Raw genomic sequence first — 72,089 nt, forward strand, 5'->3', positions numbered from 1 at the left:
GATGAGATTAACAATTGACTCTATAAAATAAGTAGAGCAGATTTCTCTTTTCCGTTTGGACAGGCCTCAGTGAACCCATTGATGCCTAAATAGACCAAAATGACAGTGAGATAAAAGACATCAGTCTTCTGCCTTCTCACACATCTCCAGATCTCCTGGGTCTCCGCATTGGTAAACGTAGATCTGGGTAATTTTAAACCTTCATAATCACATGAGATAATGTCTTGGATAGACAGACAGATAGATGTAAATATACAGATATATGTGCATGTTGGTTCTGTTTCTCTAGAGAACCAAGACAAATAGAGACTTTGGTACCAGGAGTAGTTCCAGAGGAACAGAATGTTAAGGATGAGTTTTCCGAATTGGTTCTGGGGTTTCTGAAATTGTCACTCCAATCTGATTAGATTTAAGGTTGTTCTTCACTTGATTTCTAGTAGTAGAAAAGCAATGATTGTCCATGGCATAACCCTGCAATAGAGACACAAAACAGATTTTTATTAGGTACTCCTAGTCAAGGACCAAGCAAGACCAAGGTGACAGATGTATGATACTTTCTAACGGTGTTTATAAAACTAAGACATATAATAAGTTTGGCTGGTTGTTCCTAAGGTCACCGGACAAAGTGATGAAAGGACAGTATAAGCTCAGGAATTTGAATTCCCAGATGAAGCATTACATAAATGGCCTAAAGGTATCTATGTGTGTCCAGAAGAAAACCCATCTGCTGTAGCCACAGGGCTGAAATTGCTGAAAATCAAACATAGAATGTCATCCTGAAACTAGATGACTTACAAGTTAAACTGCAGCTTGGCAAGGTGTCTACTATTAAAGTGAGAACAGTGACTGGGAAATAATCGGAGGTTAAGTGCCTCAGGGTGATAGCCAGATACCTGGTGGCAGATGTATTACATTGGACTGGTTCCATCATGAAGAGGCAGTGTTTTAACCTTACTAGAGTAGACGTGTACTCTGAGTATGGATTTGGCTTTCCTGCACTCGTGATTCTGCCAAACTGCTGTCCATGGACTTAAAGAATGCCTGCCTGACCTACTGTCAGGATATTCCAAAGATCATTGCTTCAGATCAAGGAACTCACTTTGCAGCAAAAGAATTGTGACAATGGTCCCATCCTCGTGGAATTCACTGGTTTTTCCATGTTCACCACAGTCCTGAAGCAGCCAGCTTGATGTGACAGTGAAATGGTCTTTGAAGATGCAATTACAATGCCAGCTAGTTGGCAATACTTTGCAGGACTGAGGAAAGGTTCTCCAGAAGGCTGTATCTGCTCTGAATTTTTTTCCTCTATATGGTACTATTTGTCTGATAGCTAGGACTCACTGGTCCAGGTATCAAGGGATAGAAATGGGTATGTCACCACTCATTATTATGTCTAATGACCTGTTAGCAAAATTTTTGCTCCCTGTATTTTTTTTTGCAAGCTTATGCTCCACTGTCCTAGAGTTATTGGTTCCAGAGAGAGAAATGCTTCTAACAGTAGACACAACAATAATTTCTTTGAACTGGAAGTTAAGACTGCTATCTGGTCATTAAGTTTTCTCATGCCTCTGGATCAACAAGTAAGGACAGGGCTTACTATGCTTGTTAGAATGATTGATTCTGACTACCAAGAGGAAACTGGCCTAGTCCCAGATGGAGGTAAGGAAAAGTGTGTCTGGAATACAGAAAATCCCTCAGGTACCTGTTAGTATCAACATGTTCTCTGATAAAGGTCAATAAAAACTGCAACAACCCAATCTATACAGGACTGTCAATGACCCAGATCCTTCAGTATTTATGGGTTAGGTCATCTCACCGGGTAAAGAAACATGACTGGCTGAGCTGCTTGCTGAAAACAAAGGGAATACAGAATGGGTAGTAGGAGAAAGTAGTTATAAATACCAACTATGACCACATGGCCAGTTACAGAATAGAAAATTTTAAATGAATAGCACTGGTAGAGACATAAATATGTAGAAATTTCACATAAATAACTTGCTACACACTTCAGTGGTCCAGCAAATCTAATTGTCTGTGAATAAATCCATTTTAAATGGTCTACACCGCATTTAACCATCTTCTAGTGCATATGTTTTAAATGAGTTTGAAGTTGAGTTTTTGAAAATTTCAGTTTATTTTTTCTATTTTAATAGTATATTGTTTAAGTCTAGCTAAAAGCTTCTCAGAAACATTACTTAAACACATGATTCCATTACCCTTTTAAAGATACAGGTATTTGATGTAGTTTTCACTTACATTTTTCTCATCTGTGTATGTGTTGTTTTATAATACCCATTATAAAAAAGTCAAACAAAATCCAAAATTTGGCAACATTTTCTGTAAAGAGGCAGATAGTAACTATTTTCAGCTTTATGGACCATATGGCTTCTGCTGCCCCTACTTAACTCTGCCAGTTTAGTGCGAATGTAGCCATAGACAATACAGAAACAAATTACTGTAACAGTCTTTCAATAAAACTTTATTTGCAAAAACAGCTGTTGCACTGAATTTGGCCTGCAGGCTGTGGGTTCTAACCACTCTCCTAAATCGTGTGAGTGCCCACGAGCCTCAAATTAGGAACTTCAGTGAGTCTTTCCAGACCACGGACTCCAATTTGACAAATGCATGTTAGATTTTCTACAATAGAGATATATGTTAACACTAATGCTACATTAATTCTTCCATGAGGAAGCATCCCTTTCAAATGTCTTGGTGTCTACCTCTTGTTTTGGAGGAAACCAGGTTAACAGCAGTGCAGAATCCTAGAGTGGGTGGGCCTGAGGGGTTCCATCACAGGAGTGATTTTTCACAGAATGCCCTAGGGTTATCCATGGGAAGGTGGTAATGACTGAACTTCCAAACAGCAGTGGGAGACAGCTCATCACAGGATAAGTAAATTGTTCTTGGCACCTGGACTGTTTACCTCCCTGACTGGGAGAATCATTGCACTAGTAATGTTTTTCCAGCCGGCAAGTTGAAACTTCATGGAGGGCTGCCGCTGTTGGTGATTGCATTCAGCTGCGAGAAACAGAGAACGTGTTTATCACCGTCTCAAACAATTATGGGCTTATTTTTCTTCAAACAATTAGAAGACTAAAATCATTTCCATAGCTCATGAGAGTCAGAGCTGAGATGTTGGCAATTTTCTTGGCCCTCCTCTCAGCGCCCTACTGCTTGGGTTGCTGGAGCATCAGCCACCAGGTTTACATTCTAAGAAGGAAGAAAATGCAAGCTAGAAGGATACTTATGTTAACAAAGCAAATTTTACCCTATTTATGCATTGCCAGGTTTGTGTCACATGTCCTTGCATAGGATATTGCAAAATGCATTTGTAAACACGAGAACTATCGTAAAGGATAGTAATCCAATCGACCACTGATGGGATGTAGCAAGGTCTGTTAAAAGCACAGCACGCAAATGCTGCCTCTCCACATAAGACTTAGCCACTGAGGCCACGTTTCCTCCTCTTTCTCTTCCTCCTTTTCCATCTCCTCCTTTCAGATCGTTGGTTGGGGGAATATTTTCAAGATTAAAGACGAAAGATGCAACATTAAAACAAAAATGTGTGGGAACTTGTTATATTGCCCAATCCTATACATGTGTTGCATAAACATTTAAAAAATTTTAAACAAAATTAAAAGTAAAGCAACAGTAATATTCAAAATTTAGCAGAAAGAAAAACGAATTCCCCTTCAGTGTACACTATATGTTACAATGTTCCTAAAGGAGGGAAAAGAACAACAAAGTAAAAGCAAGGTACATATGGAGAAGTTCCTCATGCAATTAGAGAATATAAAAGTAAATTTGGTTTCTCATGAAACTTGATGTAAACCTATGAACAGTTAAATACCAAATATTGAGCAATAGGTGGCAATTATAATGACTATCAAAAAGAGTAATATTATTAAGATAGAATTAATACATGTAGTGGATTTCTACATTACTCATTAATCAATCATTTGGCAAAAGTCATAGTCTATGTAGGAATCCATGAAAAACAATTGAAAGAATGGAAAATGACAATGATCTTTATGTGCAAGTGTTTTGCTAGCTGCAAAAAAATATATAAAAGAATAAAAATGGTAGAAGGGAATAATGGGAGGGCAGGGGGAAATGTTTTCAGGAACAACCACAAAGGACTCATGGGCAAAACCAAGGGGAGGTGAAAGCAGGGGAGGGAGGTGGGGATGGCTGGGGTGGGGGAGGAGGGGTGGGGGGGCAGATGTCTACACTTGAACAACAATAAAATATTTAAAAAATAAGCTGAAAAAAAGCATAAAAATGAATATCAAAAAATTTACCAAGAAACTAAGTAGTAATTTACTTTTTCTAGTATGTCACTGCTATCTTTTTTATAGTAACAAATTAAAAAACTTAAAATTGTAATTATCTTTATTCCAATTTCTATTGGTTAAAATTTCTGGAATAAGCTTATGTAGATTGACTTTTCTCAATTCCAATTTATCATTCAATCAGTCATATATATACATATACATATACATATACATATATATATATTCTGACATCTGCTTTTGATTAATTCTGGGGCCCCTCATATCAGAAGTTAATTATAAGCAATGGAAAACTGTGAGAACAACTTCATTTTGTTGATGGGAATGGAGCAAATCATCTCTTGGTTAGTTCTCCTGTGTATGCTTGTATCCTCTGCTAGTGTCCAGTTTCTTGCCTTTCATAACATTTCTCCTTTTCATGACATGCTCAAAAAGTCTTTCCTATACTCAGATGGTGTGATATGTGGGTATTTATGTCTGTATGTAAAAATGCAATATATACCACATATATGTTAATAACTAATATATATTATATACGAAATACAAAATATATGACATATATTATATCTTATACATAATAAAATATGTTCCTGTTAGCTTTTATCTCATTTCTTTCTGGACATTTTTTTTGTTATATAAATTCAAGTACATGTTTCCAAAATCCTAGTATTCTCCAAATGATTATCTTTAAATTTTTATTTCTGTTTCAGTACATTCAGATATGGATAATTTTTAAAGGATTCCAACCATAAAACAAAGTTTCTGTCCCAGCCTTTTTAAACTTCCAGTCATATTTTCAAAGTCGTTATTTTGAATTAAACTAGTGTTCCTTCTGATTTTTCATTGTTTCTAAATATAATCATACAATCAATTCCCTGTTCAAATTAATTAGTGTCTATTGCTTTCATTTTATTATAAATGAATATTTAGCATTCTTCAATGTTCTTAAGTATGCACTCCCAATTCCACTGTTCATTTTTTTTATATTTCAGGTATAGCACAATTTTTTGATATCACTACGTATGTATGTTACTATTAATGTTATTCATTGGTGATTTTATCTAGTATAATACAAATTTTATTTCAATTACCAATATCCACATTTTTGATTTGCTAATTTTTCTGTGCATTTATCAATAATTGCTCCCATACTCTACATATTAATATGAACACTATTTTGATATCATTTTATTGAAGGCTTTGTTCAATTTTTTCCTGGTGATTTCTGCTCGCCACTTTTTTCATTTAATAATCTCATAAAATTTCAGAAATTTGGTGTTTGCTATTTATCTTTACATTTATCAGTTCCTGGATCTCATGTGAATACTTTTTGTTGCATCATTTTTAGTAAATATATACTCATGTTGCTTTTTTACAAATGGTGCACATACAAATTAAGAATGTGCAAGGCTGTCTTTTCTTCTATCTGCAAAGTAGATGTGGGTTGTTTGTTTACTTTTTTTGTGTGTTTTTTGTAAATGTCCATTATCACACTAAGGACATTTCCTTATATTTCCATATTCCTGTCATTTTTTTAATGAATGGGTGGTGAATTTTATTCATTCTTTTTCTGCTTCTACTAGGATCATCATGTTTCTTTTTCTATTATTCTGTACATGTGACAAATTACATTTCTTTTTATTTTTTCTAATTTTGAATAGAAACAGATGCCAATATTTATTGTACAGCTCAGTGAGTTTTGAAAATGATAAGCCTGTGTAACTAATACAGCAACAAGAATTAAAACATTTCCATTATTTCATAAAACGTGGTTGTGCCTCATTGCATTTAGCATCCCCTTACACTTACCTGCTTTTTACGTTTTTATCCTTGTCCCCTCTACCTCCTTTCCTCTGGCAACCACCACATTGTTGTCTGTGTTCATGATGTTCAGTTTTATATCCCACTTATTAATAAAATCATATGTTCATAGATTCTTTTGAGAGACATTTTACTTAGCATAATATCTCAAGGCCCATCCATGTTGTCACAAGTGGCAATATTTTGTCTTTTCTTATGTCTGAGTAGTATTCCATTGTTTATATGTATCACATCATCTTTATCTTATCCTCTATTGAAGGACAGTATTATTTAGTAATTTGAATATCATTTCTTTCTCTTAAAATAATGTTGAAAGTTTTACTCAGGTTGTCGGGTGTATTTTTAGTTTATTTTTTCTATTGCTGAAAGATATATTATTTAATGAATATTTTACATATTGTTTATCCATTCACCTTTTGATGGACATATAATGTGTTCCTATTTGTTGGCTATTAAGAATAAACACTGTTATGTACATTCGAATACAAGTCTTTGGGGGGGTGTTTATTTCTCTTGAGTAAACACCGAAGATTGGAATGTTGAATCATAAAGGAGTTGTATATTTATCTTAATAAGAAACTGCCAAACTATTTGCCAAAATGGCTGTACCCACCACCAAAGCAGGTACATTTTCACCAACAGTATAAATATAAGTTCAAGTTTGCCCTTCTCATATCAACACATGGTGTTGCCATGTTTTAATTTAAGACATTTGAGTGTGTCTATAGTTGTATTGTGGTTTTAATTAGAGTTTTCTTTTTGAATAAGAATGCTAAATGTTTTCTTTGTAGTTATTGAACATTTGTATATTTTGGTTTTGGAAATGTCCAAATCTCTTGTTCATTTTATAGGAATTTTTGTTATTTACTATTTATTTATAATCCTATACTGCATACATTACAGAAACAAATCTCTTTTCTTTTTTAGCTATATATACTACATTGTGATTACTTTCTCCCAAGCTATACATTTGCTTTTACATTTTATTAGCAATTTCTCTGAAAAACAGTATGTTATTTTGATGATATCAAAATTATGAAAAATTCAATGTTTTATTTTTATGTCCTAAGAAATCATTTTAAACTCAAGTCACAAAGATTTAGTCATTTTCTCCCAGAACATTTAGTTTCTGTGTTTATATTTATTGATAATATAATTTATTTATTTATATAATGTTTCAACTTATTTACTGTGCATGATATGAGGAAGTTTATTTAATCTAAAGGAGCTGTTGGCCCAAAAATATTTTAAAAGCAAGTTAATTATAGGAGACCATTCTGTGTGGCCTGGGCCCAGCTCCCACTTGGAAAGGCCAGTGAAAAGCAAGGACTGGTACACAGCATCCACACCCATGGATAGGTTTTCCAGTGGGGAATCAGGCCTGCATCATACCTATGCTGCTATGACACTTGATTTTTGCTAAAACTCCCTCACCCTGAATTGAGGCAGCAAATGTTTACTGCGTATCTTTAAAGAGACTTCCTAAAATCTATGCTAAACCTTCCAAGGATGAGTGTAACCAGTTCAACCACTTTTCCCTTTGTATTTGCAAATATCCTTCTGTGATGTGATTAGTGGCAATCTCTGCTTTGTTTTCTGTAAAAGGTAACCACCTAACGAGAACCTGTGCATAGTAAATCGGGACCATCCTCAATGTAATGTGCTCAGAAAAGCAATAAAAGCTTGTCAAGGCAAGGGTCAGTATGCTCTCCTCTTGATAGAGTGGTGGAAGTGCTCTCTCCCCTTAAGGAAGTGGCCATGCCATTCCTTTCCCTCCACAGGACTTGGTAGTCCATATAAATTTGTCTCGTGTCTCATCCACAATGCTGTGGACACTGCTTGCCGGTGTCCTCATCAGTTAATTTCCTTGTTTAAGCAGATATACAATTAACTACTATGTTCTTAAATAATAATATAGTTGATATTTACATAATCTGTATGTTTTTATCAACTCTGCAAGTGCCTTTAAAAACTTTAGTCATTATGGCAATTTTAATTAAAATAGGACAAAATGACAACATAAATATAAATATGACTAGACAAAAGTCTGCAAGAAAGTCAGAATCTGGGCACAACACAGGGAGGACTCCTGTCTCAGACCAGTGTGTACCATACCACATTGTATTCAGAGGGGTCATTTAATGTTGCTTGGCGCAAAATGTATTTAAAATTGTTTTAAAAATATTTCAGTAAATTTTAAATAAACTAAATATTTAACAAAATGTTACAGAACAACAGTGGGGCCAAGAGGGGCTGAGACGATATACTATTAGTGAAAGGATCCCCCCAGGTTCGTTATGTCCACCGCCAGAGGAAAGACGTCTCTCAGTGCCTGAGGTTTGTGAAAAGGAAAGGAAATCTTTATTTAATGCTATAAAAACTTAAAGCAGTGACCCAATGTCTTCATCAAAATCCTAAAGTCCCTTAAAACACCCACAAACACACAGTCCTTCCTTCCCCCTCTGCCCAGTCTGGGGTACCGTATCTCAGGAAAAGAAATAGAAGTCCATGGCTCAGGCAGCCCCCAGTTCTTCCCAGTAATCCGTCTCAGTTGGTAGGCTTCCCTCGGTTCCCAGCACCATCAGCTGTGTTGCTGGGATCTCTGCTAAAGCCAGGTGGTGGTTCCCCCTTCTAAAGCTGCGGGGGTCCCCACTCTGGCAAAGCTGCATGTTTCTCTCTCTCTCACAGGGCCTCAGGAGTGCCCACTCTGCCCAAATCGCATGGTTCTTCCTTCAATGGCTGCCACGTCTGGGTTTAAATCCCCACGCCAATCTTCCCCTGCAGCCCCATTTCCAACTCCTCCTACAATCAGTTACACCTGCCAGCACTCCCATATCCTTCTAGCTTTACTGGACTGCCATCCTGAGTCTGGGCAGGTATGGCCCCATGTCATGGAGCCAATCTCTCCCAAGCTCCCACTCAGGCACTGTAACTTGGGGGACCTGCCCCCCAGTTACATCTTGGTGGAGATCTTACTTCCATTCTCCTGGCTCAGAGCATGGCCACAGCTTTTTAACATATCTATGCAACCAGGTAAAGGTTATAGATATGTTAAATGACCACACCAGAGGTTAGCTACAAAGCTGTTGCTATGCAAAACAGCTCTCTATGGCCCTGCTCCATGTGTCCCTTCCCCCAACCCACACCTGTGGAGGGGGGGTGAGGACATCCTAATATGACCTGAACACCTTGAGTTCTGACCCCATTCCAAATCCCAATTTGGGGTCCCCCGTCTTGGCTGCACCCTGTTACAAATACGAGAATTTGAGTGTTCTAAAACCTCATTTGCAATAATGAGTTTTTCGATAAATTTCTTCTATAATATACATTGATACATGATTAAAGAAAAAAATGATTGGAGATAGTGAAATTTTTATCATCATTTGTTATTGTTCTAGATATCTAGAAGAGTCTATTCTTCAATTTTTTAGAGATAAGTGGCTCTCATTTGGAAGAATTAAATGACTCAAACAGGATTTTTCTGCTCTAGATTAGGTGCAAATCCTTCATTTTTAATTATATTTTCTACAACTGGAAACTTTCTCCATCAAAAGGGAAAAAAAGCTACACCATTATTCGAGAAATATTTGAGCTGCCAATAAATTTTCCTTGTTTCTTTCAGAAATTCAAAGCAAAAAGTACAAACTGCACATTGCAATTAATGATGAGGTTCATGTATAGCTTTTTAATTAAAAAAATCTAAATTGCATTTTCTACTTAACAGTTTATTGTATTAAAAGAGAAGATTTAGTCATTAGTCTGTTTCTATTTTTCCTATACTTTAAATTGTGCAATGTATAGATAGGTCCTTTGAACCCTGTGGCCAATTGTTTGAAGCAAGAGTAATCTGTGGTCTTATGATGTAGGAGACCGTTCTGCATGGCATGGGCCCAGCTCCCACTCGGAGATGCACAGAGCCCACACCCACAGATAAGTTCTCCCATGGGGAATCAGGCCTGCAATGAACCTAGGTGGCTTTGAGTCTTGCTTTTTGCTAAAAATTCCCTCACCCTGAATTGAGGACATTTACTGCAATGTAACTTCCTAAAATCCATGCTAAACCTTCCAAGGATGAGTGTAACCGGTTCAACCACTTTTCCCTTTTCATTTGCAAATATCCCTCTTCTCTGATGTGATTAGCAGCACTGGCTCCTTTCTTTTCTGTAAAAGGTAACCACCTAAAGTGAGTCTGTGCATAGTAAATGAGGACCATTGTGTAATGGGCAGAGAAACCCAACAGAGGCCTGTCATTGTGGAGGCTGAGGCTTTTTCTCCCCTTGAGAGAAAAGCCATGCTGACCCTTTTCCTCCACTGGACTTGGTACTCCGTGTGAATGTCTCATTTCATCCATAATGACAGAGACACTGTGGGCTGGTGTCTGCATCATTATGATGTGAAAAGAATGTGTGCACTCACACCAAACGTGCACATATGTGTGTAACTTATACATTTCTCTTGCTATGAATGTAACTAAAAAAAAATTAAAGAGAACTTAAGTATATGAGGATTCTCTCTGCGTCCCTCAAAAATATGCTTCAATTTCCTAGAATAAAATTTTAATGAAGTAGTTATAAGGTTTTCAATTACAACATGGATACACAGGAACTACATATTCCAAACCAACGGTCCATGAGTTTGAAGTTTATATCTGAGAATCTCCCATGTTTCTTAGTGACTGGGTCCTAATACTACTGATCTTGTGCTTATGATGGGTCAGTGATCCACAGGTGATAGATTTTAAAAATAAATTTATAAGTAACAATACTTAAGTGTTTCCTAAGTGTCTTCCTGAGACCAGCATCATCATCATCACTTGGCGCCATGTTAAAAGTGTAAGTTCTTAGGTTCCTGTCCCCCAAATCTAATAAACTAAAAAATTTGGGGGAGAGAACCAGGGGTCTCTTTTAACCAGTTCTATAGGTAATTCTGATGCACACCTAATTGAAACCACTGGCCTATTTGATGAATGCATGTGATATATCTGTGTAATAACCAAGATGATTATTTAGGTGATCATAAATAATTTTCTGTATACACCAGACTTAGAAAGTTATTTAACATTTCCATCTGCAAATACTTTACTATGTTATAATGTACAGGGTTATTAAGTGCTCCTGGAACTACAGATCATTTTCATCCTCTTTTCTACATGTAGCCTACGCCATTTCCAGTGCTTCTGGCATTGCCTTCTGTTTTAATTTACCTTCAGTTGCTGATTATTATAAACATCTTCCCACACCCAGTTTCTGTATTTTTATCCTCAGTATATCAATGTAGTCTTTAAATTTTATAGATTCTTCAAACCTAGTTATCTATTCAGTTCCCAGTCTTTAAGACGTTTCATCTTATCCTTCCTACCCTCTTCTCTCAAGTTGGATTACACTGCTTTTTAAGGAGAGCCAGGTGCCTGAAGTATGCCTGCCTAAGGCTGCTGTCATGTCCTTCAGCTGGAAAATTATACCATCCAAACTTTTAAAGAGTTCAAGACTTTATTCCTTCTTTCCATGCATTTTAAATCAAATGAATATGTTTAGAAGCTTAAAAATATTTCTCTGTAAAATTATGAACAGCTGAGGAAAGGACCGACTCTGGGTTTACAACCTTGGTTCTAACTGCCAGTTGGACAATGATTGGTTACATTGCCTTGGGAAAGTCAGTGGACATTTCTAAGACTCCATGCCTTCATATGTAGAGTGAAACAATCACTGCTGACTTTCAAGTTTGTGGTGAGGTTTAGACGGAGCATGCTGCTCCAAACATCAGACGTTGCTCTTGAGAGGAATCAAGAAATGGTCACTCTGTGTATATAGAAGTTTATGAGAAAGGCTGCAAAAATAAGAGCAGAATACCATGGGCTATATTTTGCCATAGATAAACCTTTTCTTTATCAAACTGGTTATCAAATAATGTTCTTTTGATACAAATTCTTTCAGTTAATATAACATTCCAAAGGATGTCTTGGTACACACATTTGTGAAAAAATTAAAAATTTCCATTACAATATGTTATTGCAGCATTTGTCTACATAACCTATATATCATTGTCAAACATAAAGTTGAAACCTGGGTTTATAATAATAATTAAAACATATTGGACACCTCTGTAAAGAATCTGTGCTATTTCATTTCACTCTGAAACAGACCTATGAATAGATATTATTGCAAAAGATTTACAGATAAGAACATTGAATCATATACTGTAATTTGTCCAAGGACACAGAGCCAGTAATAATTGCCAGGATTTAAATGCCTACAGCTCTTTTCTGGATCCTATGATATAAACCAAAGTGCTCTTCTGTATTTCCAGATAAAATGCACCAAAACAACCAGTGTAGTTATAAAAGCTGTCTCTATTGTGATATGTAAACACGTGACCTATGGGACCTTTGTTATATTACCTTATCATAATCTCTTAAAGAAAAGTCGTATGAACTATTACACATGCACAAATGAAAAAAGACATGAGAAATAATAGTGGTGACAAGGTAGAATCCATAAAAAACAAGCAAAGACTGAGATGCAGTAGAAATGATGAGGAACTTGAGAAGAGAGCAGGAACCTCTTGTTTCCTGTGCTACTTCTGTACCAATTTGTGAGCACTGGTTACAGGATCGGAGTCCTGATGTTTTGTGGGGAAAGTCAGTGGGTTCTAAACTAGAAGTGATGAGGCAGCTCTAGACCCTCATACTTTCGGTTTCTTTTAGGAATGGATGCTCATTCTTTAGGAATGGCTGGTTTTGATACTCAAACTTTTTTAAAAATAGCTTTATTGAGATATAATTTAAATTCTTTGGCTTAAAGCTAGAAAAAAAGATGTTAAAGCATGGGATCCTGGTTTTCTTTAGACTTTTGGTTCAAGGGAAAGAGGAAAAGTAGACCAGTTTAGTTTCTTCAAAACTAACCTATTTTCACAGAAAAGAAAAAAGACAAAGAAATGGGATGACTGCCTTGTCAAGAGATATAAATGGACTGTTGGCTGCAGTATATTCGCTTAAAATCTCTTAGGAATCCGCTAACAGAGAGCAGGGCATTGACAAACCCAAATAAAAAGCAACCTAAGCATTGACAATTTTTAAAAATTTATTTCTTCCTTAAGTTTTGCTGCCCTTATGCTGTATCAACTCTGACACCAGTGTCTTTTCTTATGAACATATCTCTGCATTAGCACTTCAAGGTCTGTGGCAAAGAGAACTCCATGTTAATTTATGGGTCTGAGCACACTTCAGAAATTGCTATCATTTCCAAACCTGTTTAAAATGCCTGTGTGACATTTTCCATGAGAAGACTGACATTGGGATCAGCCTGATTGATTGAGGGAAGGGGACAGATGGGGTATGACACTCCAAGATGGTTTATAAAATGGAACAGATAATTTAAAACAGTGGAATAGAAAGAGGGTTGTACAGAAGACCAAGATTTCAGTCCCACTTTTATATCTGCTATTTAACCTGTATGACTGCTGTCGGTTTAATATCTTTACCTGCACAACATAAGAAATGCAAAACAAATTATATATATATATGTGTGTGTGTGTGTATGTGTGTGTGCATACACACACACACACATACACTGTTGTCAATAAAAAATTTCTTTTCCACAGAACTATGAGGAAAGCATTCCAATGATCCGCACGTGAGAGACTGTGGTGTGCCAAAATTTATTCAGGTGGAAGTTAAAGCTGCTCTCTTGGGTTTCCAATGTCCCATCTCCTTTTATCCCACCATGGAAGAAGTCTAACTTTGTCCTCAGCAAGGCCAAAGCAAAACCTGGTGTTCAGAGTGTCTGCTTCATATTAAAGTTTGTCCTTTTGGAGTCCATGCAGTCTGCCACAGGCTCTGGTAGCTGCTAGACCAACATGGCAAGAAAGAACACTTGAATGCATGAGTGTGGATGGGTGAGTGTGGATCATGAGTGTGTGTGTGGGGGAGAGAGAGAGAGAGAGAGAGAGAGAGAGAGAGATTCTTTGTTCCCCTGGGATTGTATTAGCTTGGGTTTGGAATGACCAGTTGCTTTTCCAAAAGAACCAATCAACCTCCCAAGTTTTTGTGAGCTTTGGATGGAATTCCTCTTCTTATACTTACTGGACTCCAGGGTCAGACTCTTTCCCTTTAGCGCCCCAGCAATCAGGTTCTGGAACAGGAAGGGAGGAGTGTTAATTCCCTTGGAGGACAAATGCTGTAATACCTGGAGCGTGAAGCTGTAGCTTCCTCATGAAGCAAATAGGCTTATGTTCCCCAGTTTATTAAACTAAATGTGTAAACTTGCTCTCTCCCTACCAATAGCCAGTTAACTGCAGATGGTAACAATACCACAAATAAACAGTCAGTCTCCTTGCAAAGTAGTTTATTATATGTTAAATTCGAGGTAAGTTAAATATTGATAATACCTACCCTTTTCATTTATTTTCATTTTCCACTAAGCCTTCCTAATATAGGGATTCTTCCAGAGTACCCCACCCCCACAGCCAGAGAGATAATATTGACACATTCTAAATAAAGGTTTGCCATTTGTAGGTTTTTCTGCAGTTTCTCAACATTAACATTTGCCTCCTGGACCATGTTGTAAGAAGATATACTCACATTGTGCTTTAACTATGTCCTCAGGGTCTTTGTATTTGGGCAGCATTATAAGATTTACAGCAAGATCCTTTGACATAACAGGAGTTGGCTGTGATTCAGGATGGATTTGCCTGACGACAGTATAGGTTCTGGAGTTTCATAAGAGGATTTAAAAGCATTTTTGGATATTTATTTATTTATTTATCATGGCTTCAGTTTTAGAGACATAGAGATGATACTGACTGCTTTTGGAAGGTTAAATATTTTTGCATTTATATCTCTTCACATAACAAGACAAATTCATCTTTTAAATTTCTAATATTCATGATAATTAGTATTACAATAACAACTATTTTTTCTTAATTTCTAACTTACTCTATATTCTTGTACTCCAATTAAAATACAACCTGTAAGATTCACAAATGCTTCAGCACAAAACAGGGGTCTAACAATTCAGTTCAGTTCTCCTGCTCACCGTGCTGAGTTATCGTCAGACTACACAGGTTTAGATGCTCAGTTCTATAAGACTGGCCCACGCTTCAGATGTCAGCTGCAAAAGGGGTGTCCAAACTGCACACACTTCTGTGCTGACTACAAATTTAGGAGTTCTGACATCCCTGTCCTTCAAGCTGAATATTTCACTGGAAGGGCTCACAGAACTCAGGGAAGACACCTTACTGACATTTACTGGTTTATTATAAAGGATTCAACTAAGAAAGAGCCAGATGGAGAAGATATTTAAGGCCAGAAGTGAGAGTGGGACACTATGAGCTTCCCTGTCTTTGTTGGGCCAGCACAAATATGTGTTCACGGACTCATACGTTCTCTAAATCTATTGTTCAAGAGTTTTCATAGAGCTCATATTTTGCTCTCTTCCTTGGAGGTTACTGCTCAGGCTGAAAGTTCCCCATTTAGCTCTTTGGGTTTTCTGGAGCCCAGTCCCCTCCTGAGGCTGTCTCGAGAAACTGCCACCTGACTGGCATAAATTCCATAAATTCCAGTGTTCTGGAAAGGGGTTTGTTATGAATAACAAAAGACTGTCCTATTGTAACAGGGTGCAGCCAAGAGGGGGGACCCCAAATAGGGATTTGGAATCAGGTCCAGAGCTCAAGGTGTTCAGGAAATATTAGGATGTCCTCACCCCTTTCCCCACAGGTGTGGGTTGGGGGAAGGGACACATGGAGCAGGGCCATAGAGAGCTATTTTGCATAGCAACTGCTTTTGCAGCTAACCTCTGGTGTGGTCATTTAACATATCTATAGCCTTTAACTGGTTACATGCATATGTTAAATAGCTGTGGCCATGCTCTGAGTGAGGGGAATGGAAGTAACTTGCCCACCAAGATGTAACTGGGAGCTAGGTCCCTGGAGTTATGGTGCCTGAGTGGGAGCTTGAAGAAGATTGGCTCATGACATGGGGCCACAGCTGCCCAGACTCAGGATGGCAGCCCAGTAAAGCTGGAAGGATGTGGGAGTGGTGGCAGGTGTAACTTCTTGTAGGAGGAGTCAGAAATGGGGCAGCAAAGGAAGATTGGTGCAGGGATTTAAACTCAGACATGGCAGCCACTGCGGGGAGAACCACACGGCTTTGCTAGAGTGGGGACTCCCTCAGCTTTAGTAGGGGGAACCACCACCCAGCTTTACAGAGATCCTGGTGACACAGCTGATGGTGCTGGGAACCGAGGGAGGCCTACCAGCCGAGACGGATTACTGGGAAGAACTGGGGGCTGCCTGAGCCACTGACTTCTATTTCTTTTCCTGAGATACGGTACCCCAGACTGGGCAGAGGGGGGAGGAAGGACTGTGTGTGTTTGTGGGTGTTTTAAGGGACTTTAGGATTCTGATGAAGACATTAGGTCACTGCTTTAAGTTGTTAAAGCATTAAATAAACATTTCCTTTCCTTTTCATGAATCTCAGGCATTGAGAGACATCTTCCTCTGGCGGTGGACATAACAAACCAGGGGAGTTCCTTTCGAGTAATAGTATATCATCCCAACACCCCCCCTTGTTGCTCTGTAACACTATTACCTAGGAAATTCTAAGATTTTTAAGAGCTTTGCAGTAAAAACCAAGGACAAAGAACAAATATATTGCATTTCTTATGCCACATGACCACAATTTGACCCTATCTATTCACTCTGATAGAAGTTCTCCTAATTACATATATAAATAACTTAATGTCAACTGCAAGAAATTAACTGATTTTTTAGTATATCTTTTATCTATGGCATTTATTTATGCACTGTTAAATTAATTAAACAAGGAGGCCATTAAACTGAGGATGCATTAATGCCCTGGTGACCTCTGTAAGCAAACTAAAATCTATGTTTGTAAATGACTTAAGTTATAAAATTGAAACCTAAGAATAACCAATCATGGTCAACTAGGTTTTTCTATAGATGATCAGTCATTTTCTTGCTTTGCTTTTGCCTTTTCTCTGTAAAAGTCTGTCATCAAACTCCTATATGTGGACAGCTTCTAAAGTGCTTTGCTTTGTCCTGCCCCATTACAATTAATTTTTTCTAAATATACTCAAAGTTGTGAATATACCTCAATTTACTTTTTAAGAACACTGATATATTCTGGCTTACTTATAAAATAATTAATTGCATTTTATTCTGGCATATTTGTAAAATAAAGATATGATTAATTCATAGTGTGATATCAAACATTTTATCATAAACATAACAACAAAGACAGGGGAAGATAATGATTCAGAGAATGCTCTCTTCTGGCTTCTCTGCTCTCTCTCTCTCTCTTTCTCTTTCTCTGTGTGTGTATGTGTGTGTCTCCTGGACTCTCTGTTCCATGTGTACTGCATCATATCCCATTTTTATTGCTTGGGTTGTGTCCCTCTGTGAACAATTTTTTTCTGGTCCAATATTTTCAGTACTGGAGCAAAAATATTTATTTAGCTAAAATAATTATGAGAACAAAAGAATGCATGCTTTGAGAAAACAAGTTGTGAATTACTTTAGAGAAGTTTGGGATTGAGTTATAAGCAATAAGAATAGAGAAAATCAAGATTCGCAAAACTCTCTTATATTCAAAGTACTAGTAACACTTATTGTTAAAATTGAAAGCTGTCTGAGCCCCCTTTTTAAATTAAAAGCTTCCCGAGCTCTTCTTCAGTGATATGGTTTTTGTTTTATTTTTATTCCCTGGAAAATTTCATATATGAGAATGTGAGTTGATATTTTTCTTGCTCGACAGTTATCTTTAAGGTGACTAAACTTCTTCTTTTTTTCATTGTTATCGTCCTCTCTTTCTCTCTGTCTAGGTTATACTCCCTAACATATTGATATTTTCAGAAGCTGGTTCTCATTTTTTTTCTTTTTCTTTCTTTTGGCTCAACACTTGCTATCTTTCCAGGTGGTTACTCATTCCTATGGGTGACACATCCAGGATCTGGCCTTTAATCCTATTTTTCTTTATCACAATGACTTTTTCCTCTACTTTAGCTTTGTCCATACCTGACACAATCCAAAAATTATACCACCTGTAAAATCAGTATTTCAAATATTGCAAATTTCACCCTCGCACTCTCCCATACATTGTGTACTTGCTCAAGCATTACTGTTCAAATAGTTATTCAAACTCATCAATATTTCAAAAACATTCATTCTCTTTTCTCTCTGTTATTTCCTATCTTCAATCCACTACTTTTTTTTCTTTTAGCTTTCAAAGACTTTCATTTTAATCATTTTCTGCAAATACTTAGAATGTCTTTAGTCTTTCCCCATTTATCTTCGTTGGCTTCCATTTTACTACCAATCCTAAGTGTTCAGTTTACTCTTTCCTGTGTCCTTTTCTTTGGGTTGACAGAATTTATTAACCAATAATTAGTTTTTTTTAATCCTTAGCTAACCCAGACCTTTTTTTCTTTATCCATTTACTATCTGCCTCTTGGTATTTCTGCATTAAACATCATGTTTAACTGAAAACTAGATGGTCTTAAGTGTTGGCCAAATCAGCAAATGATACTTCAATGCACCCATTGTTACAGCTGAGGTTTGTCATGCTTGTCACTGGTACTACTGCCAGTACCCATCTGCTTGTGTCAGAGTGGGCATTTAGTTAGTTATTAGCAAAAGAGCAGGGAGCAAACTAAGCCTGAATAATTCTGGAAATAAGAGTTCCAGTGTCACCCTGGGGAGTAACTGACATCATTCCAGACAACATTCTGCCTAGTTGACTACACGGGAAAGACAGTTCTTATAGCCATCCAGCAGGATGGTTACCAGCATCATTCTGCCAGATTACCAGGGGCAGGGAGAAATAGTTAGGAAAAATTCCTTTCACTGAGTGATGCATGATAGAAGCCCAAAGACAAAGCAGAACTCTAAGGCAGATGCAGTAGGAGCCAAAATTGTGACCAGAATGGGGAGGAAACTAGCCTGGGAAAATCTGGAAGGAAAAGTCTGGGAAATGAGATTGCATAGAGGTAGGCACAAGCCCTCAAAAAATCCAGGAAAGAGATTCAACAATGGGGTGGGGAGCACCAGCACAGGCCTGAGGAAAGAAAGAAAGTCTGAAAGAAAGTCTTGCCCCTCTCATGTAAAACTGCTCCTCTGTGAGTGTTCCTGCTATTTTCTTGTGACACCACTCAAGGACCTGTTCCCTCTGGTAACACCATCATATCCCGCAAGTTTCTATCCCCCAAGTTTCTTCCTTTTTTTTTTTAGTGTAAAACTTTAATTTGGGTTTAGATCAGTGATAGAGTATAGAACTGGGTTGAGGTTAAATATCAGGTTTTGTTTTGGTTTTTGGTTTTTAATCTTTATTGTATTTTTTTTCCATTATCATTTAGTCTCCTTTAACCCGCCCCCTGGCCCCCCAGCAATCACCAGACTGCTGTCCCTGTCCATGAACCCTTTTTCCTTTTTATTCAGTTCCTCTACCCACTAACCTTGCCCCCAACTAGCTCTTATCTATTCTTCATCTATAAGTCTGTCTCACTTTTGCTTATTAATTCAGTTTGTTCATTAGATTCCACCTATGAGTGAAATCATATGGTATTTGTCTTTCTCTGACTGGGTTATTTCACTTAGCATAACATTCTCTAGGTCCATCCATACCATCACAAAGAGGAACATTGTCTTCCTTTTATATGGCAAGTAGTATTCCATTATGCAAATGTCCCATAGTTGTTTTAGCCACTCATCAATTGATGGACACTTGGGCTGCTTCTATATACTGGCATTTGTAAATAATGCTGCGATGAGTATCAGGGTGTTTATGTTCTTTTGAATCAATGTTTTGAGTTTTTTCAAATATATTCCCAGAAGTGAAGTCAATGGGTCAAAAGGCAGATCCATTTTTAATTTTTTTGAGGTATGTCCATACTGCTTTCCATAGTGGCTGAACCAGCCTGCATTCCCACCAACAATGTACAAGTCTTCCCCTTTCTCCACACCTTTGGCAGCACTTGTTTGTTGATTTATTGGCGACAGGTGGGACATGGTATCTCATTGTGGTTTTAATTTGCATTTCTCTGATGATTAGTGGCATTGAGCATCTTTTCATATGTCTATTGGCCTTTTGAATGTCCTCTTTGGGTAAATGTTTATTCAGGTCCTTTGCTCATTTTTGGATTGAGCTTTTTTTTTGGTGGGGGGAGTTCTGTAGGTACTTTATAAATTTTGGATATTAACCCTTATTTGGATGTATTGGTAAATATGTTCTCCCATTCTGTAGATTGTTTTTTATTTTGTTTATAATTTCCTCTGCTGCACAAAAGCTTTTTAGTTTGATAAAGAACAAAGTTGGAGGAATTCCCCTACTAAAATATAATTATATCAAACTATAACATAAGGCCATAGTAATCAAAATGGCATGGTACTGGCATAAAAACAGGCACACATATCAACTGAACACAATAGATAGCCCAGACATACACCCACACTTTATAGTTAATTAATATTTGACAGGGGAAGCAAACACATACCATAGGCTAAAGATAGTTTATTCAATAAATGGTGTTGGGAAAACTGGAAAGATAAGTGCAGAAAAATGAAACTAGGCCACTTTCTTACACCACACACACACACACACACACACACACACACACACACAAACATTCAAAATTGGATCAAAGACTTAAATGCTAGACTCCAAACCATAAAAATCCTAGAAGAAAATATAGGCAGCAAAACCTCAGATATTGTACATAGCAATTTTTTTTATCAGATATATCTCCTCAGGTAAGAGAAACAAAAGAAAAACATAAACAAATGGGACTACATCAAAGTAAAAAGTTTTGTACAGCAATGGAAACCACAAATCTCTAACTTCAAAATCCATTTCAAATATTTTCAATCTTCCCATATCCACAGCCACCACTCTCCTGCTTACAAATTTAAAAAAATGAAAATAATGAACTCAGTCATTTGAGAGTTTAATACCTTCAGTGGTTCCCATTTTCTTTAGTAAAATTCCAAAAACTTTATCATGGTTTGTGACCTAGATAATCTGGTCTTTTCAACATTATCTAGTTACATTTGCTTCCTTTCTGCAATGAAATAACTCTAATATCTTTTTCTAGACATTACAATTGTCCTACCTTCATGCTAACAAACTTTTGCCATATATGTATATTATTCACAGTGGAATGTTTCTCTTTCAGCACTCACTTGGCTGTTCCCCCTTAATCCTCTGAACAAGGCTTAAATTCAGCTCCTCAGGGAAGACTTCTTAAATTCACCTAAGTCAAGGCTAGATCCCAGTATTATTATCTCCTAATCTGTTCATGTCCTTCATGATACTTATTTGAATGATTCTACATTTTGTTTGCAATGTTTGTTTCTCCCATTTAGCCTTAAGCTTAAAAATAACTCTTTACTGTATAGTTAATCCTTAACATATTGCTTGCATCATAGTAGGCAGTCAGCAAATGTAGTTAAATAAGTGGAAGAGTGAATATTAAATATAATTTCATGTATTCTTGAATTTTGTGGCTCTATAAAATTACCTGTAATAAAAGTAGTGCAAACTGATTGAATCCATTTTAGGTGACTATATGAAACTTTTGCTTTGATATTCTGATTGTATAAAATCAGATTACTATGCCAAAAAAAAATTAAATAAAAAACCCAATATAAACAATATTAATTGGCAAAAAGACAAAGCAGAGAAGGTACTTGCAAATAATATCACATATCAAGATATAATAATACAGTTTATAAATTGTTATTAAAATTTAAGGGCAAAGAAACACCTATGAGAAAAATGGCAAAAAATAAGAACATATGTAGATACTCTTTAATATTTAAAAAAATAGCACAATGTCAAAACATACTTACAAATGAGAAATGTATAGTATAAAGAGATACCATCTTACCTATAAGAATAAGAATGTTTAAAGAGAGAATCAATATATTTTTGCAAGCCTATGGGAAAATAGGTGCTCAAATAATTGGTTGGCAGAACTCACATCATTAGAACTGATTGGGGGATGCTTGATTGGGTTGCTAATACATACTGAAGTTATGTATTAATTTATTGTTGACCCTGTAAGTCCACTTCTGGATATTTGCCATATTCACATTCAATACTATAAAAGCATATATTTTCACATTTATTTACAAAAATCACTCCTAACTGCAAAATATTGAAAATTATCTACATGCATAGATAAGATAAAGGAGTTATCTTATGGTAACTCTGGTGGTATAAATTATGGTTGACTCATCCATTGACATTTTATGTGAGTAGAAATAAGAATGAAGAGGATGTTCCTGAAGTGACAGGATTTCTAGAATATACTATAAGATAAAAAACAAAGTACTAAAAGTAAACATAATATGTTACTTTTCACATAAGAACAAAGAATTATGTATTATATAAAATCTATATATAATAATAGTATTGTGTGCATGTGTATATATGATTATGTATTTGTGTGTGTGTATGTGTGTGTGTGTGTGTGTGTGTGTGTGTATAGGCAAAATTTTCTCAAAAAGAAACAGGGAGCATAATTGATAACCAAAGAATGGTTACTTATGGGGGTTGATAGAAAATAATAAATATAGAAGTATGAGAATGATGTGGAACTGATAAGGGAATAAGACCTTCCTGATTATAACCTTATGCATTATTTTGATTTTAGAAAGTTGTCAATGCTTAACATACAAATTAAGCAAATAATAAATGGGGGAAAGAAAAAAAAACAAAAATGAATATAGACAAAACAAATCAACCTAACTATATTTCAAATGAATAACATTTGAACACTGGTGATGGAAGAACATTTTAAAACAATTATTGACCATAAAAATGAAGCCAATATTTTTTCCCCTTCACCCAGGAGTGTATTTATAAAACCAACTAATTTTGGCTCAAGAAAGTTTGAGGCTTATGAACAAGACAATGTTTTTCTCAGTGGGAATTCTTTTCAGATAATACAGTTTGTTTTTATTCTGTTTGGCTACTCCTAAGAGCTCTTTATGGAAAGTATACTCAAGTAAATGAACAAAATAAAGGCTGTGAATATCCAACTCAGATAACAAATGGAAGATGAGAAATTCTCAGTCACAGCTTTAAAGAGCTACTTTCTCTCCAGCTGCAGAACAAATATGGCTGAGACCATCAACCAAGCCTGCTGTAAGAATAGTGTGTCAATGAAACACTGAACTCAGAGCACTACTGGGAAAAGAACAGGTCTCAAGAGACATGGGAGAGGGGAAATTGGGAAGATGAAGACATTCAGTAACTGAGAATTTGGGACTCTTCCTGTCCTACATCTGTCTGAATCTCCCATTCTAGTGGCAGTACAACTTCTGACTCTTTGTGAGGGAACCAGACTTTCCCTTCATAAGAGATTCTCCTTAAATATACTTAGGAACTGTTTAGTATGCAGCAGCTGTGCTAAATGCCCTTCCTTACTTTCAGAGCCCTAGGAGCTGTCCCAGTATATACCAAATGAGAAGAACAAACTTGGCTCCAAGAGGAGACAGTCTATACATAGAAAAATTACAGAATTTCACCAGCTTTAAATGACAGGAAGCTGGCAAGGATGTATGGAGTATTAGGTATTCTGACGGTGTTGGAAAGATAAAATAAAAAATGATAGATGCTACCCAATCTATTTACAATGTGTCCTTCCTTGGAACTTAGGATACAATTTAAAACCAGCTCCTGGGAAGGATATTAATAATTAGCAGCTACTTTGACTCACTGAAGTCTGCACACAACAGGGAGCTGTGGCAATTAGTGAGGTGGTTGAAATATGGGGGTATATATAGGAGTCAGAAGTTTTATCTGGATGGTAACATTGAAATTAAAATATTGTGAGTAGCCTGACCAGACAGTCTTTAACCATGTGCTCGCCAAGAGTCTAAAGAGTAGTCCTTTATCAGGTATTAAGAAAGGCCTTGGCAAGAAGGGCATTAACATTTTTAAAAGCCTATTTGTGACCATCACCTGTTAGCTAACAATTATGGCACTGGAACCTTGGGTTCCTTAAATCTTAATGGAAACATTGTATCCAAGATTGCTAGAGGCAGTTAGTGGTACTTGACCTTCAGCAATAAGGTGAATACAAATATCTCAAGAAATCTCAAGACAGAAGTAACAATAAAAATGTTTTAATGCGCAAGACCTGTAGTGATGGTTAATGAAACATAGAGTCCTCAGGGATAATATAGCCTGACAACCACCTAGGGGTTGCCTGACATATATTCGCAGACACATTCCATGGCTACAGGATGAAAAGCTAACTTAGGTGCCAGAACTTGCCAGGTCACAGACTCCCTGGCCCTCAATTGAGGGAAAAGTCTGTGTATTTTGAAGAAATTCTCAGCAAAATAACATGTGTCTAACATGAATCTTCCTCTCAAATTTTCACAGAAGAAATATCAGACATTTAACAGAACCACAGACACACAACAAAAGAAAAATAAGGAAAGTATCCAAATATTTTTGAGGTTTATGGTACTTTTTCTTGAATTGTCACTAATATCTGGAATTTTGCAGTCTGCACAGAATTAAGATTGCTTTTTTTTTTGATAATTGATGGAATCTTGATTTGATTCTTTCTTCTAGTGGGACCAGACATTCAGTCCATGGCTATTTTTTCTTTTCCAGGAGCAGGCACACTTAATAACTGGCAAAACCACTACAGTTTCTTCTACATAAGAACCAAATGAAAATCTCTGTATTTGTTCCCACAGAATAAAATAATATGGTTTTGTATTTCCTCTACCTTCACTGATTTACCAATGAGCTACCACAGCTGTCTTGTTACCTGTCATAATTAGTTTAGGGTGTGCTTAAATCATTGTGATGTCCCTCCAACATCTTTCTGGTTCATTTTACTTTAGACATTATTCTGTTTGGACATGGTGCAAAAGAAGTAATGTATTACCAGAAATGAGGATGCAAGTTTTTATGGCTGGGTAGAAGACTAGTGCAGATGCTCATGGGAGAAGGGAGGAAGTAGCACTCTCACCTGGAAATCTTGGTTTGCCTATCTAGAAACATTCCCTAACCTTCTGTATATTTCCATGTGCTTTAGGAAACTGAATTATAGGGACAACCCCTGTGACTTCTCCAGACATCAATATCTGGCTGTATACAGCCATGGGGATGTCCTCAGCAGGAGACTTGAGTGCTGGAGGAGTGTGAACTTGAACATGTGTTTTGTTAGATTCCTCAGAGACACAGTGCTGTTCGTTGGCTGTGTTGGGCTGTTCTCCACTCTCTGTGGATTTGGACAATTGATCCCTCACCTTGACTCTTCAGGATTAAAAGAGTATATGGTTACTTTTTGTTACTAGGCCCACAACATTGCATTATTCCTTTGATATTCCTAAATGCTGTCTAAGCCTCTATAAAAATAACTTTATATTCTCCCTAATTATTGTGTTTGAATTTCCAGAGTCTTGAAGTGAACATAACTGTTAGACAATGTCTTAATTAGCTCTAGGTATTACACCTTGTTCAAGATGCCAAAATTACTTAACTGCTAGATGCTAACTAAGACTTGGGCTTACTTCTTTATTTCTCTCCTTCCAATTACAATATTTATACTGTGTTATCCTTTCAGAATCAAAAGTGGGGATTTTCAAATCTAGATATAATCTTTCTATAGACACTAAATTTTTTCTTGTTTTTAGAAAGATTTTATTATTGAACAATAAGGATAAAACTCTACTGATTAAATACATTTAGAAAACATTTTTGACTAGTAACACAAATAAAGCATTACATCCATCAATAGAGTTGTTATTAATTTACTATAAATTTTTGTACTAATAAAGAAATTTATATAAATTAGTCTTTCTATAGACCCAAAGAGCAGAAAGTTATTTCACCTGACACTCTGAGATTACATAAATTTAAGGGGTTAGTCATCAGTGTTTACCATAATTGTTAATCCAAAATAGAAATTTATTCTAGCTATTTATTAGGAAAAGTGATTTCTATAATATTACCTGTATGCATGTTTGAAAAGTAGTATAGATAGAAATGGTATTAATTAAACAGATGCTTTCTTTTTTACTCTAAGACTTTTTGAGATAAATACTATAAGATCTCTAAATCTTTAAATTTTGTCTTTCTGGTCACTTGGGGAATTCACCATTCAATCTACTGTTAGACAATCTTCTCTCACTATTCCATTTTGAGTTTATGCTGCAGGAATACTAAATAATCTGTGTTCTTCTAGTGCATCAATCTGTTCATATCTCCCTGACTTTGCTCAAATTCCCTCAGCCTTTGAAAACACTCTATTACCATCTCTCAAGTTAAATATTTTTCTATTTTTAAAGCCTTTTGTACTTACCTGCACACCTCAGTCAGAATTAATCATATCCTCCTTTTGAAACTTGTGTACTCAAGGAATACTTATATTTCATTGACAGTATGAAATTATTCAGAAAATAGATTCAGCACCTGTTTAGCACAATAGTTAAGCAACCACATCACAGGAAAAAAGTGAAAATGCTGATGTGTATTACATTTTAAAATGTGAGGTACCACATTTTACCATCTCTTATTTGCACATTTTGTAACACTTTAACATATCTAACATTAGAATATGTTATAATTTTGTTGGCATAAAATTTTATTTGTTGTATATATTACCTATGCAATTAATGAAAGAATAACTATGAGAAATTTTGGAACTATATTTTGATTTCCTTACAATTATCACAGCTTGATTTCTCTCTCTCTCTCTCTCTCTCTCTCTGAAATATGGATATTTTTTTCTCTAATTGTGTGATAATGTATACAAGGAGATTCACTTTGTCCTATGCTGTTTTGTCAAACAGTGTAATATGGTATGATTTGTGTGGTCTTTGTGTTATTATGAAATGCTTACAGGGCAAAACCAATCCGTATCAATGGCAAGAATAATTTGGAATCTTTAAACATAACTTACATGATCATGGCAAGTAATTTTAAAATGTTTTCAGATATTATTTTATGTTTTGCATGAGAAGAATCAGCATGTGTTCACAGAGAGATCTGAGGCATATGTGTAGGAGAGGAAAGCTAATGTTAATTCAACATACAAAAATGATTCTTAGTAGAGCTTCTAAAAGCATTAACCTGCTACCTCAGAAGGCACTGTCATTGACTTTGCCTTGGCCAGAGTCTACAAATAGACTTACTGACTACTTGTAAAGGATGTTTTTAAGATGTTGAGGAATCAGTTGAAGGACAAAAATATTGAATAGGTGACCTTTCTTGTGTAATTCAATTTTGATGTTCTGTTCTTTTAAATCCTGTCAAAACACTTTTGTCTTAATATGTTTCATTTGGGGTTAATTTCAGCTACTGATACTCCTTGACAAACAGTCCCAATAAATCTATCATAATTTGAAAATATCATACATCAAAGTATTTAACACATCTGACCTATCGAAATCACAGTTTAGCCTAGCCTACCTTAGTTATGCTCCAAACACTTACATTAGCCTATAATTATACAAAAATCAAAGATCAAAATTCAAAGTTTGAAGTTCTGTTTCCACTGAACACTTACTACTTTTGTACAATTGTAAAGTAAAAAAAGAAAAAAAACACATAAGTTGAGCCATTGTGAGTCAGGAATCATTTGTATGATGAAATATATAATTTAAAAATATAGTAAAATAACAAGGAAAATATGGAATTGGGAAAATGATAATGGAAGACAAGTCACAAATTCTCTTCTTAAAATTGAAATAAATAATTTATGTATTAAAGTTGTATTAATGTAGCAGTAAGTGTTAATGAGAAAAACACAGACTAGTACTACAATCTCTGAGAAAAGGCACCTGGGGAAAAATAATCATCCCCACCTACACTTACTTTTAGAAAATGCAAGTAAACACAAATAAAAGCTAGTGTATGCAGTAAAATAAGCTGTGTCTTTATATACTGAATGCTACTGCTGATAGCTTCAACTTAATATCATCTTCAAAATAAATTTTGGAACAAAGACAGACAAATTTTACAGGAAATGACTAGAAACTAAAACAAAACTTCCCTGGTCAGTGTGGTTCAGTGGATTGAGCTCTGGCCTGAGAAACAAAGGGTTACCAGGTCAATTCCCATTCAGGGAACATGTCTGGGTTATGAGCCAGGTCTCCAGTAGGGGGCACATGAGAGGCAACTACTATTGATGTTTCTTTCCCTTTCTTTCTCCCTCCCTTACCCTCTGCCTAAAAATAAATAAATTAAATCTTAAAAGAAAATTTATTCGTATTTGACCTGAAAACTGAGAAGATTCAGAGAAACTTTTTCTTAAAACATAAATACTGCAAAAAGTAATATTTAAGATAAAAAACAGAAAACAGAAAAGAATATAACATCTGTATGTGTAGGCATGTATATGTGTGCATTCATGTATATTCCTATGGAATGAATACACTCAAAATACATGGAAGAAATTTCACAAATATGCAGCTTACTTAGAAACTATGTAGATGAGAAAATAAATTGAAAAGTCATATATAAAATGCTAAAAAGTCAATTAGATGAAAAGATAAAATCCAGAGTTAAGGAAATATACCGAGTAGTAAAACAGCACATTTACAGATTAATGAAGGTATCACTATCAAGAGAAAAGTATTGACGTCCTTGGGATAAGTTTACTGGTGTGGTGAAGATCGCTAAGAAAACAAAAGAATGCAGGAACGTATCAAATGGTTAGAAGGAAAGCACTAAGTTATTAGGAAAACATACAGCAGTGTTTTGAAAACACAGCTAATATCCCCAGTTAGAAGAACTATTATAAAAATAGTGTTCACATTTAATACAGATAAAATATTCTAGGAATGAAGGAACAAACGAAGCTCCAGAAGAGGCTTGTCCATACCTACTATTTTGAGATAACATTCTCATTCCCACTTATTTTTGTATTCTCTTTTAGTGTTTCAGTATGTGTCAGTGCTATCTTCCTTAATTGGACTTAAAACTCATTGAAGCCAAAACTAAATTCCCTGCTGGAAATCTCATAGAGTGTATTGCAGTGTTAAACCTGTAAACAGGTAGTCAATGAACAACTGTAGAATTGAAACACAGCAGAAATATATTGAGAATTATTTTTCTTTACTGTGTCCTAGCTCCAAAATAACTTGGTTACCTGTTGAAAAGCCATAAGCGTTTCCTGAAATTGTTTTATGAGTTTAGGTGGAGAAAGAATGCCAGCTGCCGTCCCTCCCATACTTCCCTCTGATATGAGCCTTTACCAGGGGTCCTTGTGACTATTCTTCCTTCTTTTTCCTTTTGTAAATTATATATATAATATATTATGTATATAATATAACCACAAATTCATCCACCTGCAGTGCAGAATTTAGTGTTTCTTAGTATATTCACAGAGCTTCACAACCATCACCACCATGCACTGTAGAACATTGTTTTAATCACAGCTAAGAGAAACTTCATCAGCAATTCAAAGTTACTACCTATTCCTCCCACTTTTCCGAGCCTGTGGAAGCCACTACTCTACTCTGTTTCTATGGATTTGTCTCATCTGCCTAACTTACATAAATGAAATCATCTATATGTCTCGCGTCTTTTGCTTGGTGTAATGTTGTCAAGATTTATCCATGTTGTAGCATACAATACTTCATTGTTTTTAGTGATTGAAAAGATTCTATTATATGGATATAAGATACTTTACTTTTATTCTATTTCAGACAAAGCACTTTACCAAGAAAAGAACTATGAATTGTTTGATGTGTCTTCTTATACTGAGAAGAGGTAGCCACAACTTGTGAACAGTTTGGAACTGGAATAATAATGAGCACACAGAAAACTAAGCAAACCAATAAGTGAAGCAATTATTAACTCAGAAAAAAAATTTCAGACATAAAAATGACTCATAGTATGCTCCATAGCTGGAGGGTAATTGGCATTTACTTAGCCATAATAATGTGTGTAGTACTGGTGAGAGTGACGAAAATATTGGTGATGAAGATGAAAATATTATTTGTGTCCATTGTGGGGAGCAAACTGAAGATTACATAACTAAAAAAAATAAAACAAAACAAACAAAAAAAAACAAGGAGCAGCAACACAGTATGTTATTTAGATACAAGGAGGTAAATACTAAAAAAAGTCAAATAAATCATATTGTTGTTCAGTTTATCATTCTTGCATGTACTATTATGGTGAAGTTTTATGGGAGGAAGGACAAGATATAGAAAGGTATTTGAATTCTCAACATATTTTATGCATGCATGCAGTGTTCAATGAAAGACTTAAGACAATAAATTTGCCACATATCCCTTACGTACAAAATAAGGAGAATAACCCTTCATCTCTTGGTAGATGAAAAGTTTGAGATGCTACTTAAATATAAGAAAGAATTTGTTGAGGGCTTTCAATTACTTCAATTTTACAAGTCAATGAACCATAATCCCAGTTTAATTTGTTAAATAATGTTTACCTTATGAATTAAAAAAAAATTTTAAGGAAGCCAGTAAGGTTTAATCAGATTAAACACTATGAACAAGAAGGTAATAAAGCCTTATCCTACATCAAGAGAAAATAGAAAGCAGGCAGAGGTGAATGATCACTGGCTGGGTTTGGATTTCCTTGGACTAGACAGGAATCACTGTCACTCACACAGTTCTGGCACACTTCTCTGGTCTGAGATGGATTTTTCCACCTTTGTACTAGGTAAATTATCCTAAACAAAGGAAACTTTTGAAAAAGTAACAGAATAAATTATAGAAATTCAGTGGTGTTAGTCCAGGACAACTAAAGCAATAGGAAGATAGAAAATCAAAGATACTAATTTAAATTCAGGACAACAAACTTTTGAAACCCAGTTTTCATGAAAGTATGATAATTGGCTTTGTAATCATCATAATAAAATGATGGTTTCATTCTTTTCAGGTTCACTCCAATTTCATTTTTTCTTGGTAATTCAAGTAACAGTTTCATTGTATATTTTTATTCACTTAGTAAGCGGGCTGCAATTGATTCTTACAAGAAAATGTATGTTCATTTACTCATAATTTTTGGAAAACTATATGTAATGGTTTTTATGTAATGGTAATTATGTATGTAATTAAAATGCTATTTTGTGTGATCTTTTACAGTTCTGTAGTTCCCCTTTATCCAATGTTTTGATTTCTGCTTTTCACCTTCCATGGTGTCAGTTATCCATGGCCAACTTTGATCAAAAAAATTAAATAGAAAATTCCAGAAATAATTCATAAGTTTTAAATTGTACATCATTCTGAGGGATGTGATGAAATCTCATGCTGACTCACTCTCTCCTTCTAGATGTGAATCATTTATTTCTTCAGTATACCAGTTATATGCTTTCCACCTGTTAGTCCCTCAGAAGACATCTGGGTTATTAGGTAGACCTTTGTAGTATCCTAGTATATACTTGTATTCAAGTAATCCTTATCTTACTTAATTATAGCCCCAAAGTGAGACAATACTGATACCAGCAATTCAGATATGCAGAAGGAAAGCCATTTAGTGCTTCCTTTAAATGAAATGGCATGTATTGCAAAAACATAGTATATACAGGGTTCTGTACTATCCTTAGTTTCAGGCATCCACTGGGCGTCTTGGAACATATCCTCAGAAGATAAGAGAGAACAATTCTATTATTTTTCTATAGTTATTAATATTACAAACATTTCAATATTGGTTTGGACATTAAAATTGTAAGCATACTGATTATTTGTATAATATTCATTATATGGTAGTGATACTGTGGTTTTAAAAAGTATTAAAGAGTGAATAAAAATTCAAGTCCAACCTAGTGAATAACATGTGTCCAAATTTGGGGATCATAAATCACAGATACATATATAAATAAGAGACTTTAAAATATTAATTGCCATTTAATAAAATGCATGAACACAAAGCAAACTGAACATTGTGTTTCCAGATGAGAGCATGTAGTTAAGAATAGGACAATTTAAGTGTCGATGTGTCAACAATGCTGTAAAGAACTAATGACTGTGTGAGCAAATGTATCTGCATGCATATGTATAGAAACTATGTACATAAATGCTTTGAAAAAATTAATCTCTATTGAATGTATCTGAAACATTAAACTTCAATTTTAGATTATTATGTCAAATTTGATAATGCTCTTCATGGACTTTACATTGATTAATTCATGATGCAAGTTAAAAATTCACTTTTTATAGCTTTAGATGTGTAGAATAGTGACCAGTTAACTAGTAAGCCCCAAGAGTACTTTATACTAAACAGTCCTGGGGTAAAGCTAAGAGGTAGAAAGAATGGTGAAGACAAAGGTCATTGGAAGATTGTATTTTCTTTGTGACTATGCACACATTCTGTATCTATATTCTTTAGCAAAACTACAGAGAATAAATCCTGTGGAAGGAGAGTAGTGAGAAGAGGTTTAACCTGGAAGAGTTGCATGACAGCTGTAGACTTTCAATGACAATGATTGAGGTCCACTCTTCATAATAATACAAAATGACAGTGAGACTGGGGAATTTCTTTACAAGCTAGCAAAACACTCAATTATAAAATCCACTTCCCTGAAAGATTGCTTTTCTCTATAAAAACAATTAATCCTCCAAGATACGATCCAAGAAGTTGTCTGTTAACCCATGAGTACAGATGGGAAAAAATAATTCTCCCAAATGTTTATGCACAAATATAGATCCAGATTGATAGAGTTACTCAACAAAACATGAAGGAGAAAAGAAGGGGACTTTAAAATAACCTGAAACTTTAAAAATAACTATAACTATGGGTAAATAAAAAACAGGTTTACATTGAGTAATAATATCATAAATATTAAAAGTTGAGTTATAATATCGTAAATCCATTCACTGTCTCTCCTTTGTATCTTCTCAACTTTCCCCTGTTCCTTCTCCTCCTTAGACAAAGTGGACACCATCATGACACTCTTACAACACTCAAGGTCTGTAGTGACAAGCTCCACAAGGTGCCACTCTTCCTTATTAAGTTTAAAAGATTCTGTCCTTCATTGGGGAGATAAATTAGTCAAGTTTCTAAGGTCTCTTCAGGTCATCAAGCAAAGTGATCCTGAAGGGCTCTGTATTATTCATCATTAAAAGCCTAAGTCTCAATACCTTACTGCAGACTGTCCATCACACCAGAGATATGCTTAAAGATAACAGTCATTGGGTACAACTCTGTGTTTGGCAACTCTGATGACTTTTGGTCTCATCACTGTAGAAAAGTAGGTAGTAGTCAAAAAAGTGCTGCTCTGACATGTCAGAGCCCCTCTTGATCTCTAATTTGACACCACCCCTCCACGTATGCACAAGTTCCCAACTTGACTGCCTCTCCCTTCAGAGACTGAGGTGTGTTGGCTATGCATGAAATCTTGGGTGGGGCAGACACTATCCCAAAGACCTTCCAAATTTAAAAGTCTCTAAATTTTACAATTTAAAGACCCTACCCCAAAGACCCTCCAGGTGAAGCCTTTGTAATTACCTGTGCTTGGGCCTGAAAGTTAAAAATCAGTTTTGACCATGAGCAATACTCCTTAGCCATCTTTTGCATTGTGTACAGTGCACACAACTACATTTTTAAAATTAAGATACTGAGGTAGGCCCCTGGCTGGTGTGGCTCAGTGGATTGAGTGCTGGCCTGTTCTTGAAATCAGCCTTTTTCATCATCATTCTAGGGCATTATTTGGCATCAATTCCATTCTGTAGTCCTTTTTCCAGGTATAGTGGTATAGCATCTCCTGCTTATGTTGAAACTCAAGTCTTCATTTCCTTCCCAGGTTGTTAGTCCATTATTTTTAGGATTTAAGACTTGGGTCATTTTTTGTCTCATTGAAAACATAAAATCAATTTATATATTTAACTTAGGCCTTGTATTATATCAGTGTTTATTCCACTGCAATGAGTTACCTAACAGTGTTATCAGAACTAATCCATGATTCAGGGCAATTTTATGTGCTGTTCTAGGACCCTGGAGTAGTTAAAAAGAAGCTTGTGTGTATTTTAATTATGCTTATGTTGAACCATAATGGTTAAATTGTAAAATTTAGAGATTTTTAAATTTGGTGCACTTTGAACTTTATGCTATCTGATAGTTGTATTCACATTTTGCTGATTATTAAATCTTTGATAAGAAAAGTTATTTCAGTTATTCTATTCTTATGATCCTATGCAAACTACTTTAAAATCGATATACTTCAAAGAGTACTTTGAAAAATTAATCATGGTAAAAATATGAATGGCCCTATAATACACATTTTTACCATAGCCCCATTTGAGAATCTAATAAAAAAAAACTATAGATGTTCTACCCAAGAGTGACATTAAATGTATAAAGCATATGTACACAAAAATATATTGCATCTGAATTCATAGGATTTGCAAACTTCTTACATACTACCCATGAGCAAATTCTTATATCCCATATTATGATGTCTTTAGAATAAAATGTAAAATGTATAACCAGGCTTAAAATTAAACATTTTTCTAAATGGCCTAACAATTGACAATTTAATTTTGGTTCTTTGACTGAGATTAAATGGTACCCATGCTCTGTATTTACCTATATGTTTGACTTTTCACTTTCTAAACATTGAAAATGATATTTCTTGCATCTGGGGTAAGATAAAATGCTACAAACTCATAACTGAGCACAAATGCCTTTGATCTTCAAGCAGTGTCACTTCTTACTCTGAGTGAACAGATGTGCATATGAATGTGTATGTAATGTTGCATGTAAGGGCATGGCCTAGGGTCCCTATCTTTAATCTTGCATTAAAAAAAACTAATGTTTTATTTCAACATAATTTCACACAAATTAAAAATGAAAAATAATAAAAAGTCTCTCCATGTATTCTTCATTAAGAATTACTAAATGTTGTTTCCCGCATTGTTTATTGTCTCTCTCTGTGTCTGCTTCTAGAATGCTGAAATATTTGAGAGTGAGTTGCAGACATGGTGTCCCATTACCTCTAAATGTGTCAATATGTATATCCTAAAGACAAGAACATGATTTTACTATGCAGAGAGAGATTTTAAAACCCAAGATATGTACACACATACAAACTTATTAATTTTTCTAAGCTATTAAAATTTTACCAATCATTTATAAATTTCTTTTTCAGTCAAAGAGTATTTAGTCCATAGCTTTGGTCCCTAAACATGTGCTGCACTCAGCACTCAGTTGTCATGTATTTTCAATCTGGAATAGCCCTTCGGTACTTTTCTCTCTTTTGCATTTTGTGATTCTGACATTTTCTAAGAGTATATAGGCTTGTAATGAAGTGATCAAGAATGGCAAACACATGTGAAAACAGGAGTCAGCCTGACCTATTCTCATCATCATCACAGTGGAGACAAATAGTCATGCAAATAATGACAGCAGTAGATTGTAACCTATAAATAGAGTGCAAATACATTAGTCCATATTTAAATAAATAAATAAATAATAGAAAGAATGTGTCTCCTCATAATATAATTATAAACTAAAAACCTACAATTATTGCTGGAAATAGAACATCAAAATTTGGTACCTGGAGTAGTTATAAAAGATTTGGACCAAATTTATCAGTGAATGCAAAACCTAGTTGTTTATGCTAAGTGAAATGTGCCAGGCACTGAAAGACAAATACATACGATCTTACCTTTAAGGGGAACCTAATCAACAAAGCAAACAAGCAAGCAAAATATAACCAGGGACACTGAAATAAAGAACGAACTGACAGTAACCAGAGGGGAGGGGAATAATGGAGGAAAGAAAGGGAAGGGTCATCAAGGAACTCTATAAAGGACCCATGGAGAAAGCTAGAGGGAGGTAAGATTGAGGGTGGGAGGTGGGGATGGGTGGGGCAGGGGGAAACTGAGGGGGGAAATGGAGACAACTGTACTTGAACAATAATTAAAAATAGTTTATTCTAAAAATATATGATGAAAAATATATGATAAAATATTTGCAAAGTCCCAAATTATTGCACGCACACACTTATTGGTGAAAACAGGTAAAAGAGCAACTTGGTAATGCAAAACCTTCTGAGATGCTGCTTAACCATAAAGCAATAAAAGTTCTCATCACCAATAAGGGAATGTCAAATGTCTCTTTAATGCCATGAAGGACACAGAGAAGGACACAGTAGCACTCTCATGATATTCTAGGCAAAATGGATCACCAGAATCTAAGGATAAGGAAACATCAAATTAAACCAAAGTAAGGTATAGTCTACAAAATGATCAGCCTATAGTCTTCAAAAATAGTACTTTCAAAAGGCATTTGTTTTGCTGTTTCCTTCTGCCCCTTGCTCCCATGGAGGAGTGTTTCTTTGTTCCAGGATTACAGGTCTCTCCCCCAGCCCCGCTTCCCCTCTCATTATGTAAACCTGCTGCACACACAGCACTGTGCTCTAGATGTCACTGTGTAAAACTACACGATGGATCCCACATCACCCTGTTTCAAAAAGTGCTTATTGTGTGAGTGCCCAGATTACAGGTATAATACATCTTTCTCCTATCCATACAGCAAAAACTTTCCTTTTCTGATCTATGCACCATGCTCTGCTTTATATTTATGACAGCGATGATCAAAATACTTTAGTCAGTTCTCTGAGACACTTCTCTGAGGGGATGGTCCATGGGTTCCTCACCTTTGTATCCCTAGCAGTGCACATGGCTGGTAAACACATTTAATTTGAAATCTGTGTTGCAACTTCGGGTCTTGACATTTTCCCTTTTTGTGCACCCCAAGTCAGGACACAGGCCCTCTCATTCTCATCTGGGTCAGACCATGTTTCCACATCCCGCCAACTTCACTGAAAACAGATTCAGCTGCAGAGCTCACCGTTTCTTCCCAGCAGTTACAAACTCAGTTTTCTAAGGGAAATCCATTTGCAGTGTCTTCCTTAGGCTGTAGGGGTACGCTTGTAAAGACAGATCGAAGAAGAATTACTATCGCTCTTACAACACTGCTATATACAACATTTTAAAGCTGTATGAACAAGAGGACTGCTTTTAAAAATACAGAGCCTAACCTGTCACAAAATTCCTCCAGAAGGTGCCCCCGTTTCTGAGGCACATTTTTGGCTACAGCAGATTTCAATCTCTTTGGCTTTTATTCTCCTGAAGTGTTGAAGTGAAAAGTCTTTCACTTTGGTGCGATTTTTCACTCTCTTAACCAGTGATCACATCAATTATGCAGCTAACCAACTTTTTCTCTTCCATTTGCAGGTGGGATGTATTGATTCATATTCCTTATGGTGTTAAAGTCTGAGAATCTTAGATCTGAGAGCCTTGTGATATTTTTAAATAAGAAAATGCATAATTAGAAAGGAAATATGCTAATGTAGATTCTTATATAATTGTACTATGTGGCAGGCTGATAATTAAGCCCAACATTGGTTACAGCTCACTTTTTTCAAAATCAAGTTTCTAATAGAGACGATTTCTCAAGCACTGCTTTTATCCTTGCAGGTAATAAACCTAGGTTCCAATCATTTGAATGTCAAAGAATGGGCTAAAACTAGTATTAAACTTTATATATACATCCACATATTTTGTTGGTTGCAATTTTCTCTCCAATTCTCCCTGAAAGTTTCAATAGCCAAATAAAACTTCTAAAAATTTGAAAATATTTTGATTTGTCATGCAACTTAAATAATTAGAATAAAATTTGTTGCACTTTTTAGGGATCAGTAAAGATATAGTGACACAAGGATTGAATAAAATTAGGAAAATAATAGATTGATATTTATTGATTAACATTGATTTTGTATAGAGACTGGCTAACACAGTATCTACAGAAATAGTTTTCAATATTCATGCCCTTTTGCATTAAAGTGGGTCAGAAAGCTATAATGATAGGCTGAGTCCAGGCAAAAGTGCAAATGTGGCTCTAGACCTCTTTTTGTAAATAAAGTTTTCTTGGAAAACAGCCACACCCATGGTTCATGTAATGTTTATGGCTGCTTTTATGCCATAATGAAAGAGTTGAGGACTTGCCAAGCACACTGAAAGGCCCATAAACTAAAATATTTACTATCTGACCTTTTACAGATAAAGTGTCTAACTCTTATGTAATGAATTAAGGAAATTTCCAGGCAAAATAGTTTCCTGATACCTATCCTCAGGTAGATTTATTGATGGTAGAAAGTGCTTAAAATAAATACTCATTTGCCTTATGCTTTCATTTCATAGTGAAAAAATAATTTTAGATTTGGTGAAGTTTATAAAATGAGTATCAAACTAAATAACTCCTTAATTGATAGTATAGCATATCATCAAACTGAGCGAAATAGATAAACTATTGCTGTGTACACTGTATATTATATATTTCCTAAAGACTTGACCTTTGTAAGTATATATTTTTACTTACTAAAGAGAATGATGGTTTAAATCACTATAAAAGTTCTAGCATATTGCAATTTCTTTCCATGCTTTCATATAGATTTACCTACATCTCATTTAGTCACAGATGTCCACACATACTTAGCAAGATCACCGTCTCTTTTTCTTGAAAATGAGGAGTAATATTCAGTTTAGTATTCACATGTGGCATACCTAAAGAAACATTTGAAATGTAAGACCACTACCAAGAAAATTCCTTAGCCATCTGAACTCAGGTTAGACCAGCATTTTTTTTTCAGAGATCACCATTGATTTTATATAGACAGTTAATTAAAGCTAATTTTCCTCTTAGTATCTATAGTAAAACATGTACATATGAAAAAGTATTCTAATTCACTTTAAAATATAGATGTAACAAATGTTAAACTTCCTGCATATGCCATTTAAAGTCATTTTAAACATCTCCAGGAAATTACTTTTGGGAATTGCTAATCAAACCCACTAGTTTCTTTAACCACTATGAACACTGAAGCTGGAGGATATGACCTGCTCAGTGTCGTCTACCTTCACACTACAGGGCTCCTTATATCTTAACCTCCTTCTACTAGGTATACGCTATTTATAAAAATGGTACCTGAATAGTAATTCCTTTACTCTAAATTTGCTGGCAGCATCCAAAACAAGATTGTATGAGTGGTGGGAAGGCGATTAAGAATAGAAAATTTAAAATTACATTTTTATCAAACTAGCATGTCAGGATTACACATAAAAAAAAGTCACTGCCATCTTTATTTCCAGATCAACTCACCACTTTTAGTCACAAGGACTGCCTGCAGGTTTGAACAGCAAAAGCTGGTTCTGTGGTGTCAATTACCACACACTTATTCAACTAGTCCAGTTAAAAAAGCAATAATTAATAACTAGTTGACTTTCATTAGAAATTGAGTATACATAAGGCTGACTTTAAAAAAAATCAAGCAGTTTCTTTTCTTGTTCAATTTAGGTTACAGAATGTAGGCTATTTTATGTATTATTGATCTCACATGTAAGAATAGTCATAAGAAAAAAATTTGACATAAGTTAATCACATGGGATTTTTTCCTTGGCTTCCTTGGGTACTAATAAAAGGCCTTGCAGGTGAACATATTAATCCAAATTTTAAATAATGCTTCTTCTAATTTATAATTTTATTTTAGCCTTAAATTATTGTCCTGTTTTAGCCCTGAAATTTTTCTTCCTTGGAGGCATAATTAACCAATGAGAAATTATTATTTCTCAGAAAGAAAAAGTAAATATATTTGCATGCAAATGAGAAAATATGAAGTCAATATATTTAATAGAAACCATGATTTTAGATTATTTATATGCAGTGCAGCTTTATATATAAAACTTTAGAGAGAAAAACAATAATCAATCATTGTTTAAAGGTATAGAAGTATAAACAAACACTTTTAACAGTAGAAAGTAGTTTTACTATTTACTAAGTGAGTCAGAAAAAGCTAAGAACCATATGACTTCGCTCATATGTGGGATGTAAAAACACTTGTGGACACAGATGATAACAGCATGCTGGTTACCGGAGGGAATGGGTTGGGGGTATTAAAGGGTAAAGGGGGACATTTATATAGATGATTTGACTTTGGGTGGTGGGCACATCATTCAATACACTGATCATGTATCATGCAAATGTATACCTGAAACCTACATGACCTTATGAACCCATGTTACCCTAATAAGTTTAATAAACATTACAAATAAAAAGTAGTTTTTATTATGATTACTTTTATTATGACTCCAAAACATTCCCTACAATTATTTCTTAGGGCTAATATAAGTAATTTTTATCATACATTTTCTTTTCCTATTTCAGCAACATGCTCTTTTCTAGTCCTGAATTCCACTCATCCCCCTACCTTGTTACCACAAACACTGTTTCTTACAAACTGATTTAAAATAGAAGTAATCAAACTTGATAAAACTGTTAATATCTCTCATAATCTTTCCTTCTTCCTGAATTGTATCTTCTATTTATCTTGTAACCAGGGGTGTCCAACCTTTTGGCATCTCTGGGCCACACTGGAAGGAGAAGGGTTGTCTTGGGCCACACATCAAATGCACTGCAACATTTAATCATAAACAATCTCATAATGTTTTAAGCACATTTACGATTTTATGTTGGGCCTCATTCATAGCCATCCTGAGCTGCCAGTGGCCTGTGGCTCGTGGGCCACAGGTTGGACAGCACTGTGCCTGGAACAAGCCAGTCACATTCAGGCATTGTGAAGTAGTCAAAGGTGAAGAGGGGGGGAAATAATTTGGTTTGTGTTAATGAAAAAGCACAATAATCTAAACATTTTTCAATGGATGTATCAATTTGGTAAATACATTTAAGTTGTGATTGTTAACATTATGTCTAAACTTGGCTAAGCTATGTTGGTCAGTTCATTAAAACACTATTTTAGGTGTTTCTGTGAAAGCATTTTATGATTAATATCTACAATCAGTTGGTTTTAATCAAAGGAAATTACCCTTGATATTGTGGATGAGCCTCATCTAATCACTTGAAGGCTTACCAAAAAGAAACAGGTTTCCCTGAAAAGAACAAGTTCTCCCTCAAAACCATAACATAAATGTTCTGCTCAGTTTCCATCCTGCTCATACAGTTTTAGAGTCTGAAAGTCTGAAGTCTACATGGCAGGCCAGCCGAATGGAAGCTCAGGCAAGAGCTGGGCAGCAGTCATGAGTCTTTAATTTGTATGGCAGGAGAGTAGGCTGGAATGTCAGGTGGGAAATCTATGTTAGCCTCTTAGTAACTTTTGTAATGGGAGAGAATAGTTCTGAGTAAATAGTTCTACTCTGTTCTTTGTCATGGCTGTTTTGACTACTGTGGTTTCCTTGAACTTGCATATGAACTTCAGAATCAGCTTATAAATTCTACAAAATGCCAACTGGCATTTCTATGGTGGTTGGATTGAATCTGTAGATCATTTATGAAACTTTACTTATCTAAGAAGTCAAGATATCAGTCCACTTATGTAGATCACCTTTATTGTCTTTAAATAATATTTTTTAAATTTTCAGTGTACAAGTATTATACTTTTGTTAAACTTGCACTCCAGTATTTATTTTTTGTTTATGCTACTAAAAATGGAATTGTTTTCCTAATTTTACTTTTTCATATTCATTCCTAGCAGGTAGAAATGCAACTGATTTTTGCATATTGACTTCTTTATACCTAATATCATGTCATGTACAAATTAGAGACAGTTCCCTTTCTACCATTCTAATCTGGATGTGTTTTATGACATTTCCTTGACAAATTGTTCTCTATAGCACATGTGATACAATGGTGAATAGAAGTAATGAGAGTGAACATCCTTGACTTGTTTTAAATGTTAGTGGAAAAGCATTCAATTTTTCATCATTAAATATTATTTTAGTAGTTAGGCTTTTTGGTAGCTATTCTTTGCTTATTTGAAGTCAATCAAATCTGTCCCTAATTTTTTGAGTGTTTCAAATGAAAAGACATTGAATTTTGTCAAATGCTTTCTTTGTGTCTATTAAAATGATGATCCTCCTTTTTTTTATTAATGTGATGTTGTTACATTGAATCAATTCCACAGTCATAGTGCATAAATCTTTTTAAGTGCCAGTGGACTTTTTCTTTGCTAGATTTTGTTGAGGACATTTTGTGTTTATCTTCTTAAGAGATAAAGGGTTTTTGTTCGCTTGTTTTTAAAGATGTCTTTTCTGGCTTTTATCGCAGGGAAATATTAGTATCATAGAATGAGTTAAAAAGTATTCCCTAGTCTTCTAGTTCTTGGAATGAGTTCTTAAGGACTGATGTTAAATATTCATGATGTATGATCTTTTAATATGATGTAGGATACATAAGTTGTTGAGGATTTTTGCATGCAGATTCTTATGGGATATTTGTTTTGTTGTGAATTCTGACTAGTTTTGTTATTAGGGTGATAATGGCCTCATAGAAAAAGTTGGAAAGTTGATCCTCTTTTTCTATTGTTTTAGAATAGTTTGATAAAAATGAGTATTCATTTTTCAAATATTTGGCAGAATTTACCCGTGAAGCCATCTTGTCCTGGGCTTTTGTGGGAGGTGTTTGATTATTGATTCAATCTCTTTGCTTGTTGTTTGTATATTATGTTTCACATTTTTCAGTCATTTGTGTGCTCCTAAGAATTTGTCTCTTTTGTCTAGCTATCTGATTTGATGTACAGTTGTTCTAGTATTTTGTTTTAATTATTTTTATCTCTTTAAGGTTTGTAGTATTGTTTCCACTCTCATTTCCTGCTTTAACAATTTGAATCTTTATATTTTTCATTGTTAATTTGGCTAAAGTTTTTCAGTTTTATTAATCTTTTTAAAAGCAACTTTTGTTGTCTCTTTCTAGTCCATTTGGTTTATCTTCAATCTAATATGGAGCATTTTCTTCTTCTAGCTATGAATTTGTTTACTCTTGTTTTTATTTTTCTGTGTCTTTGTCAGCATTTATGTTTTCATTATTTTTTTATTTCAGTCATTCTAGTAGCTATATAATAATGTCTCGTTATGGTTATAATTTGATTTCCCTTATGACTAATGATATTGAATATTTTATAGGTTTATTTTCAATTTGTATATCTTTCTTATTGAAATACATGTACAGATATTCTGCACATTTGTATCATTGTGCTGTGATTTTTGTACAATTGAGTTTTCAGAGTTCTTTCTATAGTTTAGACAAAAGCCTTTCTTCAGATATGCTGTTTACAAATACTTTCTCCCTGATATGCAACTTGTCTGTTTATTAAAAAAAAACATTTAGAATAACAACTGATTTTAATATGATGAGGTCCAATTTATCAATATTTTGTCTTTACTTTCACCTTTGATTTAAAAACTAAGAACTATTTATCTAGCCAGTCCTACATACCAAATCTTTCTTCTTATTATTTTTCCTAGAAATTTTATAGCTCTATATTTAAGCCTATTATGCATTTTGAGTTAGTTTTTATATAAAGTATGTAAGGTTTAGGTTGTAAGAGAGGTTATGTTTTCTTTCATTAGTTTGTTTTTGTTTTTGTTGTTTTATTTTTTTTTAACCTATGGATATCCAATGCTTAATCACAATTTGATAAAAAGGCTCTCTTCAAATGAATTGCTCTTGTACCTTTGTCAAAACACAGTTGGACATATTTATCTGGGTGGATGTATTTCTCCATTCTCTATTTTGTTCCACTGAACTATGTGTGTATCTTTGCCAATACCACACTCTCTTAATTACTGCAGCTATGCAATTGGCCCTGCTAACAAGTAGAGTAACTCCTCCTTTCTATTTCAAGTTTGTGGAGAGTACTTATCATGAATGGGTGTTGATTTTGTAAATGTTTTCTCTGCATCCATTGATAGGACTATTTGATTGTCTTCCTTGGCCTGTTGATGTGGTGTATTACCATGTCTGATTTTCAAATGAGGAACCAGCCGTGTATATCTGAAACAAATCCCCATTACTCATAGAATTATAGTTATATTTAAACATTGTTCGATGTGATTTACTAATATTTTACAAAGAATCTTTTCATAGCCTTTTAATTTGTCTATTTTCTCTTTGCACAATGTATTTGAGATTCATTCTTGTCACATAGACTTAGAGCTCATTTCTTTTTATTACTTATCTGGTATAGATAAGTAGTGTTTGTCCATTTCCTGGTTAAGGGACTTCTTATTGTTCATACTTTTCAGTGGTTATGAGTAGGACTATAAAAATCCTTTATATGCAGTTTGTGTATAGACATAAGTTTTTATTTTTCTTGACTACCTGGACAAAATGAGTATAATGTGTATTTAATTTTGGAATTAGTGTATATTTGAATTTATAAAAAAAATCTACCAGATAGTTTTCCAGAATGGTTAAATAAGTGTTAAGTCCTTTGAGAAATACATGGGATTTCCAGTTGTTCTACTCATATCCATCAGCTCTTGCTTTGGATAGTTTGTTTACTTTAATTTTATACATTCTTATAGTAACATTTCATTAACTGCTACTACAGTTACGTGGCATTAACAGGCATTTTCCTAATGCCTAATGATGTTGAACATTTTTGATGTGTTTGTTTTATATCTTTAATTCTACTTAGTTGGATTATAGTTCAAATATTTTGACTTCATTTTATTGGGTTGTTTGCTTCCTTATTATTAAATCTTGAAATTTGTTCACATATTTCAGAAAAAAATTTCTTTATCCAATATTTTTCTCAACTGGCTACTTGTTTTCATTTTTAAATATTTGACTATCAGTTGTTATTTTTATGCAAAGTAATTTATCAATTTATTTTTTATATATCATTCTTTAGTTTTTAAAGAAATCTTTGTCTTAGGCAAGGTGCCAAATATATTCTGACATTTTCATTCTAGATGTTTTATAGTTTTATGCTTTATATTTCGCTTTGTAGTTTTAAATTTAAAAGTTGTGTTTATTTCTGTTTTATATTTTGTATAAGACCCATTTTTTGTTAACATTTGTACATGTTATAAAGAATGGATTAATTTTTGCATGTGCAAAATTTGTGTTCACTTAATTCCCCATTGTATCACATACAGTGTGCTAATTTTAATAAAAATAAATAATAAAATCATTTATTATCTAACCTCTCAAAAGTCAATTAATTGCTCTTGATTTAAATTTTTCAAAGTTCTGAACAGTACCTTTAATAGTTAGGCTTTCAACCCATAATTTCTTACATGCTGAGCCCTGCCTGCCAAGTTATTCCCGAAGGCAACCTGACTAATATACTTAAGAGACTTAAAGACTCAGGATTTTTTCATTTTTATAATGGTCTTGGGTTGACTGCTATGTTATTAAACTTTTTAAGCACAGTTTATATACTTGGTGTATGCATCTACATATTTATTTACTACATTTTAAAAAGTAGTAGGACTTAAGATAGGCTCTATTTTCACAGACTTTATATTCAAAATTCAGAATAATTAGTATGATCAAGATGTCTCTACCCTAGGCAACTGTTTATTTTATAATAATTAAACAACCAGTCTTTGGGATATTAAATAGAAAATAGCCAGTTATTAAAAATATTCTATATAACATTGAGATATGTAGATACACAACACAATTTAACACAGTCTAGTACTTAAATGTAAAACTAAAATTAAAGAAAAATGAAAAGTAAAAAATTTGAAATATATTTAAAAAGAAAATAGAGGCTGTTGATGTTCAAAGTATCTATATTACAGCATTCCATTGTGCAAAACACTCAGAATAATAAAAAATACAGTATAATTAAAACTGTATTTTTACTATTATTTGAATAGCATGGCTTTCAGAGAACTCCCAAAATAACAAAAGTCATTCAAGGCATTAAGAATAGTGGCATATCACTATTTCAAAATAAAAAAAACTGACAGATCAGAAATGGCAATTGCATTATTAGCAATTGTAAATCATGCCATTTACTGAATAATCAACACTTTCACCTCTAATTTCAAGTGCAAGTTTTATCTGATAATTTTTCCTTTAATTAATAACTTGTCTTCTGCTCATTGACCTGCATATCTGCTGCTGGGCCAACATCAAAATCATTTAATCAATGAATTTGTACAACACCTTTATATGTTTTATTTTAACTGTACACATATTATTATATTTTTTATGCATTTTATTTTCCATTTGAATTTTAGAGCCTTTTTTATTAAAATACAGTTAGCATGTAATATTAAATTGTTTTTAGGTGCACAATGTAGAAATTCAACATTTTTATATATATATCTTACAATTTGATCACTATACCAAGTTTAGTAACTATTTGTCATGGTGCAAAGTTATAATATTACTGATTATATTCTCTGAGTTATGCACTACATCTCTGTGGCTAAATTTTTAAAATTTATTGGGGAAGGTGGTATTGTAAATAAAACTATGGTATATGACTACATAAATTGAGGAAATTAATCTTTCTACCACTCTTTTCACAATTTAAATATTATTAGTCTACATTTATTGAAATGTAATTTTGGTAGATGAGGTCTGTCTGGAAAAAGTCCAACCATTGTTAATGTAACAAGAAAAATTTACGTGGCATCGATGTAACCTGGCAGCCAAGAAGAATGGAGTGGAATGCACATGCATGAACAATGATGATTTCACTGTACTACCCAGTCAGGGGGCGGTAGATGCCATTGAGTGAACATGTGTACTTTGTGGCCATTGCATTCAAAATGATTGAACAAGTAGAGCAGTAAATTTTGCATTAAGCTTGAACATTCCTCTGCCAAAACTATTCTGATAAGCCACAACCACATCTAGTGGTTGTCAGCCTCATCGTGACAATATGCCTGCTCGTGCATCATAGGATCTTATGCAGAGTTTTTTTGTGAAGCATCAAATCACCAAGGTGACTCAGCCCCTTTACAGCCCAAATGTGGTGCCCTGCAACTTCTGGCTTTTCCCGAAACTAAAATCACTTTCTAAAGAGAAGAGATTTCAGACCATCAATGAGATTCAGGAAAATACGATGGGGCAGCTGATGGCAATTGGGAAAACTGTGTGAGGTCCTGAGGTGCCTACTTTGAAAGGGACTGAAGTGTCATTGTCCTATGTACAATGTTTCTTGTATCTTGTATCTTTTTCAGTAAATGTCTCTACTCTTCATAGTACATGGCTGGATACCTTATAGACAGACCTCATAGATTCTAGATATTTCTAATCCACAATCTTTGTTCATTTGTTGTTAATTTAGTATTAGACTATGATACAATTTTGAATGCTATTTTTAAAAGTATTTGTAATTTTCTGCTTGTGGAAAGTTATTGTTAATATTGATGAAACTTTTAATTCTGAGTAGTTAACTCATAAATGGCCAAATAACTGTATTCTGTCCATTTATTTTTGGTTATTCTTAGTTAATAAAAATCATATAAAATTATGATATAAGTCTGTGAGAAGTTGTAACCCACAGATGTTTACATTATTTTCCAAATATTTTCTAAAAATAATTTTCCATTTGATCTAATATGTATTTTGAAGTTGGCCTAATATTCAAGTGGTTATATATTTTTAAATATCTTACTAGTACATTATTATTTTTATTGTGGTAATGCTAATTTAACTAACTAACCAAAATACATTTTTTAAAAGAAAAATGTCTTTAAAAGACATCTTTTTTCAATATGGTTTATAAAACACTTTGACCTGTTTATTTCACCTGTTAACCCATGACAGCTCTTCACTTATTTTTTAAATTTTTCATTTCCCATGAAAAAGTGCATCTCATAATATAAGCACCATGGTAAATCCCTGTATATCGCTCCACTAAAAAATAAAATAACAAATAGGACTATTTTTGCTCTTTTGTGTTCTGTACATATGAGTATGCTTCTGTCCTTGATTTGCTCTGTTGCATCTCAAGTTAAACTCTTCATGACACAGAGAGCAGAGTCACTGTGTATGTTAAGCTTGACATAGACACCTTCCAAGCCCTTTTATAAACTTTCTTTTAGCAAGCCAATGACTGATAAAATAACCTTCCTCAGACTTATTTTCAGGGTCACGACTTACGTCTGATTTCTTTTCCCATGCTCCAAATGAACATTTGCCTTATAATTTTCTAAATTTAAATGAAAGCATGAGTGAATTTCCCACCAAATTGTTACTTTATTTGTACTATTATAATTCTAAAAGCTATTTTATAAAGTTCAGTGTAATTATGAAATGCAATGTTTTGATTTTTTAAGTAAATTTGCAAAATCATAAAATTGAAGAAAATGTGCACTGGATTCAAATTTATTGCCTACATATAATTGTTCTTGGAACAATTACCTCTATATTATAGTTTTAATATGGCAACATAACATAACTGAAAAGATGGGTTACAAATATATATGCATTTATATTATTTGCTTGCGTGTGTTTATAAGTTTATTTTATATATTAATGAATATAAATGTAACACTAATACCTTAACATTTTGATGCTGTTTGAACTTATATTGTTGTACTATATCAAGCCAGTTTTTGCCTTGCACATGTTTATAGATTGTTTTACAATGGAAATTTTGCTATGCACAAATTATCTCATAGATCCTAGTGACAAGTTAAAATTAGTAACTTAATATTGAAAGAATGTTAACAAATTATGCTAGAATGGTGCAAAGGATTAGGGGAATGGCTAAAATATGGTTAGAAGAAATAAATTAAGTTAAAAGCTGTAGAGGTATCTTTATGTTTTGTTTAACTTTAACAAAAATATGAAACAGTTATGGAAAAATCCTGATGTGATGAGTACCATCTGCTCTTACTTTGTTATATAACAATTTGCATAAAATCTATTAAGTTTGCTGTATTGCATGCTTCAGAAATTTAATAACCCAGAATTATGGATGATATACCGTACTTAGCAACAAATGTTAATAAACAGAAATTGTACTTCTAGCTAGAAATGCATATAGAAACTAATATGTAATTTTGGAGAAAATGAGATTATTGCAAATTTTTTTCATCATTTTTAGTAATTAATTTGTTCTAATTAAGAAGGTGTGATTTGTATTTCTATGCTTCTAACTCTTTTAGAGTATTAAAGAAAATGAAGTTTCATCATTAACTTGGTTGCACATAATGGGTATCATAAAATTCCATTTCTTAGTCTCTATTTATCGGACTCACTTTCTCTTCTTTATAAAGTAATGAATACACGCGACATTCTCTATTAGCTATAAAAATGAAACAGTTTGCACAAAAAATTGTTATCTAAGCAAACATGATATATACAAGGTTTTGAGTACAAAAAAACTCAACTCTTTTTTTCATTTCTTAGAAAACTGTTATTCTCTCTTGTCCAATGTAATTTGTTCTTAGGTTTTGCTTCCTCTAGGGTAAAGAATACTGAAGACATATTTTTACACCAGAATAATCTTTTAGTGTAATATCTATATTTCAGGTACACGCATTCTTTTCCTCCACTCTGCTAATGCTGAGGTTATTACACAATGCAAATGTAGTCAGCCTTTCATTGAGGTCCTTTATTATAAATTACAAGGCTTTGAATAGTCTATACAGATTTTTCTATGCGTGATCTTTTGTAGCATTCATAGGTCCTTAAGCCCAAATTTGGATTTCACCTCATTTTAGCTGACTTTAGGCAAAGTTATTATCTAATCATAAGTTTCTTTTCAAGAAATATGGAAATTCAATTGTAATTACTATGCAAGATTAATGTGTGGATTAAATAGAATGAAAAATATGTAACTAGTGCCCAGTACAGAGAAATAGCACATTAAATGTTAGCATTTTTAAAGCTATTCATTTTTGTGTCTGTTCAAAACCATGAAGCATTCTGTCTTGGTAAACTATAATTTGTAGTACCAAATGGGAATCTTTATAATATTTCTGACACATTTTGCGTTTGAAAAATTTATTTTGTCAAATAATGGCACGAGAGAGAGAATGAGTCTGTGTGTATGTGTGTGCATCTGTATGTATTCTCTTTTCTGCATCTGTCAGCTCCATTGGCAATACATAAAAATAAGTTTAAGTAATGGCAACAAAGTATCTTTGATATATTCTTGTGATTTCCAATCAAACAATGCTCATTATTGCAACCCATTAATCTTTGCCAATATTGTTACTTTTGGAGGGAGAAAATAATTTTGTTTTCCATTTTGAGATTTTTCTTTTTGAGTCCCCATGGCTGTATTCACTTTATAAGAAAAAATGAGCCCTGACTGGTGTGGCTCTGTGGACTGAGCACAGGTCTGCAAACCGAAGAGTCACTTTGATTCCCAGTCAGGGCACATGCCTGGTTTGCAGGCCAGGTCCTCAGTAGGGGGCTGTGAGATGCAACAACACATTGATGTTTCTCTCCCTCTCTTTGTCCCTCCCCTCCCCTCTGTCTAAAAATAAATAAAATATTTTTAAAAATTGAGAAAAATGGTCTCAACCAATGAGCCAGCCAACCAATCAACAACTGAATATTGAGTATGTATTATGTGCCTGACATAGGTGGTGAACTTTCAAGAAACAACAGTGAAACAGAGTCATGTTTCCTATAACAAGAAGGTCTTGGTTTAATCAAATATAGGCAAGTACAGTGCAATGAAATGTATTTTATATAAGATGTAAAAAATGATACTGAAAGAACAGAGAAAGTAATTGAACTTAATTATTAGTTTAGGAGAAATGTGACACTTAGTATCACCCTTGAAATAAATCTTGAAGTATGAATAAGAATTCCCAAGGTAGTGGGAAAATGTATCATTCCTCTAAATAAAAACAAACAAAAGTCCTGACAAAATTAGAAACAGAATGATTCTCAAATGATTACAGCTTTTAATGTATCTATTTTTTCATAAATTAATTATATATTACTCTAATACAAATCAGTATAATGTTATTAGACTTATTATTTTAGGGTACTAAATTAACCCATATGCAATAATTATTTTAACATCTAATTCCTGATTATTGGTAACCTCTGTACAGTATTTGATAACACTCCTGGTATTATTTTCCTCATTTATACATAAACATACTGTAGTGGAAGAGGATGTAGTAGAAGAGCATGATCATATTGTATTCAAGCTGAATCCCACCTTACTAAAACTGGGGCATATGCCTCAAGAATATACTACTTCTCTTCTGAATCCTCTAATTTTGAATTATTTATTTTATTTTATCCAACCTTATTATCATACAATAATTAATTTAGTGGTTTGGACAGGACTTTATTTTTGTCACATTCATTTCATGCAAAACACACGTGGTAAGTACCTATTATCAGTTTAATGTCTTTCTAGTAATGAGAGGTTTGGCAGAATACTGGACCACTCCTGACTAGAAACCTGTCCCATTGATAAGACCTGTAAATACACCAGTAATTGCAATATATATCCTCAACAAATGAGTCTGCCATGCCTGCAGTGTAGTTAGACACATTTGTCTTATTTCTCTAAGTTAAGTTCAAAATATTGAAATCTGTCAAAGCAAAAATTTAACCAGAGCATTCATGGAAGACTTAATTCAAGTCTACGTAACTGGGAAGAGGGGATAGGACTCACTCCGAACTCTACTCAGACAAAAGTAGGCATGGTTTTTAAGGACTGCTGTAAGCAAATAGAAAAATGCTGGGGGATTTCAGGGGGAAGATGACCTATGTGTCAGGCAGATTCCATTACTCCTGAGTTTGCAAGCTTTGTTTCTTTGAGCAGGTAGGTCATTTGAGTTTGCTAAATGGGTGCTCATCACAGTTGGTCTCCTACCTTCTTACAGAGACAGGCAGAGAGGGGCACTATTTTCTGGTAATTACATTTCAGGGGAAGGTTCCCTGGTTCTAGAGGGAGATATTTCTGGGTTGTAAAACTGGCAAAACCTTTGGAAGAGATTCACATCTCAAAGGGACCGAGAAAGAGAGAGAGAGAGTTTACACATTTTCTAGAGTAAATAAGAAAGAAAGAAGTCAGTCTAGGATCTCATCAAACTTAGGGAAACACCAGGTCCCTTTAGTCACAAAACTTGTTGGATTGTCAGGAGCACATTTTCAATGTTCTGTTTATTCCTTCTTATCTCCCCTGTATTATTCCAGTACCTTGGACACTTAAACCACACTGGTTACTCGAGTGCTAGAAAGGTCTTATGCAATATATTTTGTTTAGATTGCAAACTGTTTTAAAACTAATACAGGGACATTTTCAATTAAGGAAATTCCATATATTTTAATACCTAGATTATTTTTACTCTCCTTAAAACATTGGAAAATATGGCCTCATAGAGCATGTGTTTTTGTAACTCCATTTTTATAAACAAAAGTCACAAATTCCATAAGCAAACTGTGGGAAGATCTGGGGTCTACCGTGCCACCACTTCCATTTCTGTCACTGATCCTCTCTAACCTGTGGTGTAGCTGTTGGTTATGAACTGACTGTTACGTGTTTTTAGGCTTTCTCTACGCCCCAAATACTGTGATGCTCCAATGAAAACATTTGTCTAATCCTCATACTTGCATTAGCCACGTGAATTCATCATGTTCAAGTGGATTTACTTATAATCAATGCATACTGTGTCTTTACTATAGATAACTGGATTGCACAGTGTATTTTAAGAGCCTCCTTCTATATCAGAGGCGGTGATGTACACCAGATCATGCTGTCATTTGGAAGGTGTTCTAGTTGAAAAACTGTTGGATTAAAGACCAGTTTTAAGTGTCATCATTATAGATAAGAACTTCCCACTTATTTATTCTTCTACACTATTTTATTCAATGATTTACATGCAGGCATGGGAAGTTCAATTTTATAATATTGGTAGATATCTCCAAGTTGTTTGAGATAGCAAATATGGACTTTATTTGGTCGTATTGAACTAGATCTCTGCCAGCTTCCATAGGACAAAACTTAAGATAAATATTTTTAAAGCAATTTTTGAAAAGGATGAAAAACAAAATGTCTTAGAGTTTTACTTTGCTTACTTTATGATTCTGCTTCCTGAAATAGTTAATCAAGCTGATTTACATTATTCAATCGATAGTATTAATATATAAAGATAAGAAATAACAATCCTCCTCTTCACTTACATTAGAGAAACATTTCAGTGTTGTTGAGTTCAGCCTGCAGGCAATAGTACATGAGTGAGTGACAGTTTATGGTAAATCCAGTAGCTATATATAATTATGGATTCAATTAATAAATGAATTGATGAAGAGGTGTTATTATGAGAGGGCTGAAGAACTTATGATTAAAAGAAAAAAGATAAAACTGTTAATTGGTCATAAGGTTACATCTGTATAAGACCAACCTATATTTTTTAATGTTCCCCTTAAAATAAATTGTGTCCTTTTTAGATAATATTATTTTATTTTATATTTTAACATTCCATAGGATAGGACTTCACATTTCTGTATTTAAGCACTGTTGGGGACCCAGAAAAAGAAGAGGAGAACAAATATGCCATAATATTGGGCATAATTGATTTGTGATCTAACATATAAAATAATTATCTTAAATACAGCCCAATAAATTAAATTGAAACATAGATTATTCAAACTCACATAGGTAATCTTAAATATAAGAAATCTTTCAAGTCTTCATATACAGGACAAAATTCTTCTGTAGTGTTTATATAATATAGCCATTTTTAAATCGGTGTCTGGAAAAAAATCAATAAAAATAAGATTCAGGAAGTTTTTGTAGTTTAATTTCAACCCAGAGCTTATAAGATTTAGTCTAATAAAATTGGGAAAACAAGAAAAATTAAGTTTGTAAAATTGATTTTTAAAGAGCCAAGATTTTCTAGAGCTCAGCAGGTATGTGACGGGATGAAGGTATTTTCATAGCTACAAATATGATTCACAAAGCAAAGATGGGTTCACAATGAGCATGAATGTTATGATTGCCCAGGGAATCAGGACTTAACTTTAATTTCAAATTACAGGTTATAGAGTGGAAATATAAGTGCACATGTGTATTTGTGTATTTTAACACAAATATGATGAACAAAAGCTATCCAGAGGTTAATTGCAATTGTGTTTTACCAAGAAGCAGTACATAAAATCATTTCAGGATCAGAATCCTGCTGACTCTCTGGTGCAGCCTTAAATGAGAAAGATGTAAAGAAAGTTTTTGTAGTCATTGTTATTTCTGTATTCACAGAGTAAATCAATCAAATGGGAATCCTCCTGTTCCAAGACTGAAATATGGGTATAGCAAGTTTGCAGAATATCTACCGAAAAATCTATGGCCATTATCAATCTCAGCTCTTCAAAATGCAAATGAAAGAAAGTGCATATTGACTTAAGAAAAGAGGAGAATTTATTGGCTAAAGTATTTGAAATATTCCTACATGACTACAGATGAATATTCAGATGGTCTGAAAAATCGTGCCCTTGACTATATATCTCAGTTCTAAACTCAGCTGTATCTCCCCACATGCAAGGAGACCACCAGCAGCACTGAGCTTACATTCTATTATTTTGGCAACATCAATAGGAACACTGATTACAATAGGTCCAGTAACAATTCTAGACAAGTCTAGCATCAACCTAGGATTTCATTCCTATCTTTGCTGGAGAAGTTCAGGCTTACTGCAGTTACAAATACATAGCCAGCTGACAGCAGTTTAATGCTAGAATGTGTTATTTGTTGCTCAAGCCACAACTGCTACAGGTCAAGGGGTTCTCTTCCATCCTGCAGGCATGCCATCTTTAACCCACGCCCTCCACAGCAGGGAAAGACAGGAAACACAGGGAAAGTACTCTGAAGTGCCTTGCCAAAGTTTCAATCACACGAACTCATCTGAATGAAGGAAAGGCTAGAAAATATATTTTCCTGTTTGCCAGAAAGAAGGCAATAAGAAAGAATTTGTTCTGCTAAAATTTTTTCCTTCCCATTCTTTTTTTTCCCACAGAGGTTTTGACACTCAGCTGGACCAGACTACGGTAACATCCACTCTTGAATTTGGGGAGAATTAGGGAAATCAATAGCATCCAACAGTGAAAATGGAGCTGAGATGGTTTCTTAAAATAATTCAGAGTTGCTTTTATATCCAAATGAGAAAATGAAGCCAAAAATACTAGAAAGGGTCAAAGAACAAGCTGTTCAGAAATATGAACAATTGTTCCTTACAAGGTGAAAATAGATAAATATATCCTTTTCGACTTTACCAAATAATAATGCTCTTGGTCACATGTGAGTTACTGGTCTCTTTATGATCTTTATTTCTCCCCAAATGAATATATGTATAATTAAGCTGATAAGCTAAATCAATGACAAAAATATGGGAACATGGAAAACCTTATGCTTAATGATTCTATATCCTGTTAGGTACAGTGAAGGAGTTTTGACCAACCAATGGTATATTTGTTTTCAGAAAAGACTCATTGAACTATGTAGTTTACAGATTACCAGGTGCTACAAGTGATTTGTGGCATTAAGTAAGACATAAAAAGAGTCTGAGTTACTGATATATATCCAAATTTTTGAAAACACATTTAGATCATTTTTAGGAATAATTAATTCATAAAATCATTATACGAGAAAAATGCATAAAAGTCATCTAGCAACAAAAATATTCTGTGTAAATGTGTTGTTTATGACTCCACACAGGGTGTATATTAAGTATTTGGTGACCACAGTCTTCTTGACTTGACATTTAGATTTAAGCCACACATTAACATAATTATGCCTAGTACATTATATTCATAAAATGATCAGAGTTTAATGAAGATTGCATTTTATAGAAAAGTTGTAGTAAGAATTACAGAGTAATCTATTCTCACCTAATAAAAGTGTTACACAGACAATAACCAGAGGTTTGAAAAGTATGGTATGCAAAGCTAATACCAATGTTTTATTTCTGTCAGGCCTATTATCTTGGTTTTTTATTCTTCAGGTTTAAGTGTAATTGATCTGCTGTCTTTATAAGAAAAAAAATATATTAGTGTTTGTTTAAATGATTTGCTAATTCACCATAGTCTTATTTAGTTCTTTAAAATATTGTATGACAGATATAAGTTGAAAACATGTGCAACTACACTTAGTCTGGATAGGACATGCATTAGCAAAGTCCCCACATCTTGAAGACATTCCCTATAGAGGTGGGCTGTCTGGGATCCTGGATAGGTGGAAATTGTCCAGGGCCCCCTGGGAAAGGATCCTGCTGCTCTGGCTCTCAGGACACAGCAGTGGCTGTGTTGCTTCAGTTACCAGCAAGCGGACAACAATATTTATAAGTATTTTAAGAGTAGTGCAGACATTAGTAATATAAATTTTTTAGAAAGATGCTATTCACTGGCATACAAAAAATTGTTGAAAGACAATAATATGGTTGTGTTCTCAACTTTAACAGGGCATAATCAGCAGGTAGATGTCCCCTTGAGACAGAGAGGACAGAGGAAGGCACACTAATTTACATTAATTCACTAGAGCTCTGCGCAGTCAATTACTGGGTCTTTGGTAAATAAATTAGAAATAAATATGCTTTTAGTGTCTCTTCCCATCAATCCATATTCTATTTGATAATTTTCAAAGATTCTTCACTGAGTTTCCATTTCTATTACAGCTTACTCTTTTAAAATTTGTTTTAAAAATTATTTTATTGTTGTTCAATTACAGTTGTCTGCATTTACTGCCCTCCACTCTCCCTACCCCCGCCGTCCCCACTTCCCTCCATTGCTTTCATCCCTCCATTGGTTTTGTCAATGAGTCCGTTATAGTTGTTCCTGAAAACCCTTCCCTGCTATTATCTCCTCCCATCTCCCCTCTGGTTACTGTCAGATTGTTCTTAATTTCAATGTTTCTGGTTATATTTTGCTTATTTGTTTGTTTTGTTGATTAAGTTCCAATTACCAACTATCTTTCAAGAGTAAGGTGTAAGATTACTCTTGAAAAATAGTTAACTGAATATACCATTTTTTGCCCTTTCTGAGTAACATAAAATGATCTCAGAGGAATTTGTCAAATCTCAAAACCTAACTTACCCTTCACAGAAAACTTATGCAATAGAGGAAAATGTTAAATGACACCATGAGGATGAAATAATATTAATCCAGGAATTTGGAAATTCTGTAATACAACTGAGAAAATTTAAGTAATGAATGAATAAATAAGCATGAAAAGACAAACTGAGGAAGATTTTAATATATTAAAAATGGACCATATTTGGGTCTTGATTCAAATAACTACCAAAAAAGTCAACTGCAAAAATATATGTTTGATATTATGGGAAATTAAACATGGATTGTCTTTATATAGTATAAACAGATTATTTTTAAATTTTTAGGTGTGCTAATGGTACTACATTTGTAAAAAATCTTATCTATTTGTGATATACAGTAATGCATTTATGGGGAAAATGGTGTTATACAATCTCTTAGAGCTAAAAATAAAGTTGGAAGACACTGCTATTTAAATGAGTTTCCTAATTTCATTTATGATAATAGTATTCGGGAGTGACAGAGCCATGTGTCAGGAGTTAACTGTGAAAGAAATAAGGTTATGTTTAATCTATCAGGCGATAGCACCACTGTGGCCATCAGAAGGGTTTGGCAGGTCCTGTTACAGCAACAGTTGTCACTAAAATTTATGCACATTTATAATATATGTAAATATGTACGAGTTTTGTCAGGAAAAAGCCCAGCCATTGTTACTATAACAAGAAGGGTGTGCACCGCATCCGTGTAAACTGGCAGCCAAGGAGAGTGGACTGGAGTGCATCTGCATAAACAATGTGCTAGTCAGTGGGAGCAGCCGGCACCATCGAGTGAGCACATGTACTGTGCGGCCCTCGCATTCAAAGTGACTGAGCGAGTAGAGCCACAAATCTGCATTGAATTTTGGTTAAGCTTGAACACTCCTCTGCAGAAACTATTCTGATGATTCATAAGACCTTATCTATTGACAACTGGTGAGTGGCTATTTCATCACAACAAACATCCACTCATACATCTGGTCATCTCATGCAGAGCTTTTTGACGAAACATCAAATCATCCAGGTAACACAGCTCCCCTCCAGCCCAGATTTGGTGCCCTATGACTTCTGGATTCTCCCAAAACTAAAATCACCTTTGAAAGGTAAAAGATTTCACACAGTGGTAATGATTCAGAAAAATACAAGAGGGCAGCTGATGGTGATTGGGAGAACTGTGTGAGGTCCCAGGGTGACTAAACTGAAGGGGACTGAGGCCTCATTGTCCTATGTGCAATGGTTCTTGCATCTTGTATCTTCTTCAGTAAATGTCTCCACTTTCCATATTATATTGCCGGGTACTTTCTAACAATCTTGTAACATGCATACACATGGACGTGCCCATTTAATCAGTTTTTTTTCTCTTTTGACTTTAAATATTTTTCAAGCTTTGCAGAGGAAATGAAATCATTTATATCAGCTATTCAAGAAATTCTGGTATAAAATCTAAAGCGAGAAAACTGAACTTTGGCCTTTTGTCTCAGTTTCCAAAATTCTAATGCCATAGAATGGTTTGAGAGGTATGTAGGCCACATGCAAAGGGAAAAAATAAAGTAAAATTAAAATTTCACAACGTTAAGATTTTGCCATTATTTATTGTCAAAATGGATATATTTTACTTGATGTTTAGTTTTATATAGCTATTAACATATAAACATCATTAAAATCTCAAAAATTGACAATTAAAAGATTTAAAATGTTTTCATATGGAATTCAATAAACCTTCTGTTTTTAAGTATCTTTATAATCTTACAAGAGTTTTAAATAAATGTTTAGACATTGTGGGCAATACTGTACCAAGTGCTATGATTCATGTTACCAAACAGTTTTTATTATAAACTTCTGTTTTCAGAACCTAGCATGATTCTGAAAAAGTCTCGGTTTGCACTAAAGTGTCGCATGTTTTGCCTCTTTCCCAAGGTGATTTTTTTCTCACATGTGGGAGGAAAATATGTCCCCTTTTACCAACAAGTGAGAATGTAGAGAATATATTTTTTCATTGTAAAAATAGTTTGCTACCTATCTTCATTAAAAGCAGTTCAAATAACAAGCTTATATAACTATTATAAACAACTTTGCACTTTTCTTTTGATTTTAAAAATATGTATAATCACTGTAGAACTATTTAGAAACACAGAAGCATTTAAGGAATATAAAAATATACAGAGATTACTAACGGTTCACATATTTCTTTTCCACCTTTACAAAATATACTAAATACTGAATATTTTAAAAATGAGATTATATAAATAACAGCAACAAGTCATTTTTAAATATTCTAAATGATAACTATAAATGACACAATAATTTATTTTTGCAACACAATATATAATATCATATACTTATATTTGTATGGCTGAAATTTTTTCAGAAACTTTCTGAATTGGACGACTGCTTGCTGTCAACAGATAAATGTTCTTCCATTTACTGAAGAAAAAACTAGACTGTTTTTCTCATATTCCTTTATAACTAGGTTTGGCCACACAGGGCTAATTTTTCTCCAACCCAGTGTTAGCAGAGTCAATGGGTATCACTTTCCGATCTCCCTAGTGCAATGATTGCTCATATTTTCCCCATCTTCTGTGAATAACAACGTAACACCTAAGGTGACTCTAAAACCTTGCAACGTATATTTATAAGTTACTGAATTGTTAGAATTAGAGGATGTTCAGAGTCCTTTGGTTGTTGTTTTGTATGTGTTTGCTCTTGTGAACCAGGACTTGGACGTGAGCTTTTAGGTGACAGAATCTCGGTGGTTCTCTATTTCCTTATTTACTCTGGGTCGGGAGGAAAAGGATTTGGTCACTTTGTTTCAAGTTGTTAATTCATGTAAGTGATTGAGGCATATGCGGTACAGTATTAAAACTATATCTATATAAAATGTTTATCATAAGTAAAATTTGTATAGCTTTCAAGAGAACTTTTTTCAGTTTATTAAAATGTCATAGTTAATGTTATAAATGTATATTGTTTTATTTTAAAATGCTGATAATTTTAGTTTTATTGTAAAGCTAAGGTATCTTTAAAGTTATCTATTTGTATACATATAATAATTTATATTACAGTGTTGTACATTAAATTATTTTACATGACAGTAATTTATATAACAAATATAACATATCATTCATTATGCACACACATATGATATATATGTATATATGAAAATATCATAAGACTAGATTTAAAAATGTACAAATGTAATAAAAGGAAATGTTTCATAAAATGATGGAAAATTAATGTTATTTCTTTGAGGGTTTTTTAAATTGTCTTATTATTTTTGTTAAGTGGATAGTAAATGTTTCTATAATAAGCATTTATGTTCATTTCTGAGTTTAAAAATATTGCCTATAACTATTTCTTACATATAAATGTGTATTATTTATGTTTATATCTATCTCTTCTTAATATTCTCTTTAATTTTGCTTTTCCCACATTCAGCCTTCAAATTCAGATTACTAAAACTGTTAAGATGTTTGGAAACATAAAACTATTAGGCTTCTATAGCCAAGATAAAGTAATGATTTACAGCTTCACTTTATAAAAAATATATATTATGAGGGTAGTTCCATTTGTTTGACATCTTTTATGTTTTAATTAACTCATTTATTGTGAAAGCCAGTTTGCTTACCCAATTAAGGATTAAAAAGTGAATATGCAGAAAGAGAAATAAAGTCACTCTAGGTTAATTATGTATAATTAAAAGTAGTAATATGTGTATGCTTTAATGACAGTATACTTCTCAGTTTAAAATAAACATACCCAAGTTTTATTCATGGACTGACATACCGTAATATTATCAACAAATCGATTTTTCAGTGAAGAACAATTGAGAAATACTAGTGTCAATCATTGACATCCACAATACACTTCGCAGCATAAATTAAAGTCCCTGGAGATCTGCTAATGTCCTCATTGTCACTTTCCTCTCATCTCCCTATCCATCACTGATCACCCTGAACCCACTGCCTCCGTTAGGGAAATACTCATGCTTTGTACAGAACTTACAAAAACTCTTGTAACAACACTGACTTAAGGCTGTTTTGGTGATTCACACCAAATGGATGTCAAGCCAACTTTAGGATCATACACATGGATTCACGATTAAAATATGAATGCCTCCAAGATGTTAAATCAACTCAAATGACTAAATTACTTTTCTTTATGCAAGCTATTTAACTAACAAAAGATAAAAAACACATAATTATATGAATGATATAGGTATGCTTTGTGGGGTAATCATTTCGAATGTTTTTATAAAAGAGGCTTTCTTAATGGGGATGTAAAATACAGCATAGGAAATGTAGTCAATAATAGTGTGATAGCTATGCATGGTCCGGCTGAGTACTTGAAATATCAGGGGAACACTCTGTAAATATATGATTGTCTAACTACTATGCTGTATACCTGAAGCTAATACAAAATAATATTGAATATATGCTATAATTGAAAAAAAATGTAAAGCCTTCAAAATAGGTTTTCTGACTAATACAGGACTTCCTATAAACTTAGAACAAACTAATTAAGATGCATTTTAGATGACCTGCTGTTTCATAGGTAGCAAAAGTAAAAGTGGAATGTCATTCAAAGCACTGGTTTAGAATCACAGAATCTCCTCACTGATGATCACTCTAAAAAAAACAAACCAATTGTCCTTAAGAATAAACTATAAATATGATCTGGTCATTGTTATCATCTTCCAGGATGGACCGAGGGTTTTCCTTTCCAGAGAGCTACAGTTTTAGCAATAGCAAAAAACAAACAAAAAATGCTTAATGTTTTTTGTTCCTCAAGTGGGGAATTCTAAGCTGCCTCTTCATTGTCAAGAATACAAAATTCACTGGACTATCATTTAAGAACTTTTCATAGTGCTGCTATTTCATTCAAAATATCCATTACCCATATCATACGCAATCTACAGGAGGAAGGATACTCAGAAAACCATAAATTAAGGCAAATGTGCTACATGGAGTGTTTCTTTGAGGAATAAAAATTTACTCCTTCATGTATGTTGCATGATCTTCAATTCAATTGTGCAAATACACAACTATAAAAGACTTCTGAATCCTGTGGCTGACCCATTTTATTTATTTATTTATTTATTTATTTATTATTGTTTTCAAGTACATGTGTCTTCATTTTCCCCCAACACTCCCCTTGTCCTGCCCATCCCCACCTCCCACCCTTCATCATCTGACCCATTTTTAATCATAAATGATCATAGATCTTCTCTGAATTCCCAAGTCCAATAAATGAATTATATCTAAGAACCAGTGTTGTCTAAGACAATCAGTTGGATCCGGATCTTCCCTTGTCTAGTCAAGGGGAACTTGTGCTACAGCAAACACTTCTGGTGTCCCTAGAAGTGATAAACAATGATCAGGTAGGATGTATGAGAAATGAATAGTGTCATGAAAAGTACCCCTTGGCTCTCTAAAACATGTCTAGCTCTTCTTTGAGATATGCTTTCCTGGTCTGTGCTATGTCTCTGCCTTCAGAGTTTATTTTATTTTTAGGACTCATAATTCTATTGCAACTGGAAATTGCCTGTACTGCAATTGGTCAACACATTCTGTCCAGAGACTTACATGGTCTGATGCACGCATCATCACAGCGAGCAATTAAACAACACACCCTATAGTCAAAGACATGAGGTTCTCATTCTAGTTCAGCTTCTCATCAATGGAATTTTGAAAAATATGTGGAATGAGGCCCTGCAGAGCCAGCTGTGAGTGGACTTGGTCTTGGACACCAGCAGAGAGCAGTTAGGTCATTGCAAACGATACTCACAGGACATACACAATCATCAAACAAGGACTCTCTGTGAACACTGTGATCATTTCTGAAATAAGATACAAAGACACTTCAAATTCAAAACAATAACTACCTAGGTTTCCTCTTCTGAGTACTTATTTTACACGGACAATACTAGCTAAATTTTCTTTTGTCTTTCAGATTACAAGTAACAAGATACACCAAAACCAAATTGCTTCTACTCTCTGCCAGCACTCAATCCAGAAATATCCTTGTTTTCCCTAATAGATGATTCAAGTCTCCCAGCCCCACCCAAAGTCCTTAAAAAGTCCCTTACAACTCCCTCTTAGCAAAACCTAACTGTTATATGGTTCTGCTGCTGAAATCTGGAGACCTAATTATGAATCTGAGAGGGTTCTTAGAGGTCTTTGCCTGGAGAGCTTCTATATTTCTTGAGGCTTTTAAATGACTTTTTAAAAAAATAATAGTTCATTCCTTTACTATTAAAAACAGAAAACAAATAATATATTACTAAAAAGGCAAAACCATTAAGGTTCATTGGCATACATATGTACTTTAGGAAACTATTTGGGCTGTCAGTTGTCGAGTATCTCAAATCTAGTAATTTTAGTTCATTTTTTCATGCCTGTCCAGACCAGTAATGCCTGTGAATGCCCAAGTTTATTTTCCTCTGTTCTCTAAGATTACTATCTTCAGAATCAGCACAGTTCTGCACTGTTCACTGAGTTTTGTCAAAGTCCTCTGAGCCCACAGACATGCAGCACATACAAAGTAAGCTGGGCAGTGGATGTCATTTGACCTTCAGGGAGCACTGAAAGCTATTTAAAACAGAATGAAGTCTATGTATGTCATTTGTTAAAGGCAAAATAAAATGTATTCATTTTGCTTGTTTTACTTAACACATAAATGTCTTTTACATGAAGTTACGAGCAGCTATTACTTCTCCTTTGCTAAAGGTGTTTGAAAAATTACTACAGGACTAGAATGCATTCCATGAATATGAAATACACTCGGCAGTAGAGCTTTGAATATGTTTCTCACATTGCCACTTTTGCTGGTGATTTCTTCCCTGTCGGGAATACCTTTTGCCCGACCCTCCCTTCAACCTGCTAGCTGATTTGCTGCACTCTCCCGGGCTCCTGTGTCATCATCCCCTGGAGGAATCTCTCCCTGGCCAGTTTAGACTGAATTAGTTTGCCCTTTCCTGTGAGTCCATGGTCCTCTGTACAAGTCTATCACCATATCTTCTTAAGTTGTCTTTTTCTCAGTTTTTTTTTTACCATAGATGATAGGTTTCTTAGAGAAATCTTACCTTGTTCATTTTGTATCTGCAATGCCTAGCTCAGTAATTATACAGTAATCTTCCAGTAAATGTGTAAAAAGAAAAGGGTAGTTTTAGTCACTTCTTCTTTGAGAAGTGATAGCTAGTAGAGACAACCAGGTGTTTCTTATTTAAAAATATATAATTTTGAAAACCCAACAAATACTCCCATAGTTGCTATTATGACTGATTAAGTGTTCTCTGCAGTGTGTAATGAAATTAATTTATTTGTATTGAGAGAAATTTGGTTGCACTATTGAAAAATATCAATTAGTTACTAATTAGCCTTGCTTTCTGCTTGTGGATGGCTTGAGGTAAATAGGTATAGAAGAGAATGGTAAGAATAATTAAGTAAACATTTAGGCAATTCAAACCTTGTGCTCTTTGCAGATAAAAATGCAAATCGAGTTTGCAATATAACCTCCATACAGAACACCAGGGCAGATGATAATGAATTTAACAAATCTGTGATGAGTAGTTTAGTTTTAAAAACATTGATTTCTTTACAAATAGAAGCAGTGAAACATAAACCAAAGTTGTTATGCTGTACCAAGCCGGAAAAATTAAAGGCTTCTCATGGTCTTATTTAACACATTGTGAGGCTGATGATTATTATGGAAAAGCTCAGTCCTTTTGATGAATCACTCTCTTTTGGCAAGAGGTCCTGGCTTATCTGACAGAAGGTGGCTTGCATATATCAGCATTGAGAAGTGAGAGGTAACAGCTATTGTGTTACATAATAGTGTAATAATGTAACATTTACAGGGCCTTAAGTGCAAGTGAGAAGCAATATAAGTGAAGAATTTCACAGCTAAGGAGGAAACATACCAGTCTGCCCTGTAGCACCAAGGCACAACCCAGAACTGAGGGACTCATGAGTCAGGGGGCATGGTGTGGCTGCTTGCTTAGACAAATAGTCTGCCCCGTTATTCAAGTCTTCTATTATTTCATGGTTTAATGCTGAGGAATAAAAAAACATTCTTGATAATGTCAGGCTAACCCTCCTTAAACCTTATGATTTTACTTCCCTACTCAAAAAACTATGTTGGCAACTAATTGCCAATTTTATGAAATCTAAGCATTCTGGCTCAGCTCTCCTGTATATCAGAATGCGAGATACTGAACTTCTCCAAGTTTATTTTCCTTTCCGCTCCAGTTATACCCTCTTCTGGAATTGCTGTCTCCTTGCTTAGTACGAGACCTTGAAGGCTGTTATTGGTATGAGTCAGTCTCCTTCCTTGAGTTCCTCGTCTCTTTCCCATGCCTAACCCATAAGAATTCATTTCTATATTTTTAAGTCTGCCTCAAGTTTCAGCTTTTATAAGAGTAACACTTACCCGTTATTCAATTCTCATTATGTACCAAAATTGGTTGAGAAGTTTAAATGCAGTATCTCTGTTGGGGACCGCCCTGCTTGGTCTCAGGAAGCTGTAACCCCCCGTGACTTAAGCTGAGTGAGAGACCTCCAGACCAGGAGCCACTAAGGAGACAAAACTTATTTCCCTGGCATGAACGCTGCCTGTTCTGTGCCTGACCTCCTAAGCTTGATCAGTTAGCCAATGACAGGTAAGATTTCCCATGGAGGGAACTGCCTAAGATAGGCATGATCATGTGGAGGCTTCTGGGAAGAGACTCGGGGCTGTGGAAATGAAGGGGTAATGGCATCAACCCCTGCCCCCTCAGCTATGTCAAAGCCTGAGTCCTTGTTCTTAGATGTGAGAAATCCAAGTCTCCTGGCTGCCTTTGTCTTCTCTGTTAACTCAGGCCTGCAGAAATAGCAGGGGCAGTGCGACCCAGACCAGAAATGGTGGACTCCTGGGGTAATCAGGCCTGGGACATAGAATATGCAAGATCCTGTGAGATCTGTGTGCTGGAGGATGTTATTAGATTAGAATTTGAAGGCATAGACAGGAAACTAAAACTGCCCTTTGAGTTCTGTTACTCCTTTCAAATGTTAAAACTCCAATCTTTGCCCAGCATCACAGCAGGGGTTCTGTCTGCCCCTTTGTAAGTTACCTACTTCTTTTGATCTTTTCTGCCAGACTGTGAATCCCCAAACTAAGTCTATATTCTCAATAAAAATCTGCTTGGGAATGGAGATGAGCCACTCTCCACTAGAGAGGGTGGCCAAGGTGCTCTTCACTAGAGAGAGTGGCTGTTCTGTCCTTATTTCCCCACAGGACCTGGTTGTCTCTGTGTATGTTTTTCTTGTGTTTCAACGAGCATCTGCAGAGATGGATATTGCTGGCCAGTATCTGCCATATATCTTATTTACATTAATAAAGCCCTTAAGGAGGTCATAATAATTATATCTATTTCACAAATAAGAAAATCCATATTGAAAGAGGTTATATAAAATCTCCTAAGTCTCATATCTAGCATTTGATAGGATTTGAACTCAGTTCTGATGGGCTCACTGAAAAAATTCCTTTCTGTGTTCCTTATGAATTTATTACCATTAATTTGAAAATTTCCTATCAATGATCTCATTATTACTTTCACATGAATATTTACTTAATTTTGGATTATCCATATAAGATGGAAGAAAGACATCATGTTTTTTATTTTCTTCTGAATTCTCAGATAACACATTTACTAAGGACTTATTATTTAACACATAATAATAAATAGAAACTAAAAATATCAATGCTGGTTTGAAGAATAGACATCACTTTAAAACATAACATATTTATGAAAAGGGTGATTAATTAGTAATCCAGATAAGAACAACAATAATTTAAAAGACAAGTTATAGCTATTTGATGGAACCATAGAAAGCAACATTAGGGAAGAGAGTTTTATTGAGTGTCTACAATGAAAGTCCATATGAGCCTCGAACTGTGCAATCCCCCATAGACTTACAGTTTATAAGAACAGGCAGATCAGTAAGCCAATGAGTTAAAGGCAGAAAAACAAGGACGGTGAGAAACATGTACACCAGAAGTTATTACACACAGAGAAACAGTATGTAGCTCTCATGGGAACATCTTCCTAGATGCTTGGATGCCTAAGATTGTTGTGGTAGCAGCACCAGGGAATCTCCACAACTGGCCAGGATGGCACAGGGGGAGGTTCTTACACTGAGTGTACCAAAGGCTGGAAAATGAATGGATGGGGCTGGAGCACACCAAAAAAATAGCAGGATGATTGGATAGAGAAAGAAAGCCCGCCACTTCCTATCCCTATAAGAACCACGGGCTTGAACAGTTAAATGAGATGGTCTCTGAGATGGAAGCCCACCATTCTCCTAGGTTGGCACCTAAACAAACCTCTTTCCTTCGCACCAGTATCTGTCTCTTGTGTTTGTTTTTCACTGGCACAGGCAGCTGAACCCACCTTGTGTCATTTCAAGATGATCTGGATGGTACAAATAAGCCAGGAAAATGGAGTGAATAAAGGCATTCCAAGCAGCAGATAAAAAGAGATAAAATGACCTCTGAGGAAGGGATATACTAGCGCATTAACAAAAATGCAAATGATTCAATGAAATTTGACTCAAAGTGAAGGGGGCATTGGCTAGTGATGAAGCCAAATGAGGTAAATACCTGCTGTGTCTCTGATTGTCTCTCCTGCTCCACTACAAAGCTTTGAGCTTTTTCCGAAGACTTTAGCAATTCAATAGAACCTTTTTATAAAGAGAGATATGCAATTAAATACCTAATTTATAAAATCACCATGGTAGAAATGCTAAAGGTTATTAGAGGGGTTACAGAGTGAATTCTGCGATACATTGCTGCACATCAATGAAATAAAGCAGCAGGAAAGAATGTTCAAAAGACACACAGAAACCAGAAACAACAGAACTAAGCTAAAGACTGATCTGAAAGAGTAGGAAAGAGGAAATTGCAAAGAAAGAATTCCGGTATATAACTTAACAAACTTGATAGAGGTGAAACAGCTGGCTGTAGTTGTTTCTGGCTGACAGAACTTACAAACTGACAACACATTGTGTTGATGCTAAGATCAATTTGAATGTTCATATTTGAAAGGCCAAGAGATTTTTAGCTGACAGTCTTGACCTTACAGTGAGATTTCATGCAAGATAAAGATACGGGGGACTATTTAGTATTTAGGCAGTGGAATGAATTCCATCACCTGGGGAGTAAGCACATAACACACCAAAAAGGTAAGCCAGTAACTGACTGATCCCCAAGGAAAGGGAACATAGAGAGGAAAAACAACAGAGGTGAAAGCCAAGTACAAAGGTTGGCTGGCATGCACGGAACACAGAATTTGTGAACTTATGTAATGGATACTTTCTAATGCGCTTTGATATGAGACCCAAGGACCTGAACCTATTTTGTCTAATAGATTAGGAACACCCACATAAATCCTCTCTAGACCACCTTCCCTGTGGTCTACCAATTTTGCCCGTTCCAGGCACCTGAACTTCCTACCAGGCCATCCAACACTGCTTGGAATTTCAGGTGTTCTTACCTAGGTCTAATTTTCTCTCTAGGTCAAGAGTACTTGGCCAATGGTAGTCTATCTTGTCAGTATTCACAGATTGTAATAATTTCAGCTATGGTATAGATTCAATCAATGTATCACAATAATCTATCCAGTGTTTTTCTTTCCCTGTGAATGGGTCATAGGGACCTTCCACTCATACATGCACAGGACCATACATGCAAGTTGAGGAAAAACGTTTAATAAAACCATCTTTAATTGTTTGGTAGGGCTGGCATAACAAAGTACCACAAACTGGGTGACTTAAACAAAAGATATGTATTGCCTCACAGTTCTGGAGGCTAGAAATACAAGATTAAGGTGTTGGCAGGGCGGGATCTTCTGTTCTGTGCTTCTGCCATAGCTTCTGCTGAATCTGGAAATCTATGACATACTGTGGGTGGCAGATCTCAGGTTTCATCTACACCAGGCGTTCTCCCTATTTGCATGTCTGTGTGCAAATGTTCCCTTTTTTCATAATAACACATCTCATATCCTATTAGAGATTCACTCTATTTTGATACGATTCCATCTTACCTAAATACATAGGCAACAACTTTATTTCCAAAAACAAGGTGACAGTCTGAGGTCCTGGGGGTTAGACAGCAACATGAAATTCTACTTCACACAGCAGCCTGTAACAGCTGCCATAGATATATGAAGTCCACCCTCTCTCATTGTGGATTTTGTGTGTATGCACATGAACATATGTTTTCCACGCTTGACTGGGCCTGCTCCTAAATATAAACAAACTTTAGTTGGCCTCACTGAAATCAATACTCTGATGGTCCATCCAGTTTATGATGGAAGGCTCTAGTCATGTAGTTTCTAGATATAATCATTAGGCTTTCATTTCTGAATGGACATTCACTCATTCATTTTTGAATGGACAAATGTTATATACTGCAGATGATCTTTTCCCGGAACCCTAGGGATCTACCTAATGTGTCTCATGCTGGAGCTTGCCAGAGACACCATATGCCAGTCTTAATCTATCACAGAGAACTCTAGCACTGTGGAGTCTGCTGGGTGAGACTGCTGAACACACTGCCGCTTATACCAAAGCCTGATCCTGCTGCTGAGCACTTCTTTTCTCTGGATGCCCTCACATATGGCCACCTCCTGAATCACTTGATTAGAACAATAGTCTCTATTGCACTATATACTATCTGCAAAATACAAAGTAACCTATCATCATGCACTGTTGCCTCTTTTTTCATGCTAAGGATTGCAACATGCAATGGCATCCTATATTTTGGAGGTGATACCTCCAAACTTTTATTTTCTTCTATTTAAATCTTTATTGTATGTTTTTGTGCATTACCATTTAGTCCCCTTAACCTTCCTCCTCCCATCATGCACCCCCTGACCTCCTCTCCCACTCTGTCATCCTACTCTCCATCTATGAGTCTGTCCCCATGTTTCTTTTTAGATATTTTCAAAATCCTGAATACTACATGCCACCAAAATTTTGTAGGGTTTATTTCCCATCATTTTCCAGGGATTGTGAAGTGCTTTGTACTTTTGACTTTGAGGGTAACACTAATCTTTGCTATCCAATCTGATGTGATTTTCATTTTCTATTTGACTGCCTCAACTAAAGGGGGAGCAGTTTCTAGGTCTTCAGCTTGGCTTCTCTTACAATAATCCCACTTATTACTCAGCCATAGAACTCTTGTAAGGGTTCTAGTGTATAACGTTCCTGGTAAATGGCTACAGGTCACTTTGGGAAATAGAGAAAAAAATATTGTAGGTTCTTTCTATGGTAATTTCCTTCCCCAAGGGGGCAGGCTTCCTCTTCAATTAAAGATGTTTAGTCTTAGAACTGACTTTTTTAGAGAGTGCATGAGGAACTGCCAAATGCCCAGTGAATAAGAAAAAAAATACTATAATACAATAATTTAAAAATGCAAAAAGTTTCATGGGGAAATCACAAGGTCCTGCTTCACCTGTGTCACCCTAATATCCCCATGAAAGTCACAGAGCTAGGCCCAGATTGATGGGGTGAGAAACTTCCTCCACCCGTGGAGGTAGGAAGTTTTAAATATCCTTGAAAACAAATCTAACTGAAGAAGAAACAATGCATCTAAATATCTCAGTGAAAAATTATGGCTGAAGGAAATATGTGTGATAGAGTGATAATTCGAGAATGAGAAGATGTTGAAGGAGTAGGAAAACATGTTTGGGTAAATAATGGCAAATAAAAGGTTCCTGTGAAGATTTTAAAGATATATTTCCAGATACAGTGATCTAATTAATGTTTAAATTAAAAGCCTTAACTGTTATTTTAAAAGTGTTATACTTTTGGGAGGAGCTAATGAAAACCCTAACTGTTTCAGTTAAGAAGGCTACTCGTTAGCACAAATAACTAAATTGCTAGACTACTGCCAATGTTTCTAAACAAAAACCAGGGCCCAAAAATTCAAACCAGAAGACTAATTGCACTGTTTGAACACACGGCAGTGAAACCTGGCAGCTCCTAAATCACATCCTTCCAGATTTACTGAAACAAAAGACTATCTTCTCCTCTCTGCTACATATCAAGTATTCTCAAGAAGGTTCTCTATTAGGTAGGAGAGTCTGAAGTGATAATTTGCTCTCAATACAAAAGCCAAATGAGTGTAATGTGAGTTCCCACGCAGTAGCTTGCTTGAGACAGAGCGTCTTGTAAACCAGGCACCGTGTCACCGCGTCTAACTTTCAGAACAGTGTTTGACCACACACATGTGAAACAAAACAACTCTGACCTGAAGTTAAAGCATGAGCCCACTTCTTATGCCAGCAGTGTTCATCTTTTTCTTGGATTCTAGCAGCTCTCATTTTCAAATATGAGAATTTGGAACATGCAAAAAAAAAGAGAAAAAAGAAAAACAAAACAACCTTGGTAAATCAATTTTAAACATTCAGGCTCCACCCCAGCCTCTTGTTGTTTGGAATTAAAACTGACCCCTTTGCATTGAACAAACCCCACAGTTCTCAAAAACATCTGGAGCAATTAGGAAATCAAGCAGTCTATTGAAAAAAGTGTGAGAATAAATTCTATTTGTTCCATAAACTGGTGAAGCAGAACTTATTGGAATTACCTATAATGCTCTTTTTAAAAAAAAATGTGTATATCACTTATAATGTCAACCAGTATCCCTGGATCAAATCTCTCTTGGTTATTTCCTTATAATTTACTCCCTTAAGGATTTTAATAGCTAATATATCCAGATTAGTGCTCAGTGAAATACTGTGTTAAGTTAGTCACAAGGAATGTACATGTTGTCACCCAGGGAGTGTGTGGTGATGCCGGGATTGGATTGCAGGCATTCCAGACCCATAGTCTGCAGTGCTAACCATGGCACTCTTACTGCCTCGATGTGGCTGCTGGTACTCCAGGTCATGATCCAAACATGCCTCACCTTACTTATCTCAGGGTGGAGATCTTGAAAGTCTTTTCTGCTATCCAACAACACTTTCAGACTTTGACTATTCCACTCTCTTGAAACATTCTTTATGCAATGTACCTTACCCCTCTTCTTGTAACCTCTGTAATATCAATAACCCCAGTGCTCATGAGGTTCCCAAAGTCCCATTTGATTCTTCCTTTCTCACACACTTCATCACCACTCCAGTCACTCACTCCTTTGATTCTGTGCTATTTCTTACTCTTGAGTTAAACT

The sequence above is a fragment of the Phyllostomus hastatus genome, unplaced genomic scaffold (assembly GCF_019186645.2).
Source record: "Phyllostomus hastatus isolate PE091 unplaced genomic scaffold, TTU_PhHast_1.1 phas_contig_58, whole genome shotgun sequence".
NCBI lineage: Eukaryota > Metazoa > Chordata > Mammalia > Chiroptera > Phyllostomidae > Phyllostomus > Phyllostomus hastatus.